We start from the raw sequence: 72,089 nt of genomic DNA on the forward strand, positions 1-72,089 counted from the left end.
TTGTTTTTGTAAGTCGATCCATTGAAAATTTTTCTGTCTCCGTTGAACCTGGTATTTCTGACCATAAACTCGTGTATTTCACATGCTCGTTAACCTCGTTTCAAGTCAATAAAAACAACACAATTACTATTAAAGACTTCTCTCGAGCCAATGATGAAAGCATTCTAGATTACATTGAAATATGCCTCGACAATTTCCGAGGGCATGGTATTACTGTACTTTGGGACAGATTTAAAAAAAATATTGTTAATCACTGCCTCAACAATTTTATTCCGAGCAGAACTAAACGGACATATAACGTTACTCCCTGGATTGCAAGAGAAACCTTACACCTTAAAAGAAAAGCTAAGCGCTTAAGACGGTGATTCGGTTCACGTGGCGCAATCCAAGAAATTCAGAATAAATTAAACCAAAAGTTGGGGCATGCTAAGCGTCGGTGCTTCCAGCATACACTGCCAAATTTTATTCGCTTCGCACCGAACAAAGTTTGGGCCTTTCTAAGAAAAAAGAACGAGGAAATTAGCCATATTGTACGCGAGGGGATTATCTTCAACGAAAATCACAATATTGCGCAATATTTTAATGAATACTTCCACAGTGTCTTTTCTAACTCTGATGCTACTACACTTCATAACTGTACGCCACGCAACTCTGCACCTGATATTGTGTTATTACCAGCTGTTGTTTCAATGCTACTCAACCTTAAAACTAAATCCTCCTCAGGTCCAGATGACATACCCAACGTTTTCTTTTTTTTTTTTTGAGGAGGTATGCCGAAGCATTAGCACCTGTTATAGTTACTATATATCAAGTGTCCTTGTCTTCAGCTACCCTGCCTAGAGATTGGCTATTGGCACGTGTTGTACCTGTACTGAAGAAAGGTGACGCCACACTAGTAACAAGTTATCGTCCTATATCACTAACTTCATCATGTTGCAAACTATTGAACATATCATAGCTAAGGAAATTAATAAGTTTGTAGGGGATAACAACATACTTTCTTCTTGCCAACATGGTTTCCTCAAGGGTTATTTTACTGTACGACACAATTCACAACAGTTATCCACAATTTTGGTAGTGTTCTTGATAGGACCGGTCAAATTGATGTAATATTTTTCGATTTTAGAAAGGCGTTCGACCTCGTATCACATAGCAAGCTTATTAATAAACTAGAATCAATTAACCTTCCAACCTACTTAGTGAATTGGATGGCTGCTTATCTGACTAACCGCATGCAGTTTGTTTCAATTAATGTTCACTCATCGAACGAACTTCCAGTATCATCTGGAGTGCCCCAGGGCACCGTACTGGGCCCTTTACTTTTCTTGATATACATTAATGACATTACAAATGAAATTAAATCGCCGGTTCAGATTAGATTATTTGCGGACGATTGTGTACTGTATAATGAAATTAACTGCCGGGAAGATCAATTAGTACTAAACTCTAATCTCCAAAGCATTCTTTTGTGGTGTCGTCAATGGAGTATGGAATTAAATACATGTAAAACAGTATACATGTATTACATATATTTGAAAAGAAATGAAAAAAAGAAAAAGAAAAGGAAAAAAAAAACTGTCGTTTGTCTACAAACTAGGTTCCGAACTGCTTGCGGAAGTCAGCGAGTACAAATCCTTGGCAATCACAATAGCCAACAACCTCAGCTGGAGTACTCACATCTCTAACATATGTAACTCTTCATTCAGGAAACTTTGCTTTCTCAGACATAAGCCAGAATATGCGCCTCCTAGAACTAGGTTAACGGCTTATACATATCTAATTCGACCTAAACTCGAACGCGCCAGCATTGTCTGGGATCCCTATACAAAAACTAACATCGATGCTCTTGAAATGATGCAGCGTAAAGCGGTCAGGTTCATTTATTCTAAATATCGTACAAGGGACTCTCCCTTTAGTCTAATGACGCAGCATAACATTCAGACTCTACAGTTACGAAGAAAGATACAAAGGCTAAAATTTCTGTTTACGCTCAAGAATAATCTCTTGTATATGTAAACCCAGATCCTTATTTAAAACCACTAACAGCACGTCTAACACGGCATCGTCATGCTGACTCTTTAACACCTTATAACACCCGAACAAACCTTTTCAAATATTCTTTCCTTCCATGCACCATAACAGATTGGAACAACCTACCTTTTTCACAGTTATATAATGCAGATTTTTTAGAACATATAAGTCTTTAACATCACTGGCATTAATGTACTGCGAATTCATACCTACACTTATCTGTTTTGTTGTGTTCGGTTATTCTGTGTCTCGTTGGCTGCAGTGACGGCCTCGTAATTTTTTTTATCTGTGTATCTGCGTGTGTGACAGGTTTTTGACAATTTGCTTGTGTTTCAAGTGCGTGTAAAGCTTTATATTATTGTGTTGCTACGCTTCATTTCCCTGCACTTGATGTGGCTATTTGCTAATATTTGTACGGTTCGTGCCTTGTTATTTCGTTTTTCTGCTTTCACAATTATTACTCCTCTTTGTTGCTAGGTACATGATCGCTTTATATGCTAATACTTGTACGCGTTGCTTGAATATACTTTTATGTATTTTTGCCCCTCCTGCTTGGGCCCTCTTTCGGGCCTGCAGTATCCTGTAAGTAAATGAATAAAATATAACAACTGGATGAACATGCTGACGTCATTCTTGTCATTCAAGTGGTCGCAGCATAATTTTCCACGAGCGGACGTCAACGCTGACCTTTCAGTCGATGTGTCCAGTTCATGAACCCTGCCACGCGCTCAACCCTCATGCTATCTGGAAACGTTTCGCCGACGTGAGGCGTCGCGTAGAGCATACGGAATATATGAGCGGACAAATGAATGAAATAATGAGTGACTGAGTGTGGTAATAAACCTCCTTACGAAACGGGTCAGGTAGCAGAGCCTAACGATCGAGCGGGTAAACACAATAATGGGACTCAGTTTCTGCAGCGCTCGAGGGCCCTGCAAAACATTTGCCAAAAACATGTACTCATATAAAGTTATTGGGTAAGTGCGTCATAGCGTGTACGTACGTATATATATATATATATATATATATATATATATATATATATATATATATATATATATATATATATATATATATATATATATATATATGGGGGGAGAGAGAGAGTAACTGATGCTACGGAACTCCATTTTGTACGTGAGAAAGTTACCGTCGCGGTTGGTTAATGACGCTGATACGCACACCACCGCCATGTATGTCCCTATCGTCTCCTTTGTTATAACCACTTTCCTATTATGTCTACGCATGTCTACCTACTTTACGCAATCTCAAATAAATAATAAATACTGAGGACCGCTTCCGGTTCCTACTCAGCTCTGACAACAATGTCTGAATCCATCCTGCAACAACGCAACATTTTAGACTCATCTGTATCGCATTAAATAACCTAAGGAAAATCGAAGCGCGGTCGCGAACAGTCGGCGAAAGAAACCGCCGTGTTTTCACCGCTGCCTCGGATGTGCCGAAATATAGCACACAATTGGGTTCTCGCGTCCTACTTTGCCGCATGCAGTTGAAGAGCGGAATGTCGCCATAGCGACGGCGATCGACGGTGCGCGACAGGCGGCATGCGAAGGCGTAGCGGCAGCGTTAGAACCGCGAGTAACGCTACGCTAAAATACTCTAACGAGGGCGCTATCACGTGTATACGTTAGGGAGTTCAGATGTCGCGGCGCCGGGTTTCTAATGATAACATTGATATAAGATATACGTCATTCCGGCCGGTAGAGCGAGGGCAGGTAATATCGGTAGTAATTTTCTACTGACCCCCCGCCCCGCCCCTTTTGCTTACTTACTTTTCAATCCACCGCGTAGTATACAAGGCCATACATAGTGTTTACATAGTGCCCTACGTACAAGGCCGTATACATGCCATACACCGGAGTTTCTCATTTTCTGGCTCGTCGCTTCCGCGTGTCCTGCCGATCATAACACGGCGCGCGTGGGCACTTTCGCGGATGGGCATCATCAAATTACGGCCCATCGCTCCCGCAGAAGTGGCGGAAGCGCGAAAGATAATATACTTCCTAAACGGCGCTGCCGTCAACAAATCATAGACAAGCGAGCTGAAAGAAGAGGCGATGGAAGAACAAGGCGCGTGGAGGGGAGGGAAGCGCTGCAGCGACCGCCAACAATCTGTTTCGCTCGCTACAACCGACACTCTGCGATAGAAAAGTGAATGAACGAGAAAGCGTTATTTTTTTTCTTTCTTTCTCTTCTCCTTCGTCTCTTTCGCGCGAAAGGAGGTTTTGCTCGAACATACACCGCAAACCCCGCTCCAAACGACGCCCTCCGCCGCCCACTTACCCTTCACCAAACCCGCGCTTTCTCGCCGGTTCCGTTATCTTGACTGGAATGAGGGCGATAAGCGAGACGGCGCGCAGTTTTTCTGCGGCGCGGAAAAAGACCGGCAGGGAAAATCGACCGACGACCGTGGAAGAAACGCGTGGTCGGCCTGTTTGCGTTTTGTGCATGCCTTAAGTAGACGGACGCTTCTCTCTCTCTCTGGCCTGTCGGTGTATTCTCTGCAGGGGGTTGCCGCGAGTAAAGAGTGGTGACGGATGAAGCGAGCTGAGAGGATGGAGTGCGCCACAAGTATGGCCAGACCAGCGAATGAATCGCGGGAGCGCGGTGTTTGGATCGCACCGCTGGTACGATCTGTTGGGAACTCGGCGCTGACGCCCGTGGTTGTACCTGGGTCGCAAGCCCCAAGGGTAGCGTTGGCCTGGCGGCCTGGGGTACAACTGGAAGCATCCGAAGGTCCCGGCAAAGCATGAGTCGACTGGTAACAACAAAACAACTTGTTTATTTTAACATCGCAAAGAGTTGGCGGTCAGGTTGACCGAAGTAGAGAGACGGGAGAGCACTTTACTCAACAGAAGAAATCGGAGCCCCCCCCTTTGGCGTCCGGGGCAGCTGTTTTTATACTCTCGCAGTTGAGGGCAAGAAGGAACCCCTCAAAAGACGAGCACGTGAATGTACAATGGGCTAATGGTGACGCACACTGTCGTAGCGATGCCGTAGCACCATGTCGAGCACGATCTCGTAGCACCCTGTCGTAGCGCTGCCGTAGCACCATGTCGAGCACGATCTCGTAGCACCCTGTTGTAGCGCTGCCGTAGCACCATGACTGTAATGAGAGGATGATCCCTGCTTTCGCTTCGCCTGGTTCAGGCACAATGACTGGAATGCGAGGGTGATCCTTTGCGGTCGCATCGCCGCAGTCGCGCCTGGAAACACCTGGCGATGAGCGTTGCGGCGACGACGATCGGGCCAAAAATGTCTGCCGCCCCGCCGCAGTCGCGCCGGCAAAACCACGTGTCGCAGGCGAATCGCAACAGACCGCCCCGCCGGGGGAAGGAGATCCCGATGGACAGGGGACTGCATCCGCTGTCCGGAGGGATGTCGCTCGATGATGCACATAACCGAAGTCGGGCGTCCCTCGACGTTTCTTGAGCGCAGCGCACAGAGAAGGCCTCGTTCTCTCGTTCAGGTTCGCACGGGACACTGCAAAGTGACTTCGGGAGAGTTCACATTTTTGTTCTCGTTCCCGGCAAGCGTTAGAACTACGCTGAAACTCAACCGCTCAGTCAGCAAGCACGGCACAACCCTCACTAAGCCCTGCCAGGCTCTTTCCCCTTTTTATACCACTGCCTAGTTCCTTACAGTAGTCTAGCATCACTCAGAACGCGTCCACAAATTGGAAAATTGCACTAGAAAGCATATCATCACTTTGAAACACTAAACAAAAGCAATATGTTAAAAAAAATCCTGCCTCAGGAAGAAAAACATCAGTAACAAACAATTTTGAGGCTGATTCCTACGTTAGGGGCTTCGACTTAAGCCATCGGCGTTACCGTTGAGACTCCCCTTTTTGTAACGCACCTCAAAGGAATATTGTTGTAAAGCGAGGCTCCAGCGCAGGAGGCGGCCATTTTTGGGAGAGATGGTCTGCAGCCATTGGAGAGGGCAGTGATCCGTCTCAATGATAAACCTCGAGCCGGCTAGATAGCATGACAATTTCTGAACGGCCCACACGAGACACGCACACTCTTTCTCGGTGGCGCTATACGCCTGCTCACGACTGGACAGCTTACGACTAGCATACAGGACGGGGTGTTCTACTTCTCCATTTTCCCGTTGGCACAGTACAACGCCCATGCCTCGCTCACTAGCATCGCACTGAACAATGAACCCTTTTGTATAGTCTGGCGATCGTAGCACAGGCTGGCTTGTTAGGGCACTCTTTAGGGCGCTAAAAGCTCTTTCCTTTGTCTCGTCCCAGACGACTGTTTGAGGCTCTGTCTTTCTTAGAGCATCCGTCAGGGGAGCCGCGATATCAGAGTACCTAGGGATGTACCTCTGATAGTAGCCGGCGACACCCAAGAACGACCGAATATCGGTCTTGGTGCGCGGTTGCGGAAAGTCTCGCACAGCGGCCACTTTTATTTCAGAGGGGCGGCGACGACCCTGACCAATCACGTGACCGAGGTAGACAACCTCGGCCTGTGCTAACTGGCACTTAGGAGCCTTGACTGTCAAGCCCGCTTCGCGCAGGCGGGTTAGCACTGCCCGCAAGTGTGCCATATGCTCAGACCAGGATGCGGAGAATATCGCTACGTCGTCTAGATACGGTAAAGCGAATTCTTGCTGTCCCCGCAACACTTTATCCATGAGGCTTGAAAAACAGTATGGCGCGTTCTTCAAACCAAAACTCAACACTTTAGGACGGAATGTTCCCATTGGTGAAATGAACGCCGCATACCTACTAGCCTCTTCTGTAAGTGGAACCTGCCAATAACCCCTGACAAGATCTAGGGTGGAAATAAACTGAGCGCTACTAACTTTCTCAAGGCGCTCCTCGATGTTAGGGATCGGATAAATTTGATCCTTAGTGATGGAATTAAGCCTGCGGTAGTCGACGCAAGGACGAGGTTCCTTGCCCGGTACCTCAACTAAAATCAAAGGGGAGGTATAATCACTCTCACCTGCCTCAATAACACCGAGCTGTAGCATTTTCTTTACCTCAGCCTCCATAATATCGCTCTGGCGGGGTGACATCCGATACGCCTTGGATCGTACTGGCTCTGTGGAGGTAAGTTCTATATCATGAGTAAGTACAGAAGTCCTACCAGGCCTCTCAGAGAACAGACCTTGAAGCTCTTGTAATAGCTGGTGTAGTTCGGTTTTCTGCTCGGGCGACAGCGGTGCTTTACTGATAAGGTCACTAATGACTTGACCGGTGTCTTCCCTGTTCGTCACTGAGCCTAGTCCCGGAAGCTCGACCGGAAGCTCTTCAGGAACGTTTACCATCATGCACACCACTGCTTCCCTTTGTCTATAAGGTTTGAGCAGATTACAGTGGTAAACTTGCTGTGCTTTCCGCTTTCCTGGCAGACTTACCACGTAGTTAACGTCCGACAGTTTCTGAACAATTCGCGCTGGGCCCTCCCACTGCACGTCTAGTTTGTTGTTTAGCGATGTGCGCAATATCATGACCTCATCGCCCACCTCAAAACGACGGGCCCTGGCGGTCCGATCATAATAAACCTTGGCCCTCTGCTGGGCCTTTGCCATTGCTTCACCTGACAACTCCTGTGCCCTTCTTAAGCGTTCGAGGAGCTTAAGTACGTACTCCACCACGACTGGGTCGTCGCCCCTACCTTCCCATGATTCTCGAAGCATGCGAAGCGGAGATCGAAGCGAGCGACCGTACACCAGTTCAGCTGGCGAAAACCCCGTAGCCGCATGCGGCGCGGTCCTTAAAGCAAACATCACCCCAGGCAGACACAGCTCCCAGTCAGTTCGATGTTCAAAACACAACGCTCTCAACACGCGCTTCATGACGGAGTGGAGCTTCTCAACGGAATTCGACTGTGGGTGGTACACTGAGCTGTGTAGCAGCTTTACCCCACACCTTTCGAGAAAAGTTGTCGTCAAAGCGCTAGTAAACACTGTGCCCTGATCTGATTGGATTTCCGCAGGGAAACCAACTCGCGCAAATATGGACAGTAGTGCATTAACTATCTCAACTGAGCTGAGTTCTTTAAGCGGCACTGCTTCAGGGAACTTTGTCGCTGGGCAGATCACAGTCAAAATGTGTCTGTACCCCGTGGCTGTTACCGGCAGAGGTCCCACAGTATCAATAACGAGCCGTCTAAAAGGCTCCGTAATGATAGGTACCAATTTCAACGGCGCCCTCGATTTGTCCCCTGGTTTGCCCACCCGCTGACAAGTGTCACATGTCCTCACGAAATGGTCTGCGTCCCGAAAACACCCTGGCCAATAGTACTCTTGCAAGAGACGGTCCTTAGTTTTCTTAACTCCAAGGTGTCCGGACCACGAACCCCCGTGTGACAAGCGCAACAGATCCTGACGATAGCATTGAGGCACGATCAGCTGATCGAACTCCACTCCTCTGCGGTCTAGATACTTCCGGTACAGGACTCCACCTCTTTCCACAAAACGCGCAGTTTTCCTGGCGATACCTTCTTTGACATTGCAGCGCACGTTTTCCAGGCTGCCATCCTTTTTTTGCTCGGCTATCAAAGCCGTCCGGCTGACTTTTAGCAACCTATCAAGTCCGTCTGACGTAGGCGCGATGAGCAAATCAGTAGATAGCTCTTCTAACTTTCCCGCGTCGGGCGTTTCCTCTCCAGTATCTGGCGCCTTTAACGTTACAGACTCAAGTTTATTCAGTTCGGGCGTGCTCGGAATATCAGCTTGCTGCGCCTCTGACCCTTTTTCGTTGTTTGATAACGTCGGCCCCGCAACTACCGCCTTTGCAGCGAGCTCCCGAACCTTCGATCTGGTTAAGGCCTGAACACTAGCTTCACCAAACAAAAGCCCCTTCTCGCGCAGGAGGTGATCGGACCTGTTTGAAAATAGGTACGGGTACTGGGGTGGCAGCATTGATGACACTGCCGCCTCCGTCTCAAGCGCTCCGAAAGGTCCTTCAATAAGCACTTTTGCTACCGGCAGACACACGCTATGAGCTTCCACGGCTTGCTTGATCCATGCGCACTCGCCCGTGAACATATGGGGTTCTACGTAAGACGGGTGAACTACATCCATCGTAGCTGCGGAATCGCGAAGCACTCGGCACTCTTTCCCGTTCACGAGGAGGTCTCGCATGTAAGGCTCGAGAAGCTTCATGTTCTCGTCAGTGCTGCCTATTGAAAAAAACACAACTTTTGGTGTTGTTTCCGGACACTGCGCCGAAATGTGACCCGGCTTCTGGCACGTATAACAAACGCGCGCTTGCCTCATCTCGAACCGCTTTCTGCGTTCGGCTTCGGCTGCCGCCGTCTCCTTAGGTTCGGTCGCACTGCTTCCACTCGCATCCGCACTACGCGTGTTCTCCTTTGCTCTCATGGGTGTGAACTTCGGCCTCTCAAACTTCGAGCCAAATTCACCCTTTTGACCGTCCTTAGCTCCGCGAGCTCGACGCGTCACAAACTCCTCGGCTAGCTCAGCGGCTTTAGCCACCGTACAAACGTCTGGCCTATCCAAGACCCAGTATCGCACGTTCTCCGGTAACCGACTATAAAACTGTTCTAGCCCGAAGCACTGCAGAACTTTATCGTGGTCACCAAACGCTTTCTCTTCTTTGAGCCACTCCTGCATGTTCGACATAAGCCTATACGCAAACTCTGTATATGACTCACTTCTGCCTTTCTCATTTTCCCGAAACTTCCGACGGAACGCCTCCGCAGACAGCCGGTACTTTTTTAGCAGACTCGATTTTACTTTGTCGAAATCCTCTGCTTCCTCTCTATCCAAGCGAGCGACTACGTCGGCCGCCTCGCCGGGTAACAAAGTGAGCAAGCGCTGTGGCCACGTTTCCCGAGAGAACCCCTGCTTCTCGCACGTTCGCTCAAAGTTAAACAGGAACAAACCAATGTCCTCTCCAAGCTTAAACGGCCGCATCAGGTCAGTCATTTTGAACAATACTCGTTCTCCTGCACCGTGTGCCTGACTTCCATTACGAGCGCGTTCCATCTCTACCTCAAGACGCTTCATTTCCAAAGCGTGTTGACGGTCACGCTCTTCTTTTTCTTTCTGCTCTTTAAGTTCGCGCTCCTGTTTCTCTTTTTGCTCTTTAAGTTCGCGCTCCTGTTTCTCTTTTTGCTCTTTAAGTTCGCGCTCCTGTTTCTCTTTTTGCTCTTTAAGTTCGCGCTCCTGTCTTTTTGACCTCTCCTCAATAGTCTCAAGGCATTCCGACAGCTCGTCATCCTCAGCCTCTAACTCAAGAATAGCCTTTAGCAGTTCTGGTTTTCTGAGTTTGTCCGAGACATCCAGACCCAACTCTCTTGCAAGCTCTAACAATTTCGGTTTGCGCAACGACTTCAAATCCATGGCTGCTCTGAATGCTGCTTTCTCTACTGCTTACTATTGTCTTGCCGCAAACTAACCCGGCAGCAACGACAACCACAATTACCAGCTCTGTTTCTGACACTAACAAAAGCCTGGCAAAGCTCAGAAGAAGAAAGTCCCGCACTCACCAAACCTCGCAGGCAGGAATTCCGCGCAGTCGTTCCGCTGCAGGCAACCAGTCGTCACACAGGGCTCGTTGCACTGCTCCCGGATCGTTGTTGAGCTGCTCAGCATACAGTCAACTGCATCTCTTCGCTGCTGGCCTCCGTTGTCGCGATCTCGCCGCTGGCAGACAGTTGTTTGAAGTCGGAGGCGATCTCACCGCTGCCAACCAGATGTTTGGATCGCACCGCTGGTACGATCTGTTGGGAACTCGGCGCTGACGCCCGTGGTTGTACCTGGGTCGCAAGCCCCAAGGGTAGCGTTGGCCTGGCGGCCTGGGGTACAACTGGAAGCATCCGAAGGTCCCGGCAAAGCATGAGTCGACTGGTAACAACAAAACAACTTGTTTATTTTAACATCGCAAAGAGTTGGCGGTCAGGTTGACCGAAGTAGAGAGACGGGAGAGCACTTTACTCAACAGAAGAAATCGGAGCCTCCCCTTTGGCGTCCGGGGCAGCTGTTTTTATACTCTCGCAGTTGAGGGCAAGAAGGAACCCCTCAAAAGACGAGCACGTGAATGTACAATGGGCTAATGGTGACGCACACTGTCGTAGCGATGCCGTAGCACCATGTCGAGCACGATCTCGTAGCACCCTGTCGTAGCGCTGCCGTAGCACCATGTCGAGCACGATCTCGTAGCACCCTGTTGTAGCGCTGCCGTAGCACCATGACTGTAATGAGAGGATGATCCCTGCTTTCGCTTCGCCTGGTTCAGGCACAATGACTGGAATGCGAGGGTGATCCTTTGCGGTCGCATCGCCGCAGTCGCGCCTGGAAACACCTGGCGATGAGCGTTGCGGCGACGACGATCGGGCCAAAAATGTCTGCCGCCCCGCCGCAGTCGCGCCGGCAAAACCACGTGTCGCAGGCGAATCGCAACAGCGGCCGAGCAAACGTGGAGCAAATAGCCGTGCGCGCTCGTTGGGCTTTCCCGCACAACGAGCGTATACTATCGCGTGAGTGGCGAACGCGCGCGCACCTGGGTGCTTGCAAATAACTCGGCGGGTGGCGTTGGTGCGAGCGCGATCTATGAGTGCGTGAGGAACGAAATCGTTCGGTGAACTGTGAGATAGTATAATGTCCTCACCTTCTGACGAAGTGTGCGTCAAGTGCTGTACAATTGGGGAAAAACCAGACGAGGTGACAGTCATATTGCTGATGGGCTTAACTGTTATTGCAGGGTTTGATGATGGACGCTGTCTCGCATTATATTATTCTCCACCTTATCTAACCCATATCGCGGGTATATGGTTACGAGGATCTGCCAGCGTCGCGGCGAGCCGTCACTCGAGGAACTAATGAAGCAAAAGGAAAAGTTAAACGCAACTGACGTTTTCTCCGGCCGCAACTCGTTCTATGAGCACAGGGGCCAGCTGACCACGAACCGAATCCATTTTCTGGTCAAAGAAGGTTGAATTACCGAAGCAGCAGCAACGCGTGTGACCGTCGAATAGATTCTGACAACTGAACGCATCTCGAGTTAATCGCGCGGGCACCGAATCGATGAGAAAACTGGCCTTCACACTCCAGGAGATGCCGATAACTACCGCCATCCAAAAGGAGCGAAAAAGGCAGCAAATTGTCGACCGCCGAATAGCTGTCAAGTCTCAACATTGATTTGGCGGCGCTTTAGGAGTCTGTGTGGGGAGTGGTGGCGTGGGCGGGGAGGGGGGGGGGGGGGGCGCCCCGCCGCCACTGGGTACGTTCCTGCTATTGACACAGTCGCGAAACTGAATCATGAGCCTGCGCACTATCAACGAATGCCGAACCCGTGCTACGGAACTCCTTTTTATGCGCAAGAAATTCACCGCCGCTGTTTGCTAATGTCACGGATGCGTACAACAGCACCGCCATTTATCTCTCTATCGTCTCCTTTGTTCTCTCCGTTTCCACATGTATACGGATATATATTATACCTGCGTTATGTAATCTCAAGCAAATAATGCAGAGGTCCACTTCTGCTTCCTACTCAGCCCTGATGACCTTGTCTGAATCCCTCCTGCAACAACTCAACATTGAACCGTCATCTTTATCGCATTAAAAACCGAAGGAAAAGCAAAGCGCAGTCTCGAACTGTCGGCGAAAAACTGCCGTGTTTTCACCATTGCACGCAGATTGATTACCATTTGTTGCGACCCGAGATCGGTCTTGTGTTGTCCCCCTTCCGTTCGCTGCCAATCTCGCGATAATCGACTCCCGTCGACGGCCGAATCGGAATGCGGCACGCCAGGCAGTGCGTGCGCGTGCACGCGTGGGCGGCCCCGTAAACACCCAACAGGCAGAAGAAGGAACCGCGCCTCCGAAGCTAGCGGCAAGCGTAAACAAGCGTACCCCGGTTCCCGCGGCGCGATTCAGCTTTCTCCTCCGCTCGAAAAAGAGGGGGGCCCACTCGCCGTCCGCAATGCGTCAAAAAGCATACGGGGCCACACGCTGGCGCTCGAGGTCGCGGCGAAAGGGAGAGCGGAAATGGGAGTAGGGATGGCAACCGCAAAGGGAACGGGACGGGGGCTGTTGTTCCGACGAGAAGAAAGCTTAGCCGCCCCGCTCCCGAGCAACCTCCCCCCCCCCCCCCCAACCGCACCCCTCGCCGTGTCTTCCTGTTTTGGAGGAGAAAGAACGGCACAAGGCCAGAAAGAAATCGGTACACGCGAAAGAACTGCGCCAGTGTCGGTCGTCCCAGGAAAGGAGATTGAAAACCTCGCGACTGGGCCACCACGACGGCGCGCCGTGCGTGACAGCTGGGCGCGGCGGCCACTCGCCCACTCGTTGGACAGCCGCCGTCACCCGAGCGGGCGGGCGTCTTCGGGCGAACTGTCCGGCGAGAAAAAAGGCGGGAACGCGCGTCGCGGAAGACCGGGGCGAGAGAATCCGCGCGCAGGAGAGAAGGGAGACGGTACGTGGAAAGAGGGGGTTGTTTTTCTTCACAGCGGAACAATGTATCGTCGCGCAGGAGCGCCCGCACCTGCCTATTATTGTTTTGTTTGGAAGCCGAGGCGGTTCGCTCTCTGCACTGGGTCGGTCGTGCCACACTACGTGTTGGCGGCTTGCCTGCGTACACCTTTTCTGGCATTGGCAGGTCTTGAGAAAAGACTAAAAAATGCGGCCTCGCTTATGGCATTTGCGTTGCGTGGTTAACATACGTTTCGCGAGAAAGCGAATAGAAGTTTTGTAACGAAAACATAGAAAGCGTAGCGCGCGTTATATGGTTTGTGCTTTTTGAATCCGATGCCTCCAAAATGCGGAGATAATGACCTTTCACGAACACGGCGCTTAAAGAAGCGAGAGAAGTGTGGCACTGCGTAGCACGTTCGCTAGCCTGTCAACAAGCGACCCGGATAGAGTTGTTTTCGTTTTCTCGCTTCCTGAACTCGTAATGATCGCACGCCGCGTTCAAGTGTCCAGTGCGCTGCTGCGGCACTTGCGAGCTCTTGGAGGTGCCACCTTCAACGTTAGGAAGCTCGAGCTTGTCGCAAACACCGAACTATAGTCATTACGTGTTCTATAGTTTTCTTTCCAAAGAGGAATGCGCGCACTCGTTCAAATAATAACCCCGAAGTAGAAAAAGCGCATGATGCAAAGACAAGCAAGATGGCGAAGCGAGGAAGCAAGCGAAGCTGCTGGCAGCGGTAACCTGCGCGCCGCCGGCGAAATGAGGTGCCCTTTCACTCCACCTCGCGCGAAAAAAAAATACAACTAAGCAAATGACACGAAAGGAGCGCCTGAATACGGCCGCCGTTCGCAGAGCAGGACGACGACGGATGGAGCTGCACTCCGCAAGTCGCACACTGCAGGAACAGAAAGAGAACGAAAAATATAAAGTTGGAGGGGGGCAAGGAGAAAGAGAGACGTACGCACGCCGCGTCACGTGCTCTCAGCGCCAAACGTAAACAAGGTCCTCTCTCGTCCCCTTTCCCATCTTTAGGGGTTGTTTTCGTCGGGGCGCCCTCCTTTCCTCCCAAGCTCTCCGGTCGCTTTTTTTTCTCCTCTCTCGTTTTTCCGTCGTCGCGCTTGCAGGCGGCGGCACGCGGGCCGACCGACAGCGCTTTCAGAGGGGGTTGAACCCGGGAGTCACGTGAGCTTCCTAGGGAGCGTGCCAACTGGGGACAACTGCGCCGCAAATCCTCGCGGCGGCTATGCGCTTCAAAGCCTAGGGAATAACGAGGACTGCTAGGCACCTGACGGAAGCAGAAAGCACGCTCGCGCGAAAGCACGGCGGCAAAACAGGGAAAAGGAAAAAATAATAACAGCAAATGAAGAAAGAATGCAGCCGTTGGCGACAGCGAAAAGAAGTCAAGATGGCGGTGGATGGCCTCCCCTCTCTTGTGACTCTCCCCCCTCCGGCTTCCGCCCCAGGAATGAGGTAACCTAGATCGGCGGGTCTGTTTTGATGCGAGCTCGGGGAGCCAGGCGGCCGTGCGCGCTCTACGGCGTGCCGCGTCTGGGAATGGCATTGAGTTTCTCGTCGACTTGTTTTGACGCGTCGGAGCCGCTGCGCTAAATTCGCTCTTCCGCACTGCATGCGACGCGACGTTGCTGCTGGACGCGCGCGCACCGCACGACCTCGTCTGCCCTGCGCGCCAGCGGCGTTGTTCGCCAAGGAGTGCTTTTACACAAGGCCGTGGCTAATTATAGCCTGTTCACGCACTACATCAAGCGTTCACACGGGTTAAACGGCTCTGCTATGATGCAAGAAGTGTATCAAACCTTCTCACTTACACCCTGTGTGAGAGTTCTTGAGACCTGCGCACGCAAGAGGTAGCGATACATGTCTTTCCTGGGAATGTTGTCCCTGAGGCGATTGTGGACCTGAGCATAGTTCACAAAAGTCGGTGTAAGAAGGTTACCGCTTTCAAGAGCTGCATTACCAAAACGAAGGCTTCTCTGCGTCATCCACCCGACATATTACACCGACACCTGCCCGTGGTGCGGCGCGAAACCCACGCTGGCCCACATAACGTGGGAATGTACGGCTCGGCCAAGCAACGTCAATTCACCTTTTCTAAGCGTCACAGACTTCGTACGGCAGTGGGAGGCACTACTCGCACGCGAGGATCAGGGGAGCCAGTTGGCCCTCCTGGACCAAGCTCAGCGAGCCGCAAGAGCCAGTGGAGCCCTGGACTGAGGGCCCCACCCAGACCTGCCATAACTCCGATTAACTGAGCAATAAAGTTTTCTCTCTCTCTCTCTCTCTGCGTCATCCAATATCCTGGTAATGCGCTACTCGCTTTCAACCGTCGGCACTTGAGCTTTTTTTGTATTTGAGAGCGCTATAGTCAGAAACCCTTTTCTTTGCACTATCTGATTGCCCTTTACGGTCACCTTGGATATCGCGATTGACATATCCTTTGCCATCGTACAGTGACAACTTGTTGACTGTCGCGATCAGTCAGTTCCCGTTCCTTCGTACTCTGGTTTCGTACCTCGTTCGCAAACTTTGTATAGTAACATGGCAACGAAAAACTAGCGAATGGGTGTCATTTCCTTCTTCCTTGTTGAAAAACAGGCCTCCGCTGTCTGGGACTCACACCCCTTCTCCAGTTCAATTATAGATAGCCTGCTTTGTGGAACTTGAAAACTTGCGTATAATTCAACCAACGGGTTTCCTTGCACTCAAGCGCCAATATATGGAACCAGTAACAATATAGTAAAGAGCAGGCGCCCTGCGATGCTCTGAAATATATATTTCGATAAAAGGCTGATCACTGGTGGAGAAAATGAATATCACATTTAGCCCTCTTCAATGAGGGACCTGGTAAATACAACGCCAATCTGACATAGCGGATTTTAAGGCACCTTCGTGCGTTTGGGTCGCTTCTGTGCATCCGGGGAGGTTTTTCCGAACTCGTCAAGATGCATCGTTGTTTGCTTTGTGACTCAGTGTAATCCTTGCTTATCGATTAACTTTTCCCTAATTCTGAGCAGACGCTGTGAACGTCCATGATATCACGGAAGGGTACAGTAGCGCGCGCTAACTTAACACTGCGTTGCCACACACCTCTATCAATTTCGCGTCTAATTTAGCTTAAAAGTAGTACTGACGTTGCATTTTCTACTGTGAAAAAACAGACTGATGGCCTATACCTATAGTTGTTATTGCTTTATCTGATGTGCATCGCAACTTGAGCACGCGAGACGACACAATGCTACTAATATATATATATATATATATATATATATATATATATATATATATATATATATATATATATATATATATGAAGATAATGAAAATGTATATGTAAATAATGAAAAGTCTCCGGTGGTTCCAGGCAACTTTAGCGTCATATTTTGCGTTTGGGAAGCGTGCGAGTAGAGACTTCGAAAATATGTGACAACATCGTTCAACATTCTCCTTTAGTGCCCCTTTCAATGGGGCGTGCAAAGTGAAGAGGTGAAACCAGCGTTTGTCCATGACTTCGCCTCTTACACAGAGCCTTGCCGAATAAAGTCCGCACACAGATCCACGTGCTTTTAACGCGATAGCGTTAAGGAGCTCGTGTTGCAGAAAAGCCGGTGTCGTCGGCGTCGGTGTCGGCGTCCGCGGAGCTGGCCGTGCGCGATAAATCACGGCAGGCACTTCATAAATAAAAACCAACTTCCAAGATGGGCTGGGTGGGAATCGAACCAGGGTCTCCGGAGTGTGAGACGGAGACGTTACCACTGAGCCACGAGTTTTTTTTTTTTTTTTCTTTATTGCCTCGCTTTTCACAGAGTTTACGAGATCAGAAGAACAGATTAACAAGATAATAGTACCGAGAACCGTCAGCTGTTTGCTGACTACAAGCCATCAGTATTTCGGCATCTGCAACAACATTTCTAATCTTGGAACCCACTCTGGTACGTACGACTGCACCTTCTGCACTTCGACAAAATAGGACACTGATTCGCAAAAATATTCGCGAACCGGTCTAGCGTCAATATCCGCATTGTGTACAGCAGTCCGAGTTCGCCAGATACTGTGCAGGCCCAGGAGCATAACCAGATCGAAAGGTACACCATCGTCGTTTTCGACCGTGAGATAACGGATTCCGTGCGGATATAATGGCAACTCTTTTTTCAAGGTTCTCTGTAAGATGTCCCAGAAGAACACTCCACCACAGCAATCTAAAAACACATGTTCAATTGTCTCTGGTTTTTTGCATAACAAACAATGGGTACCCCACGGAACAAATAAACCCTTTTCTTCTAACCATGTTTTAACAGGTAAGGTTCCTGTGTGCAGCTTAAAAAAAAAGGTTTTAACCCCTGGCGCAACTAGCATTTTTTTAACGCGTTTCAAAACATCTTTTCCTTTGCCTGCACAGTATAATTCACGGTACAATGGCACAGGAAATAACACATCCACAAGGTCCTTGTACAGTTTTTTGCGTGACACATCTGTCAAATATTGCAAAGAAAAACGCACCGATAAGAAGCGGAAAGATGACACCACTTCTTTTAGATATCCTCGTACTGGTCCTTGCTGACACACCGAAGACACAACAAACTCTGGTAGCACTTTACCCAGCCTCAGTTGAATCATAGTTCTGAGAAAGGTATGATCTACATCCCTGAGAAAAACAAATCGACTGACGAGTTGTCTCACATACAGATGCACTAGACCAAGCCCACCATCACTCCCTCTTTTAAACAGATTTGTTCGGCTCGTTTTTTCCCATAGAGAGCTCCAGATAAAGACCGCGAACACTCTGTGCATTTTTTGTACATTTAACCTGCTACAATGCAAAACTTGCATTACATACCATAGCTTGCTTACAAGAAATAGGTTGCACGTCGTGGCCCGTGCGAAAATCGACTTATCCCATCCTTTCCACTTTTGTGCATTTTCACGTAACACCTCTGTTTGTTTTTTCCAATAAGGCTCATTATCAGAGTAGTACTGTAGGGGTACTCCTAAGTATTTTGTCGGTGTTTCTTGCCATTTAATGTTCAAAAACATCCTTGGTGCGACGTCCCATTCCCCATGCCAGAACCCAACGCACTTGTCCCAGTTTACTGCACTACCACTTGCTTGACAGAAACTTTTAACAGCATTGACGGTATGCATTATACTTTCATGATTAGCACAGAAAACTGCAATGTCATCAGCGTAAGCAAGAAGGCTTACCTCGGCTTGATGTAACTGAAATCGACGTATCGCGTTGTTCCTAATTACGCTTAGACAAAAGGGCTCAATATATATGCAAAACAGAAGCGGTGATAATGGGCACCCTTGTCTGACCGAGCGCTGTACTGGTATGTATTCACCTACTGATTTGTTTATTATCAATCTCGTCGTACATCCGGCGTAAGCCATCCGCACACCCTCGCTGATCACATTGCCTACATTCACATATTCAAGCATACATAGAAGCAGATCGTGCGGCACGCGGTCGAATGCCTTCTCAAGGTCAACCTGCAGCATAGCGACACTTAGTTGCATTGCGTCACAGCATTCAAGGATTGATCGTGCTATGTGTATATTTGTCATAATTGTCCTTCCTTTTATTCCGCACGTTTGATGTGGACCGACTAAATCTTTTATTACGGTCTGCAACCTGTTAGCCAATACTTTCATTAATATTTTATAGTCTATATTTGTCAGGCTAATCGGCCTATACGATGTGACGTTACGTAATTTGATTGGGTCTTCAGTTTTTGGTATTAGGACCGTGTGTGCTGACAAAAAGGACGGCGGTAGATGTTTGTTCGCGTAAGCCTCGTTGTATACTTCAGTCAAAACAGGTGCGATAACACCCTTAAACGCCTTGTACAATGCAGCGCTTAAGCCATCCGGTCCCGGTGATTTGCCATTATTTAAATGGTCAATCGCATTCTTAACTTCCTCTACTGTTATGGGCACTTCTAATACTTCCTTAGTTTCATCATCTAATGTTGGCATCAGTGACATGAAGTCTTTTTTAAATCTATCAGTGTCAATTTGGCTACGAGAAAACAATACTTTGTAATATTCCAAAAAACAACTTGCTATTGTTTCTTTGTTGGTAGACAGTAACCCATTATGTTCTATTTCTGTTATTGCATTTTGGGAAGCATATTTCTTTTCGACTCCCAAGGCACGTTTTGTCGGCATTTCTCCTGTGCTCCATTTTTCAGCTCTGGCTCGAATCAATGCTCCATTGTATCGCTCTTGGTCTATCAGCTCAAGTTTTTGCTTTATGCTTTTTATGTCTTCTAAGAAATAACCGGGTTGTATACTTTCAGCTTCCAATAATTGCTTCAGATTCAATCTAAGACGGGACTCGAGTTCTTTTTTCGCGTGACTTAAGACACTGGCCCTTTCAAGTGCTTTCAATTTAATTGTTTGCTTACAAACTTCCCATTTATGTCCCCAACTATATAAGTTTTGAGTTTTTGTTTTATCTATAGCCTTGAGAAACTGCTCACAAAACTCGTCGTCTTTCAGCAAGTTTGCATTAAATTTCCAAAGATCCCAGGAAATTTCTTTGCCATTTGTTTTTTCCTTTCCAACACGGAAAGAAACCAAACAATGATCACTAAATGCAACAGGTGTGACTCGATAATCTCGACACGACTGAATTAGTTCAGCCGACACGTACACTCTGTCAAGTCTAGCATGGCTCGCACCCTGAAAGTGGGTAAAGGTGACCGCTTTTCCACCGCAAAGACATTCACCTACGTCTTCTAGATTAAATTCTGCAATCAAGTCTTTCAAAACAGCAGTGCTTGCATCATTGTGTTTTCCACTGGTTTTGTCACGTTCCGTACAGACACAATTGAAATCTCCCGCTAGGATTAGTCTACGCTCGCATTTCACGTACGTCTCTATTTCTTCAAAAAAAAGCTTTCGCTCTTGAGCCTGAGTTGGTGCATAAAGACAAATTACTCGCCAATTTTCTGTTGACAGGGAAAAGTCAGATACAATGAAACGGCCTGACTCACAGGTAGTCACCGACTGCACTACAGCACCAAGACTCTGCCGAATTAACAAAATGCACCCCGAAGACCTCCCCACCGCATGGGCAACACACACGTTATAGCGTCTCGTGAAAGGACGCACCATACGCTCTGTCTGATCCTCTCTCTCCACTTTGGTCTCCTGAATGGCTACAATATCAAAATCGTACTCCGTTACGAGGCGGTAAAGTTGGTTTTGCCGCCTGTTGGCACTAAGCCCTCGGACGTTAAGTGTTGCAATATTGATCGACCTCTCTAAGGACTCCATATTGGCGAGTGACACCAGACCGAGCCTACGGCGCTCCCCTCACAGACCTTGCCTTGTAGCAAAGCACAGTCCAGTCGACGCACAGGGCGTCGACTTGCCGCCGCCGCGTGTAAGCGACGCCGACCGCTGATGGCTGGTGGCCACCCGAGGCTTTTTGGTTCCAGGCTCGGTCACACGCCTCTCCGTTGCTCGTAGCCGGGTGTCTTGAGAAGCCGTGCTTGCTTTGCTGAGTCGGCGCTTCGTAGGTGTTGCCTCGGCGTCCATTGCAGCCTCATCCGTCGAATCACTGTCCTCGAGCGTCGCAACGGCCTCGCCTACTGCGGTCTTGAGTTCAGCTGTTTTCTCACCACTCCCGGACGCACTTAGTGGCAGCTGCTTTCCTAAAGAGTGGGTTTCAGAAGGGCGCTCTGCCGAACCTTGTTCGTACTTTCCCGTCGAAGTGTCTTCCAGAGTGGCGTCTGCTGCCCGAGCGTCTGCAGCCTGGTTCTCTTGCGCACTTGCTGAGCTGGTGGACGCCGCCACTGCGGCCGCGTCCCTGATAGACGCCACCATCCCAGCCACGCTCTCCGCTTCTTCTTCGTCCATGAGCATCTCGCTCCGGTCTGCTTCACCGCCTACGCTTGCAACTCTGGCATACGAGCGAGTACAATTAGCCTGCTCGTGCCCGAAAGCTCGGCAAGCAGCACACCTGGGCACTCGGCATTCACGTCGTATGTGTCCAGTGTTGTGACAACGAAGGCATAACGGGGCACGTCCAGGCACAACCACTAGCGCAGTGCCGCTACCAAGACGCATCTGATGTGGGATGTGGTCTGGTGTGACACCATCGCGCAGCAGAAGACGCACTAGACGAGTCGTTGACTCGGCGCCCTCAAAGTCCTCGGCCTTCCACCGATCACTGATGACTTCCTTTATCTCGCCATACTCTCGGAAGGCTCGTCGAATGGTCTCAGAGGTGACGTCGAACGCTACCCAATGTAGCTTAATCCTGAGTTCTTGCCTCGCTGGATCAATGACGAGGCATGTCCGGTTCTTCACCAGTAGTGGTCCGGCGTCTAGCAGCGTCTGCTTTGCCTCATCTGTCTTCATGTTCAGCAGCCACACGTGCGACATTTGGTATGCACCAATTCCGCCTACTTGCTGAATTACTCCAGCATCCTTCAAGGGCTTCCGGAAGTCGTCGATTCTATAAGGCCGTCCAGTGACGTCGCAGTGCAATACAACTGCGCGCCTTTGTCCTTCACCTGTTGGTAACGGCGGCAAGATGACACGGTAATCCTTGGGCAACGCGGAACACGGGGTACCACGGCCAACGTCGGCCGCTTTCGCAGCTCTCGAGGAGCCCTCCATTCTGCGTCCGTACTGCACGGCGTCCAGAAGCAGAATGACTGAGCCACGAGTTCGATGCTTCAAAGCGGTACAAAAGCGCCTCTAGTGAACGCGGTGTTGCCTTAGAAACGAGTTGTTTCTACGGCTCAGGCGTGCGTCGCTTGCTCAGGCGCACATTTCGTTGTCGCGCCGAACGCTGCGTTGCTCGACGCTCACCGCGTCCGATGCGGGGCGCGTAGTCGCTGCGCCGTAGCCCATTGTCTTACACCACTTGGCGGGTCGACGGGAACGCTGTCGCGTTCCACTCTTGAAGGCGAAGCGTAAGCGTCCTCCAATTTTTTGCTTTAGTAATTGAAATGCTCGGCTAACGTCGACCAACGTCTGTACGGCAATAGTTTACATTTTACAATCGTTGGAAGTGTGAGGAAAGCGCTTCTTCTTCAGAATTAATGGCGCCCCCTCCCCTAACATGGCGGCGGTACGGCTTCGTTCTCGGCGAGTTATTTCCACAGCAGGAAACATTTTTTTTTTCTTACACCTCCCTGCGTCTAGCGCACGCTCATCTGAGACGCATAAGTTACAAGGCTACGGGTGAGCGTTCTTTCTTGCCTTTGGCGCTCGCGGCTGGCTATTTGCGTTCGCGCCTCTCACCGAGTCCGCATTTAGCCTTCATCGTGTTGTCCCACCGCTGATGAGTGCCATCTGATTCATTCGCAACGGCGCGGTATTGTGCCTACTTAGAAGCGCCGCTCTGCGTAGCGGGAGGCCGAAAAACAAGGCGTCAGCGCCAGCGGTTGGCTGGAAAGCGGCGCCTTTCCGCGCCGTGCCCTTGGCATCGTAACGCGGTGCGTCAGACCGGAACCCGCGATGGCTTTCGAGACCGCGATAAGCGATGACGCTCGCTCGCCGGTCGACCGAATGCTCGCAATATAAAAGGCAACGTGCCATAGTCTAGTCAGGTGAGATAACAGACACTATTTTTTTGTTGCCAACTGGCGACGAGAAGGGCCACTGCCCTCTGAGGCAACAAGCGTGATAATTGCTCGTTAAACCGCCTCTCTCTGCAGACTATACCGGCAAAACAGGAAGCCGGCACTCTCTCTCTCTCTCTCTCTCTCTCTCTCTCTCTCTCTCTCTCTGATGTGGCAAGTTGAGGGAAACACTGATTGCGGCAGCTCTGATTTCGGTTTCTCGCGAAATATCGTGACGCTGTGTATATAGTTGCTGGACTTCTTCCGAGTGTACTTTGATATAAAACGGTACACCGTTGTCATTTTACAGTGAGGCAGGTAATGGGACTATCGATGGCGGTGGTCCGCTCTAAACGTCGACGAAGATCATTGTCGCCAAGTCGAAGACAATGCGTGGACATGCTAGGTTCGAAATGCGCGGAGTATAATTAGGGGCGTTCTGAAAAATTGTCAATGTTGATTGGACTGCATTTTGGAGCTATGCAGAAATTTCAATAGTGCGTAGTTTCAGAACAACCTGGACATGTGCCGGTACGGAATGTGGTGGCAATACAAAGATTATTATTATTATTATTATTATTATTATTATTATTATTATTAGTAGTAGTAGTAGTAGTAGTAGTAGTAGTAGTAGTAGTAGTAGTAGTAGTAGTAGTAGTTATGGAAACATACAAGCACACAAAGAAAACAGGAAGGGAGCAAGCGGACAACTGCCACCGAGAGGGACACAACCGCCTGCCTACTCTTTAGGGAGGAGGGAATCAAAAGCGGATAAGTGGAGAAGAAGATAGGAAACAAAGAAATGGGAAAGAAAATAGGAAATAAACAAATGACAGAGACACGGACAAAAGAAAGTAGGAACACGGAAAAACATGTCTATAAACGGGAGGCCAAATCAGTCCTCTGCATGAAAGTTAGCAAGGCTGTATGGGCGTAGCCTTGAGCAGCACTCCCTCTCGGAAACAGGCAATCGTGAAGGGTCGTACACTTGAGTCCAATCAGTCCATATTCCTTAATTAACAGCGCACGTTGTGTGACGAATGCGGGACACTGCAACATAAGGTATTCAGGTGTCTCACAGGAGCCACAGGACGTACGCGACGGACTCTCCACGCGTCCTTGACGATACAAGCGTTCGCGCACCAACACAGAGCCAACCCTTAATTTCACTAACAGTGCTCTGGCTCTACGAGGCAAGCCATAAACAGGAACATGAGGAGGGAATGAGCCGTTTGCAACACATTGGTCTGGGTGGCTGCTTTAGGAGGTATCGGCGGATTAACACACGGCCGTTGTCAATCATACAAGAAATTTCTGCGCAGTCACTCCCATTGTGAGCACAAGTTGAAGCGAGGCGATCAGCCTCCTCATTTCCAGCAATACCCACGTGCGAAGGTATCCACTGGGCAATGAGGGACACCCCACGAGAAGTAATTTTGTCGGCGGACTCTATACTGCCTAGAATCGGGCTATTGGCATCCTTTCTCAACGGCCTGCTAAGGGCAGCACGGTATAGTCTGTAAGGATGACGACCTTCGATGTGCTTATTTCTTACTGTACGTACTTCTGAGCAACATAAATCGCTGCCAGCTCCGCAGTTGTTGATGAGGATGGATGAGGTAGTTGAAACACCCTTCTTATGTCTGTCGAAGGGCAGAAGAAAGCTGCTGCAGCGCCTTGAGCGTCGCTGCTTATACTGATGCGTCCGTAAATGCTTTAAGATGGTCTCCATATTTCTCACCTAAGTGCAGTTTGGCCAACTGGAATAGCGCGAAATAGGCTGGACAGACTTTTTGTGTATTTCGGGAATCGAAAGACGAATAGGGAAGGGGCATTTGTTGTTTTCCTTCGGAGTTGGCAGTGAGGTAGTAATCTTCTGAACTACGAACAATGGCAACGAACAATGCCACCATTTTCCCCATGCGGGAGAACGGTCGCTGAATAAGCCGGTTAATAAGTGCTTGTCCATCTGATGCTCGGTGCAGACGCTCTACATGATATAACGCCCTCTGGTCTGCTTGCAGCCGCAGGGGCAGCTGGTGTGCGTCAGTGAGTAATGGAACAGACTGCGCCTCAAGAGGTAAGCCAAGAATGACTCGGAGGGCAACACGTTGGTCCCGTTCCAATTGAGACATCAAACTAGGTGGCACGTCCAACACTGGCAAGGCATACGTCACGCCAGAAAGCACAGATCATTGATATAGCTGTAATGCTGTCATCTGGTCACAGCCGTCGCCCCTAGCAGTCAAGGCGACCGCATGTCTGAGCAGGGACTGCGATTTGCGCCGCACTGAGGTGACGGCAGGGCGCCATGATAGGCGATCATCGATAATATAAAGAGCATGTTGACATGAACACGCAAAAAATGCACTGTCATGTTTGCGTTTGCACGTGTGTGTGTGCGTGCGCCCAATCAAATGAATTTCTCAAGTTCGCGCTGATTGGGGTTATTCTGGACGCTACAGGTGCCATTTGCAAACTACTCGGAGCATCAAGATTGAACTTCGCACAATTGAGGCGTGCGTTGGAGAAATATTCAAAGTAATTTCAAAGCTATGGGCACTTTGGGGCGCCGTATGAAATGTTCAGCATGCCTTCGCAACCTCAGAGCAACTATGCAGTAGTTGCTGTAAGCGAACGTCGCAACAACTTTGCTTGCAACTTTGTATTCACTAATACGGGATACCGTCCTGGTATATTCTCAACCATTGGTGGCATCTTTCTAGCATCACTAGTGTTAATTTGCGAATGACATTTGTGAGCGGATCATAAGTATATCCGCCAGTGCAAGCATGTCCTCGAGTGGCAGGCGGAAAGCAGGGTACACGAGGGCATCGAAAAAAGAAAACGGAACTTTAACTTGAAACTGGGAAACCAGAAGCACCTATAGTTCTCTGTCGAGAAAACATTCCGAGGCTATAACAAGAAGCAGGTCGGATGCCATGGTCTCTGTCTCGGAGCGCTCTGTTTCTCAGGAATTTGGGCTGTGATTCATCAATGTCGCATATGGTTGCCGGGATTTATACGTTCGCAAAGTAAAATAACCTAACAATATAGAATGGCCAAATCGCGGTAGTATAAGGTTATTTATTAAGGTAAACAAAAATAAATATAGAGAAAAGGTAAGGAAATGAAATGGCAGCGAAGCGGACCCACGCGCTGCTTTTTGCTTATGTGTTTGCATCTCTATATTTGTATATGTTTGTACGCGTGTTTGCGTTTGCACGTGCTTCTGTGTGTGTTTCCGTGCTTGCGTTTGCGCGTGTGTGCGTAGTGTCTGTACCTTTCGCGTGCAGGCATGGTTTAATTGCCATAAGACACATTAAACAGAACAAAACTTCACGACGACGTGAGACACAATGACAATTGCCGTGCCTTGTTCTTGCTTATACTTCGACATTATGCTGGCGCATACGAGCCGTGCAGCTCCTTCGCTCGAGACGTCTGAAGCGATTAAAGCGCAGATTTAACGCCGACGTCTAGGCGTGCGTGTTACGTATTTACTTTAATAGCGCTTGCGTCAAAATCACCCTTGCTCGCGAGCTTCCTCCTTCGGCGTACTTCTCCATGATATGCGGTCTGTAGGCGACCACGCGTGCGCTGTAGGTCACGTGCTGGAATTTCAGTTACAGTAATTATGCAATTAAGAAATATTTGGAGATATCATGACGTCTCTGCTTGCCTCCAAGGTCGTGAGAAAACCCTCTCGCGACGTACGTTGCCGTGCAGATAAAGAACCTCCTTCCTCAACACGGAATATGGAAGTTGGTAAAAGGTGTGTTGCAGCTTACTGCGACAGGCGCGTGAATTGATAGAGGGGCTGGAAAAATACATCAGCCAACGTTCGTTTCGCCCGTCTTTGTACACAAGATATGCAATCGTCTCCACTTGTGAAGTAAGGGAGTCAGTTTATTAGGTGCTAAGTGGGCTTTATTTGTTTTGGTGTACGCGGCTTTCTCGTTTGTATGAACGCCGTCGGTGCAAGCATCTCTTGCGATTGCCCTGCAGCCATTGCCGCATTTATGACTGCAAAATTATTAAAGGTTATCTTACATCTCATCTATCGGCGGTATCGCTCATAATGGCGCCGTGGCACTGAAGGTCATATATAAGAGAAGTTGTGGGAGCAAATCGGCGCTATATCGCAGCTTATGCTGTGGAACCAGGTAACATCGTCCTCCTAAATTTATAGTAACGCTATGGTCGTGACATGTTGGCCACACTCGACACGTGCCCGCGGTATGCCCATAAATCGAGGAGATTATTTGCATCTAGTCGTAAACGGGCCTTCAAATGATTACTACACGTGTGCTATATTTAGTGCGAAACCTTAGCATCAGTACATATTAAAGTATCGAAAGAACCGCGACAAGAATACCGACCGAATATTTTCCCCTCACATTGGTGCATCTGCTAGCTTGCTATTTGCAGCATACAGCTGCATCACCTTTCACAGCAGTGACAGCAAGGTAGTAGGCCAATATGTAGAATGTGGGCCAGTGCGACGTTAACTTGCTCAGAGCGAAGCTTTGATCTTTGCATCCCTTTGAGACGCGTGCGAAGCTGTGTGGACATAATATACTATGGTCTATAAGCGGTTCTATATAGCAATGAGGCGTCTGACTGTATTGAGTGAGCTAGCTGGACGGCCCTGTTGGTACATGCCAAATGAAAGCACAATCCGGCGAAGAAACACACACTCAAAGCAGATACGATACTGTGCCTGTGCAGAACCCACTTGAGACATCCGCTGCAGGTGCAGGCTGTTCGTTGAGCGGCGCCCTTTAAAAAAGGAAAAAGAAATTTCAGCTTTGTTCGAGCGTCTGCCTAGTCGCTCTATGATGGCCGTGTTACTTTTGATTTTTTTCTGAATTATGCTGCTCTCAAATTACTCTCAGTTGTTAATATGACTACGCGACATCCTCTCTCTCCTCATGTACTTGTGCTCCTGCAGGGCAGACGGACACAACAGAGTCGCTCCGAGAAGCATGTGTCACGTTCATTGCTTACTGCTCCGCAGTTTAACTGGAATGGACTGTCAGCCGAGTCCGTGTTTACCCAATGCCTCTCTACGCCCGTTCAGACTCTTTTTTCTTTTCAAGGTTAAAAACAAAAATGCAGCGACCGGCCCAGAATTCAGGGAGACTACGGGCAACGAAACGGAAACGCGAGCCGTTCCTCCGCGGTCGCTGCACCCGTGCCGTCGTCGCTCGAAGGTGCCTCACCGCAGAACTCTCTTTCCTCGGCCTGTCTTGCGAGGCACCGAGCAAGACAACGGTGTCGCGCTGAAGCCTCGGTGCATGGCGGCGGCGGCGGCGGACCGGGTTGTTTATTCTCTTGGGGGCCGAGGTAACAGCCGCCGCCGCCGTCTAATTTAGTAGCTTGGCTGTTCTTGGCGGCGTGCGATGCCTCATGTGCGTGCGTGCGCGTGTGTGTGAGTGCGAGCCTTCCCGCTTCACGTTGTTTCTCTCTCTCCACGGCCGCCGCTCGCTCCTGGTGCGAAGCAAAGGGTTGCCGGGAAGGGCTGCAGTCGTGGAATCAGATATGCGAGCGGCTCGCCACTCTCTTGCATTCTTCTTTGGCCAAGCCACTCGGCGCTCCCTCCCGCCCTCTCTCCGTCTCGTCTGCCCCCTTTCTTCTCCCGCCGCCGCGGACCGCGAAAGAAGCACCGCAAACTCGTGCGGCTCGCGCAGCTCTGCTACACATTCCCTTTATACCCACTGCACCTCTCCCTAATTCTGTGCAGTGCCGAAAGACGTGGACACGTGTGGATCTACTTGCTTCGCTCTGCGTCTTCTGCTCGCGCGCGTGTTGTTTTGTTTCGAAAGGCGAAGACTTCCCGCGCACCTGTCGCTAGGTTTTGTTACTCCATGACTCTGAGCCGTGCCACTAAATTTAAGGGCAACACCGTCATAACGTAAACTTTGTGTCGGCCTAGGGCATTCACCAAAATACCTTCCAAAACGCTTTTGTCCGCATTTCGGCACTCCAGACGCACACACGGTGCTTACGCGACGGAAAGCACCGACCCTCTCCCAGCCGTTCGGACAGACGACAGCATCAATTACAGTCACTTCGTGGCCTCGCCATAAGTCACACACGTGTCGTCCTTTTGAAGGCTACCGCTGCGCGGCCTCTTTTGCTCGAAATAGATGGCGGAGACGACTCGAAGCGCCGTCGTGTGCAAAGTCTGGGAGCGCGCTCTCACCCCCGCACCACTCCGCGCCTTCATTTCTCGATTGGACCCCTTGATGAGGGCATCTACTGCACGAAACTATCGAGGCGCATAGCAGAGACGACGGCGTGTGGCTGTTTACTTTGGCTGCGATCGCGATGTGGCCGTCGCCGCCACCAGTTGGCCCGGTTTTCCTTTTGATGTTGTGCCCCCCACCCAACACACCTTCCCCCGCTGCCAGAACGGCTCGTCTACTGCGGGTGTGTGGAGGCAGGTGCCCGGTCGCCACCGGCCTGTCTTGACGTGCCCGTGTGCCGACGTGTCGCGTGGAGTCGTTAGATGAAGCGTCGGCAAAGCACGGCAATGCTTTTCGCTCGGAGCGGCGGCCTCAGTACTCATTGCGTGCGTGTCGTTGAATCGGCGCCAGTCGTACTCTCTGGAGACACAGAATTCCCAGGAACCTGAGGCTGTACATAGATAACTGCGCAGGAACACTAACCAAAACTGCAAACTTGGCTTGTATTGGCTGGGAACAAACATTGCGAAAGAGAAAGCGACAAGAAGATGCTTTGTTCTCGTTGCCACGAGTAGTATATGAGGTCATTGTGGTAACTGTTACTGGAATTTTATCACGGGAGACTTTAATGCTCATCACTGGGCTTGGGGAAGCTCCAGAATAGATTCCAGGGGCCGGAAACTTGTGGAATTTGCTTCCGACCATGAACTCAGCATTATGAACGATGGCAGTCCGACGTACTTGCGTGGTTCGAACTATAGCAGTTGCTTAGATTTAACTTTGGTGTCACGGCAACTTGGTCAAAATGTTCGATTGTTCTCTGACATCGAGACTCATGGCAGTGACCATATTCCCACCTACTTAAGTATCACTGGATTTGGAAGCTTCTCCTTTTCTACTTCCTGACAAGTATATATAAAGTGGTCAACATATAAGACAAAGGTGGAAGAGGCATGCAAAGAAGGATTTACCGGCACCATTGAGAACTTTATTACAAGTGTACTGGAATCGTCTAAGTACACATTTACATCCGCTAAAAAACATACGGATTTCGACATGGAACTTCAGCGACTTCGAACGATTCGCAAGAAGGGCCGAGATGCGATACAGGCGCACGAAGTCAGTTCATGACCTTAGAGTCGCTCGACGTATACAGAGCATGTGTTGGTGGGCTAGTTGGTTAAGCATGATTACAAAGACGGCGCCGAATAAAACAACACACGAAGAAGGGTGACACGAGACAGCACGTAGGCGCACTAGCGCCTATACGTGCTGTCTCGTGTCACCCTTCTTCGTGTGTTGTTTTATTCGGCGCCGTCTTTGTAATCGACGTATACAGAAAAAAATCCAACGTCGTATGGACAGGCTGGAGGAACAACGGTGGAAGACGTTCTGCGTATCACTTGACCCCCGCAAGCCACTGTCTATCATATGGAAGACGGTGCGCGGCCTTGGCTCGTCTCCACAGCAACGACACCCGTTTTCAGCCCTAGCCCTCCATCAAGGCCGCTCATAGGTCGATATAGCCGAAGATTTCTGTGTGAAGATTGCGGGCAGTGTGGTCACCATCAATAGCGAAATTCTGGGTGAGATTCCTGCGACACGCTTCCCAGAATTGAATGTGTCCTTCTTACTTGAGGAATTGGACGCTGCTCTGGCCACATGCAGGCGCTCATCGTCGCCAGGACCAGACGGCATCACCTACGCTGCTTTATGCCACCTAGGTGAAGATGGCCGAGGTAGACTTCTGGAATGTTACAACCAGTCATGGAATGATGGCGTCGTTCCTGAGCGGTGGAAGTCCGGCCGCTTGATACCACTCCTAAAGCCGGGAAAGTCGCCACTTCACCTAGCGTCCTACTGACCCATTGCGCTGTCCAGCTGTGTTGGGAAGGTCATGGAAAGAATGATTCTTACCCGTCTAGAGTGGTATCTTGAGCGCCACAACGTATACCCCGAGGCCATGGCTGGTTTTAGAAGAGGCCGTTCCTCTATTGACAACGTCATCGACCTCGTCACGTTTGTACAACAAGAAATACACCACAAGCGTATGTCGGTTGCACTATTCCTCGACGTGAAAAGCGCCTATGATAATGTAACGCATGAAGCCATCATAGATGCCCTGGAAAATAATGGAATTGGTGGACGCATGTTTCGGTGGATTCGGAGCTATCTATTCCAAAGATCCGTCTTTGTGCACAGTGCAGATGGCCGAACCGCTGATCATTACACTTGCCGTGGCGTCCCTCAGGGTGGGGTTCTTAGCCCCACTTTGTTCAACCTTGCAATCCTTGGACTTGCCGACGTTCTACCACATACAGTAAACTGTTCCATATATGCTGACGACATATGCATATGGGCCTCGGCAGTTACGCGTCTCCAGGTGCGTGCACGGCTCCAAAAAGCAGTGACCCTAATATCATCGTACCTGCGTGCTCAAGGCCTCAGCATTTCGACCGAGAAGTGCGCCTTAGTCGCTTTTATCCACAAGCCCATGACCTGGTACCCCATTTCTATTGACCACCAACCAATTTCCTACGCAAAAACTCACCGATTCCTAGGCGTTATTATAGACAGATACCTTTCATGGGAGCCCCCACATCTCATACTTGAAGAAGAGGCTTATTTCTATCTCCCATATACTAAGGTTTCTTGCCGGTAAAACGTGGGGCACATCCGTGGCACCTATGCTTCAACTATACAGGACGCTCTTTCTAGGATACTTGCGATGCAGCACACCAGTGCTGTCCAATGCTAACAAAACTAACATCCATGTCCTACAGATCATTCAAGGCCAAGCCCTTCGAACATGTCTTGGGCTACCTCGAAATGCTTCAACTGTGGCTACAATTGCCACCGCGGGAGACCACCCAATATTGACCTCTATAGCTATCGACGCACTCCGGGCGCATGTTCGCATATATCCAGAGTGCTTTACCACCATCTCGCTCGCTTGCCTGAGAAAAGACCCAAGGCAGCGTTCTCCAGATCAATTGCCGCTAACCGGCACTCTTTGTCTTTGAGGCACTCAACCGCAACAAGAACGCCATCCCCTATGTGGTGCTTGAAAAAGCCTCCTGTGTACCTTGCTGTTCCAGGAATAGTGAAGAAAGCTAGCCTGACCACCGCGGCTCTCAAGCAGATCACATTGGAACTTTTGCATCGTTCATACGCTAACCGAATCCATGTTTGCACGGATGGTTCCGCCTCGGAAAATTCTACGGGTGCCGTTGTCCTATCATATCAATCGGTCGTCATCAAGTTTAAGACTTCACACGTAACGACATCTACAGGTTCCGAACTGGCCGCTCTTCGCGCTGCTGTCGAATATATTGAAAAAGAACCACCCAACAAATGGGCAATATTGTGTGACTCGAAAGCAGCCCTCCAGAGCTTGCGAAGTTTACGACGTGGCAATTATGAACAGCTGGTGTCACAAATCAACGAAACCTGCCATTGTGCTTCTGAACGAGGACATGATATCATATTTCAGTGGCTGCCGGGACATTGTGGCATCGTTGGTAATCACCTCGCCGATGACGCTGCCCGACGTGCCCAGGCTGGCTCATCGACACTCCTTATACCTTTATCGAGAGTCGACGCTGCAAGAGAGCTTCGTAGTCTCGCTCGTACCATCACGTTAAGTTACTGGCATACACCACAGAACTCTAAGTGTCGTTTATACGGCCTCGACCCATCACTGAAACTTAAATTACCAGCGAATCTTCCACGACGTGACGCAACACTGCTGTGTCGGCTGTGGGTAGGAGCAGCATTCACCAACTCCTAGAGCTTTCGTATTGGAATGGCGGATTCACCAATGTGCGCTAAGTGCAAGTGTGAAGAGACCATCAGTCACCTTCTGTGCCACTGTTCTCGCTTCGATAATCAACGTGAGACTCTCCAGTGTGCCTTGAATAGACTGGATGACAGGCCGTTTACGGAAGCGAAGATCTTGGGAGCCTGGCCCCACAGTTCATTAGCGCAGAAAGCAGTTCCAGCGCTTTTTCACTACCTGAAGGCAACAGACTTGAGTGCCCGACTACAGACATCCTACACCTAAGCTCTCTCTCTCTCTCTCTCTCTCTCTCTCTCTCTCTCTCTCTCTCTCTCTCTCTCTCTCTCTCTCTCTCTCTCTCTCTCTCTCTCTCTCTCTCTCTCTCTCTCTCTCTCTCTCTCTCTCTCTCTCTCTCTCTCTCCATTCCCCTCCCCACGTGTAGGGTAGCAAACTGGACTCAGTCTGGTTAACCTCCCTGCCTTTCCTTCTTCCCTTCTCTCTCTCTGTCTCTGTTACTGGAATTATATGTCACCGAGCGTCTTCGTTTCCATGAAAGGACCTTGGGGGAAGCAAACGCATCTCCTACGCACCCCCTCCCCCCTCCCCTACTAAAGAAAAATGCTTTTGAGAGGCTAGAAACACCCACATATAAACTACAGCAGTAGCACGTATGTATTAAATATACAAGCCCTGTAATGATTAATGCCGGTCCTGTCTCCAGTACTGCATATACAGGGTGTCCCACGTAACTTTAGCCAAACTTTAGATATACGCAAATGTCACGCAGCTGTACTGAACCAAGGTAATGTTGCGTGCCGCCTCTTGGACGGTACTCAGACGATTTTTTTTTTCATTTCGCCATGAATTGATCAACTTCTGAAATATTATAATCAGATGAAAAGCGTCAGTGAAGAAGTTGTAGAGCAACTTGAAAAACTCCCGATATAACTTTCTGTTGCTCAATAGGCGCTACATAAAGGTGTTTTTATGCAGGCACGGTGCTTTCGCGGCGGCTAAGAGCAAGAACTCGCTCCCATTTCCGTGCGGCGCTGAACAACTTCCGATGTTTAGGATTGGAATGGTCTAAACGGAGTCGCTGCGACCCGTCATGGGCTTTTTCGGATGTCACCTGCAGCCTTAGTGTACCCCACCTGCCGGCGAAACGCACCATTTCAGCTGCCGAAGCAACGTTTCTCGTGCTGGACCACTTGAGCACAGCGTTTAAAAGCCAGCTACGAGTATACACAAACGGGTCGGTGTGTGCACAAACAGATAGCTGCGCAGCTGCATTCCCCGTCTCCTCCCTTGATGTGTCATGGTCTGGCCGCCTGAATCGCGTAGTTTCGTCTTCCACAGCACAAAGCACCGCAATTGCTTCGGCTTCGCGAAAACTACGCACCTATTCTGCACGAGACGTTGTGGTGCTGACGGTCTCAAAGCCAGCGTTACAACGATTATGGCCTACCTCGAGAGAAGTTTACAAGGCAATCTCTGGCACTGATTGAATATCTAATGAGCAAAAGACTTAAGGTCAAATTTTAGTTGATCCCACCCCACGTACGTACACGCCTAGCGATGACATGCTTCCCAAAAGTGAGAGCGCCCAAAGCTTCATAACTCTAAGGACGCAATCCGCATTCACTTTAGGGCGATCTACACACCTATAGCCTGTGTGACCCGTGGACTTACTCGCGAAGAAGCAACGCTGTTGTACCGCATGAGAAGGCACTCGGCGTACACCCCTGCTTGGTCATGCAAGACTGGACGATGCGCTTCCCCGCTTTGTGCCTTCTGTGGTGATGTCGGTGACGTCGAACATTTCATTTGGCTATGCCCGCAGTTCGACGCACAAAGAAAAGCGAGCAAAGATGGTCTTTCGCACAGGACCCTTGAAGACGTCGTTTTCCGCGGAGGGCCTGCGGCAATCAGGAAGAGAGTGTAACGACTGCTGATTGCCTTCATGCGAGACACGGGGCTCTTCGACAACTGGTGACACACCCCATCTCAACTCACAGGAGGCTCAGGCGGAACAATTGCCGGCTACGTATGCCAGACTAATCCCGCCTGCTGCAAAACCACCACCACCAGTCGCCCGGCCAGATGTAGCATACTCATGTATCTTCTTTGCGTCGTTCTCCGGATTTAATATCGGCGTAGTTGGGGTGGGGGGAAGGTTCTTCTACACAGTTCTGGCGTGGTGAGGGGAAAGCACGAACATCAGCTAGCTGTGACGTAGAAGTTTAGAGAGGAAGCACTATAGCACTTTATTCGTACAAACCGTCTTATACCTCTCAAGTGGCGTTAGTATATGATTCGTGGCCACCCCGAAGGACATTTACCAAAGTCTCGATTGTAAGGTGCAATTGATCATACCCTTGTGAGGGATGTAGATGCACTAAACATCGAGCGTTACATTTCGCATTTACGGAGTAGGGACTACTCCGCAATTCTATATTCATGCAACGTGAGGCCAATAACAGCATCTCGGTATTGAGAGTGTGATGGAAGCGGGTATGTATATATTCGAATTTGAAGCAGTTACGATCAAGTACTTCGTTCAAGGAATAAAGCCGGCAACTTACTGTCATTCATTACCGTGTATTGCTTCGATACACGGACTGCCATCACATAACGTCAACACATTTAGCATTACCACAAATGTCTACACCAAAAAAGCTTGGCGTCCAGCGGTTCACACAGTGCGTAGGATCCGTATTTTCCTTTCTCATTATCTTGTGTTTGTTGCTCCAGATATGAAGCAATATCAACCAGCACGCAAAACTTTCGATTCTTCCGAAGCCTGCAATATGGAACAAGCGATGCTGAACCAACATTTATGATAATAACAGAGCTGTTACCCATAAATGTGAAAATTTGCCTGTTCGTAAATATTACCGTGATATTTCTCGACGTGCTATATTTGACTCGAATCGCAGCCTCCTCTTGATGTCAATAAATTTACTGTCCAGCTACAAGTTAGATTCTCCGTGGAGGACTTGCACCTGCACATTCGTCATCGACAAGTTCAACGACTATGTACCGTTCAATAAGCACCGCGACTACACTGCTAAATATTACTTGTGAAAAAAAAAAGAAAGGAAAATAAACAGGTAAAGTATGGCAATTTTTGTAACATATAATTTTCTGTTTCTGTCTGTTATCTATTAGCTTGTTTTACTGTGATTCGTCAAGGTAAGCAGTTTGTCTTTCCGTGATCTTACAGATAAAAAAAATGCTTATTATAATTTTTGCTCTCCTCAGGACTGCAGCTTTCGTGCTGTACGGAATAGTGAAATGCTAAAATAAGGTGGTAACAGATCATTACATGTGCAGATAAGCACGATGCATAGAACAGATGGAATGTCATGAACACGTATGAGATCAGTGACGGATGGTCTCTTCACAGTTTCAGTGGCCGTACATGCATGGGGGAGTCGGTCAGTACTTCCAGTGGGGAAGGAACACGAAATTGTGAAGGCTAGCCCCAGTCGCACAGGCAGCGAAGCAGTGTAGTGTCGCACCGGAAGAGGGCAGATGGTAATCGAAACTGTAAACACTGACCAAGCATGAGCTAAAGATGTGCTATAGATTATCTGCGCCCCGCATCCACCTGGGGCCGCTTATATAGATAGCACGCGCAAGGCCAACATATGACCGAGGCAGTGAGTATTAATTCGTCGAAGCTAAAGCTTTTTTTTTTCTTTTTTGGTCTTAAGCAACAGTAGCTATACAACAAAATTCACGCTGACCCGGCGAAAAAAGCAAGAGCGTGAGAGGCGGGAAGGAACGAGTGACGCTGGCACAGCGCCCGCTTCTAACCGATATGCTGTATAGTGAGTAAACAATTTTATCGGACTCATTATCTCCGACACCCACTGTATACTACGACGCGTCGCGCTGTAAGCCGCGTTGGCGCGTCCATGACTCGATAAAACCGTAATTATCTGTACTGCCCGCGCGAGTTCTTTTGCGGAGAGTGGCAAATAACTTGGCTACTCGAAGAAAGAAAGAAAAAATAGATTCAGCTGCTGTAGGAGCGGGAAGGTCAAGATTGTTGAAGGCCGACTATTTTTGCAAGACGTTCGGAAGAAAAACAGAAGGGATACAGGGAGTCGGGGGCGATGAGTGATATCAAAAGGCTACGCCGAGCCTTTGGTGATAATGGAGCGATGTTGCAAACTAGACCCGGGCTATACGGAAAGTGAGCTATATAGACGCAAAAAGGAAAAAGAAAAGAAAGAGAGACGAGGTCGTTCGCCCGTTCTATTTACGATGCGCGCTATATATACGGCCTTACGGCGAAAGCAACGAGTCGGAAGGGCGTTCGCGCAAAAGCCACCCACGCATGCATCGCGAGCGTAAAGAGGGGTGTGACGACCAATAAACAAAGCGCTCGAGTGCGTGCGTGAGTGCGATACGCGCACGTATACACAGCCTGACAATATGAGTGTACGCGAAAGCGTTCGCTTCGGGAAACTTGAAAACAACTGTCACAAAGGGTTATAAATAAAATAAAGGAAATAAGCAAGTGTGATTCGAGCCGTGGGAGAGGTCAGAGGGCTTCGACGATCAGTCGAATGATTTTGTCTAAATCCGTGCTATATGCGTCGTCCGAGAGCTACGTATGCACGTGATTTAATAGGGTCCCTCACCAGGCCCCGCATAGCAAATTTCGGTTATACGCTGGAAGTTGTTACGTGTTCTCTATGGAGCGTTCCGACGCATTTTTTTTTTTTTTCAAGTCAGCTCTTTAATAGCCGAGATAGAAATATTTCAGTGCCGCGAACCCATACACGAGTTTTCTAGCCGGATGCGTCTACTGCACTTCTTTAAGATTGCATTTAAATAATGCTAATAACTGTAAGACTTTTTTACTTCTTTTCTTTGAGTGCTTAATGAGCGCCGTATCGACTGTTTGCTGCATGCACGGTGGCTGGGTGGCTGTATTTCTGATGCTGAGCACGAGGTGAGAGGTCCGATTCTCGGCTGCCGATCGAAGCCGCATTCCGATCAGGCAGCAAATTGCGCGGTATAAGAGCGTCCGCGTGCTTACACTGAGGCAGACGTTATAGTCTATGGCTGTATACTACACTATACTGCGCCACGGCGGTACTCACTGCCCTTCTGTGCAGCGCGGGGCAAAAAAAAAAAAACAATCACCGCTTAATACGCAATTGCCGTGCATATATGTCCAGAAAACATTCGCCTTTTTTGCAGAAATTTGATTTTCCGCAAACGGGGGGGGGGGGGGGGGGGGCAAGTAAGCTGGACCATAGCGTGCGAGCGTTATATTGAGTTTCGCTTAATTTTTTTTTTCCTTCTGGTCGTTTAACTTTCGCAGCAAGGAACGCATATCTTGTACAAATACAAGAAACCCAATAACCACTTTCGAACCGATCAGACGTGCCTGAAATAGCAGGTTTCGTCCCATGATTTTGGCTACAAGACTTATACGGTGTGTTCCACGTAACTTTATATAGCCCAACTTTTAAAATGTGGTAAGGCCACGTAGCTGAACAGAACCAAGGTAACGTTGTTTGCCGTCGCACGGAGATGCTCAGATTATTCTTTTTTTTAATTCCGCCTAATTACACGTAATGAACTAATCAACTTCTCTAATATTATAATTACAGTAAAAATGTCGGTGAGAAACTTTTATAGCAACACGAAAAACTTCCGATAGAGCAATTTCTATTGCTCAATACGTGCTACATAAAAGCGTTCTTCCGAGCGTGACAGAAGGCCGAGAATACATGCAAAGTGCCTCGAGTGGCCAGTCGCGCGGCAATTTTGTGTGTATTCGCGGCCTTCTGGATTGGGTGTAACGTCACTTCGCGAATGCCAGTAACGCAGTCAGGCGGCGTAGCTCGATATACAAAGCTCTTACCCCTACTTTCCCGTCAACGCTTGTTCTCCCGTGACATCGAAGGCAACTTACGGACAACAAGCCGTTGGAACCGGGCCTTTCTCCATCGCCCGATCTCTCGCCGATCAACGCCACTGGTGGCTCGTCTCAGTCACACCGTTGACGCAAAAGACATTGTTGTAGGATGTGTCGATGCGAGCATTAATACCGGCGTGGCGCACACCTCAGAGGTGTGTCCAGAACTACCAGGGGAAGGACAGCTAGACATGCACGCATGTAGCCGACCCGGAACCACCAGCGTATACCTCGCTAAAATCGCCGCCATACGAGGTGGGTTGCAACTCATAGGCGCGTTTCTTTGAAGGTGCGCAGTATTCGAAGCTTATCGTCCGCATAGAATCCACGCAGGCTATTCACCACATCCCTCGCGTAGCCCGATCCACGTCGCTGTCAGATGCCATCCACCAGTTGGCAAGAAAATGACCCCATTTCGATCCGTCTCCAGTGGGTCCCACGTGCTGCCCTGTAGCCTGGCCAGTTAGACGAAGATGCTGCCACACGCCCAACCGCCGGATCTCACCCAGTGTCGTGATTTCCCGAAGATGCCTGCGGACAACTTCTACGCCAGATGTAAAGTCAGCAATACACCACGCCATACCTCCGTGTGGCCTCCCTGCTGAACTCACTCGCCGAGAGGAGGTGACACTTACACCTTGCTTCGCAGGCTTCCGCGCTCACACCGGCAGTGGCGGCCCACTGGCCACAGCAGCACCGCACTGCACATGGATCCTCATGCCCGTTTTGTGCCATCTGTAATATTGCAGTGAACGAGACACGCTTGCTGTGGTCGCGCTCAGGGCTACAGGACATGGCACCTCAGAGCAACCGGCCCTCCTGACTTGCGACGTTGGATACTCGGGTCCTTATGCCGGTCCTCGCTTGTCCTTATGCACGAAACAAAATAAATCTTGTTCGTATACGTGTGACGTCATTTTGTTTTTTTTTCTCTATCAATTGTGTTATGCCTGAGGGTAACCTTCCGAATAAAAGAGGAAAAAAGCGCATTGCTTTAATATGCCAAAGTGATAATCGCAAACTCCCGAACCGAGTGACTCACAGCACAATCTGCTACTTCTTGTTCGAGGAATCAAGAACTTTGCGAATTTTGTTAGTTAGTCATTAGTTCCTAGTGGCAGCAATACATAGTTGGCTATACCCGAAAAGAGCCCTCCCTTATTATTATTGTTCTCTCTCTTTTTTCACAGCGGGCACACAATTCGGTGCAACTTGCAAAGGCCACGTCAGAGTTTCGTGTCATCGTGCGATGCTATAGTCTCGCACAACGTTCTGCACTCGCACCATATCTATAGGCCAGAAATCGACGCCAGGTGAAACGAACTGCTGTGAGAAGCCGCTGACCAGACGCGAGTGCTATACTCGGCCAACACTGTCAGTGACGCCTCAACCTTGTTCTTTCTGTTTTCCGCAGGTGGTCCGAGTTCGGCTCGTGGCGAAGTTTCGCCCTGTTTTTCTCGGTTCTGCGCGCGCGGACAACAAGACGTCAGCGCTTGACGTCACTAGAATCTCCTGACGTGAGCAGCAGCAACTGTGTAGCAAGCACAGCCGCAGCTGCTTGGCTTGCCACACTCCTCTTTTTCCCCTTGCTTCGGTTGCTGTGGGGGGTCTGTCCACCGCGCCTGCTGACCGCTGCTCTCTCCTTTTCGAGTGCGCTCCTCCTCCTCCTCTTCCCTCTCGCTCTCTTCCTCCCAGCTGTTTGCGCGCCCGCTGCTCCAGCGGCGCAAACAAGAGCGCTCGCTCGACGCTGCGAAAACAAAACGACAAAAATCGGTGTCGCAAATGAATGGAGCTTGCGCTTACCGAAGCGCGGTTCGTCGCCGGACGCGGAGAGAGAGTCGCCGGTGCGTCTCCTGCTGATCGAATGCCGCCCCTTTTGCAGTGCGTGTCTCCACGTCTGCATATTGACACGGCGCGCTCAAGCTACCCGTAGTGACAGCAGTGCCGGGACACACAGCCTATAGCGAGCGGCCGGAAACATATCTCGTAGGAAACAGTTATGCGTTCGTGGTGCCATTCGTTTATCGCGAGGTGCATGAATATAGGGCACGGTAGCGAAGGCTCATAAAATGTGCTTTCTAGCACTGCCGCATGTCGTGCGAGGCTTTGCTTATCAAGTTCAATCATGCAGGAAGAAACAGTGCGAGGGAGCGTCCGCGACAATCTTGAAGCCTAGTCGTAAAGCCTAGGCATAAGAAACTTGAAGGAAAAACTCATAGAAAATAGTTCGCCATGTGATACGCAAGCGGTAATAAAAATTCTAGCCGCCGAGCGCGCGAGGAGTGCGGGAGAAAGTACAGCGGAAAGGGCGGGTGGCGAGTGCCGGTCAGTATAAAGCTTATCCTTGAACCAGAATATTTCTTTCTGGCGTCATGCTCTGCCCTAATTTTTTCTTCCTTCCTCCGTGTGTTCACGTGATGGAACGTGCGCGCGTCCGCTGCTGTTCAGATTATTGGCTAAGTTCCGTCGCAGTCCACGCGGCTGGCTTCGGCTGCACTTGTAGTAAGCTGAAACATCCGTAACGGGGGGGGGGGGGGGGGGGGCATGTGGCCAGTGCGTGGCCCTACAGAGAAAAAACCATAAGTCCCATATCCAACTACCTCATATAAAAGTATGGGGAGCCCATATAAAGATCCGTATGTTCCCGCGTATGTTCCCGTATGTCACACGGGACAAGTCCCATAGGATTAGGTGACCGTATGGTTACCGGAATTTAAATAAAGCTCCTTATTTTCCCATATATCATATGGGGCATCCCTCGATCGTATAATATATGGGAACATACGGGCTTTTATATGGGATCCCTATATATTATGGTGGATGCCCCTACATGATATAAGGGAGCGAGAGAGAGGGAGAAAGACGTTTATTAATTGAAAAAAAAGTACGTATATTAAAAGGCAACTCCAGTAGATTTTTCGGCGAGGTACTTACATAAGGTGAATTGTTTCGCTCCTTAAATAGATACGGCAGCAGGCTGTCGATATCACTTTGCGGTGTTCAGGTGACCACGTGATATAAGGGAACGTATGAGTTTTATATGGTATTCTCAAACGATCATGTAACCATGTGATACTTGCTCTACGGGATATATCGGAATACACTGGTATTTATGTGGTACCCTCATATGGTTCATGTGGGAATTATTGGACGTGTGGCTTATCCATTTTTTTTCCATAGGGGGTGCCCTATATATCGAATTGAATTATGGGGTTTTACGTGCCAAAACCACTTTCTGATTATGAGGCACGCCGTAGTGGAGGACTCCGGAAATTTCGACCACCTGGGGTTCTTTAACGTGCGCCTAAATCTAAGCACACGGGTGTTTTCGCATTTCGCCCCCATCGAAATGCGGCCGCCGTGGCCGGGATTCGATCCCGCGACCTCGTGCTCAGCAGCGCAACACCATAGCCACTGAGCAACCACGGCGGGTCCCTATATATCGGATACGTGACTCCCCGTAGAGTCACAGGCCATGTGGCTCGAAAACTGCGCAGTGAGTTACGAAGTACGCCGTAGAGCAGGGCCCCGGAATAAGTTTGACCACATGGTGTTCGACCACACATTCACCTAAATCTAAGTAGACGAACATTTTTACATTCCGCCCCCATCGGAATGCGATCGCCGCGGTCGGTTATCGAACCAGTGACCTTGTGCTCAGCAACACAACGTCACGGTCACTGTGGCAGCGCCGCAGGTCCCACCCCTTCCCTTATTTCAAGTAACTTAGACGGCCCATAACAATAGACAGTCTTTAGTGACTTCAAGGCAGCCAGTGCTTCAGTGCATACAAAACCCAATGCGCCACGGACCCAATGAACAACTAGCCTCAGAAATTCGACGCATATATCATCACAGCCACGACAAGGAACACAACATAATCTTTCATTGGCTTCCAAGATATTGTAACATCGGCGGGAATGACCACGCCGACGAAGCCGCCCGATCGGCACATGAAAGTGGTCAACGTGTCTTGGTTCCGCTTTCGCGAAGAGACGCTGCGGCTGGGCTGCGATTGATGTCCCGTGAATGTACTTTTCCCCTGTGTCGCTTGCGTTCGTCGTCTCTGGACACACGAATGCACCTACCGCCTGGGTTACCACGACGTGAAGAGGCCATGCTGTAAACCGCCTGTGGCTAGGCGTTGCGTTTACGAACTCATGTGCCTTCTTTATTGGAATGGCCGTCAGCCCCACGTGCGACACATGCAGCAGTGATGAGGCGCTCGCACACATAATCTGTGTCTGCTCGCCATATAGTGCCCACAGGGAAGTGATGTGCAGAGTGCTGGACCAGTTGGACAGTCGTCCACTATCAGAACTAAAACCTTTAGGTCAGTGCTTCCAAAGAATAACATCCGTGCTGATGAAGGCTTTACTCGCGTTACTAAGGTCCCTGCGGTCCTCGGGCCTTCACGATAGACTTTAAGAACGCCGCCGCTACCGCTCTACCCCTACCGGTTTGTTTGTGCTCCATCTCTCTTCCTCGCAAACTCCCGAACCACGTGACTCACAACACAATCTGCTACTTTTTATTCGAGGAATCAAGAACTTTGCGAACTCTGTTAATTAGTCATTAATTCCTAGTGGCAGCAATACATAGTTGGCTTACCCGGGGTTATATATATATATATATATATATATATATATATATATATATATATATATATATATATATATATATATATATATATATATATATATGTATGTATGTATCCGCAAAGCGAATACATTTTCGAGACAAATTTAAAGCCGCTAGTTACAGCAGTAAGAAAACATGGTCGTTAATTAACAGCTTTAGAGGCACTAATACGCGAGCTGATATAATGAATTACTTTCCTTCCAATTTATCCAGCGGCAGACAGAATATTTCTGATGAGTTTAATAATCACTTCTCTCGTGTAATGAGAAACGCAAACCTGCAGGTAGATTCTTGTACTTTGCGTCACAGCATTAGTGAATCTGCATATCTGCCTTCAATTTCTCAGGAAGAGCTGAGGTCGATTATATTCAATTTAAAATGTAATAAATCTCCTGGAATTGACGGCATTTCCATTAATGAGTTGCGCAGAACATATGAATACATCCAAGAAGTTTTGCTAACACTACTTAATCGCATAATTTCAAGTGGTGAAATTCCTGTAAAACTGAAAACAGCGAAGGTTATACCTCTTTATAAAAGCGGTGCACGTAATAAAATTGAAAACTATCGCCCCATTTCAATTCTGCCTTCTATCGCTCAAATACTTGAAAAACACTTATTGTTAACAATGACAAGCTTTCTGGACGCCCACAGCATTTTGTCGCCTAGTCAGTATGGTTTCCGACCCGGCAAAAGCACTCAAACCCTTCTGGAAGATTTATCCGATCAGTTGAATATAGCTTTCGATAATAACAAAGTTGCTTGTGCGCTCCTTCTTGATTGTAGCAAGGCTTTTGACAGTGTTCATCATGGTCTGCTGTTAAATAAGCTTTTCTTGTTAGGATTTCGGGGTGCTTTCTGGTCGTTGTTAGCAAATTTCCTTCGGGGTAGGCGTCAGGTCGTCTCAGTTGGGGAAGTTCATAGTGCATTCTCTATTATTAATGCTGGAGTTCCGCAGGGATCTATACTCAGCCCATTATTATTTAATATTTTTGTAAATGACCTCTCTAGCGTGATACCCGTTTCTCTTTATCAATACGCCGATGATACGATGATCGTAACTACCGCCCACAGCTACTATGATGCGATTGCTTCTTTACAGTCTGCTGCCACAAAAGCTATGGATTGGTTTCAAAACAACCTAATTACTATAAATGTATCTAAGACGCAATTAATCTGCTTCCATAATCCTTTAAGGAGGGTAGCCCTTGACTATCCTCTTGTTTTGCATTCTTCAGATTGTTCAGCTTGTTCTTGTAGACCTTTAAAGTACTCACCTGTTGTAAAATATCTTGGTTTATATCTTGATAGCGACCTTTCTTGGAACAGTCACCTTGCTTACGTTTGTAAAAAGCTTCGCGCCGTATCCTGTTTACTGTACAATATAAGATACTACATGCCCTTATCAGTAAGGAAAACTATAACACATGCTTTAGGCTACAGTCTACTCCGGTATGGAATAACAATTTACGGGCACTGTGCTGTCCGCTGGCACAACAGAATAAATGCGATACTGCACTCCCTCTTAAAAAACATATCTTATGATCTGAACCTGAATGCTGACACAGACCGTTTCAAAGTACTTTCGATGCCGAATTTCAATGACCTTTTAATGCAAACGGTTGTTTTGAAACACTTTTGGTGCAGTCAATTCCTAGTTCCATACACAGCTTCCCGATGCTTAAGGCCCAGGGACCCCTTTTGGAGGCCACGTTGTTCCACAAGGTACGGCACTAGAGCTCGGGCCCATTATGTGCCCACCTACTTCAATAAATTACCGCACAGCACATTTTGTGCAAAAACAAAATATAAGTTAAAGAGACTACTAAGGAGTGTCTGTTCGTAAAGACGTACTTGTTCCATTTATTTACCGTTACTGCTTGTGTTTTATGCATGTGGTTGTGCCTTTCCTTTGCACCATGACGGTCAGTCTGGTATATGGTTATACATCATCTCACGGTAATTTTTGTTCACACGCATTGCTGTACTTCTGTGTTTCATTATGCTCAATGAAATTTCTGTTCATAGACACTAAAAATTCTAATTACCTTTTTTGGTGTTCTATACTTAAGTTCGCTGCTTATAACTGGCATATCAATGTACCGTGTATGGTTTTGCTGCCTGCCAGGCACTGCCGCTCAAGCCTTCAAAGGCTTTGGCAGGCCTGTATGAATGTACTGATTTGATTATTGGCAATAAAAGTATTATTATTATTATTATTATATATATATATATATAATCCCCCTACTCCTTCCCCCCGTACAGGATATCCAACCGGAACTACCTCTGGTTAATCTCCTTGCCTTTCTATGCACCATTTTTTTATCTCTCTCCTAGAACGCCTATAAAGTGTCATGTATAGGGACGTGAATTTGGGCTCATCGGTCGCCCTTGTGAACGAAGGGCATGATGAGCGAAGGTTAGGGCGAACACATGTGGGAGACACTGCAGATGAGTTGCCATGTGTGTCAGTCAATACTTATTCTTGAGATATAAACCAGTCAAAAGACGAAGAACAGAGGAGGGACGTGGCACACACAACGACTCCTAAGGGTTAAGTCTTAAGTGTTACTCTGGCTATGTTCGTCGAAACTTGCGCTGAACATGCCCCTCTTTAAGCAAAAAATATATGTCAATAGAATTCTTTCAAATCGCTTGCAGTGCTCGTCACTCTGTGCGTGATGCGATGTGTAGTGGTGTGCCTTCCTCTTGTCTTCCCCCTCCATTTTTCTCCCTCCACTCTTTCACCTGCCGCGGTGGCTTATAGTGGCCGTGGCGTTGCGCTCCTAAGCTCGGAATTTATTACTAAATCCGCAGCAGCTATTTGTTTTCCTCTGCTCGCTGCTTTATCGGGTGAGCGTACATGGCGCCTATATCGGGAGACAATGACTAGGCCGCTCTTATCTTTCTCTTCGTTTAGAGTTCATATATGTTTAAATAATTATAGTAATGATAATAATGATAATTATTATTTTTAGAACACTTATAAAATTATAATAATTATAATAATAATCTTATATCGATGTTCGAGCCTTCATGGGACGGCTTGCACGGGTCTCGCGACCAAGGGGCATGCGGCGGACCAAGGACTGCTGCGTCGCGACGTAAACCCGTCCTCTGGAACGCGCGGCTCCTCCGTCTTCTTCGACGCTGGCGCGATCCCCTTCGCGAGAGCGCAGCGCACGCTTCATTTGCATGCGACAGCACGACACGCCGCGGTCTGCCCTTCGCGCTGCCTCGTATCTCGCTTCGCTATCGGTCCCGATGTCAGCCGCCCTTCGGCAAGGGCCACGGGCGCCGGTTGTCAGCGCTCGTCGTGCAATGACGGGCCGCCGGAAAGTTCTCTCTCCTCGCGACGAGCCGAGGCAACTTTCGGGGGCCCGTTGCGCACGACGAGCGCCGAGAACCAGCGCCCGTGGCACATGCGGAAGGGCGGTTGACAAAGTTTGCCGCGTCTTCGCGCCGGATCCCTGCTTTTGTCTTCTCCGGAGAGACAAGCGCGACGGGTGCAAGGGAGGGTGTGGGCATGCGGACGAAGTCAAGGCTGGTTGTCACCGACGCGAGCGACACTGTAACAGGGTGTTCCAAACCAATCGTACACCGAGAAAAATGTAAAATAAATGATATAAAGAAGGACGAAAAAACAAACAAACATACAACTCTCTCTCCTTTCTTTTCGGAATCAGTCGTATATGTGCGTTGTTATCAGCCATCTGAGAAAGCGCACAGTATTTCTCGTATTCAATTTCTTCTAATTGTTATTTTGTCATGATTAATTAACTAACTTCTTTTATTATGTGCTGCTCTCAAACACGCGGCGAACTGGTCGCGCATCTCAAGCGCGTCTCGCCGTTAGCTTGAATTTCGCGGCTTTACCAAAACACACGCCCTCTCAAAACGGTGCGACCACCGGGTCGGTCCTGGAGCGCGTTTAGTCCCTTTGTATCGCGTTTGAGAGCAGCACTACTGCGGCGTGAGCGAGGTGCCGGTTAATTCTTTCTTTTTTTTTATGCGATTAGCAATATTCTTTGTATATTTCAGGCGTTTTGCATTGAACGTAGCCAAGTTGCTGCGTATACCCGGAAGAAGCTCACGTATGTTCAGCAATTAAGGCAGCCGTGCACGACGACAATCAATACGTGCGTCTCCGTGTTAAAAAGGTTTCATTCACACGTACGGATGGGCGCCTACATATATCCACATCACGTCGACTTGATCGACAGAGACTAAACGACATATTCACAGAAGCTCCACGTCCTTGGATAATCATGGGTGGCTTTAATGCCTATCATCCACTCTAGGGAAGCTTCAGGACAAACCAACGAGGCGCGAGTCTCGTTGATCTCGCTGCCTGTCATGGACTGAGAGTTTTTTGAACGATGGCAGCCCTACTTACCTCCGAGGAGTGACTCACAGCATGTAGCTGTTTGGACTTGACATTAGTGTCCTATAGTTTAAGTTCCAAGGTTCAGTGGTTCACAGACGACGAAACTCACGAAAGCGGCCATATATATTCCTAGGTACACGACCATCAGAGGCCTTGAGAGTTGTCTCTCCGCCGTGCTCTAAGACAGACAGACTGGCAAGCGTACAGAATTTCGATCGAAGACAAGTGCAGACGGGAACATCCCGAGCCCCTTGAAGACATGATCACGCAGGCTATGTAGGCTTTTGCGCGGACGTGTGCAACATCTACGAGGCGCACAGATTTCGACCAAGAATTGGAGAGGCTTCGGGCGACCCGCCGGCGGGCCGAGAGACGACATATGCGTACTAAGTCCATTTGTGACCTGAGGGAAGCCCGACACATTCAGACTAAAGTTCAGCGTCAGATGAACGAACTTCAGGACCAACGATAGAAGAGCTTCTGCATGCGAATCGCTGGACCCTCGCCAGCTGTTATCCGCCGTGCGGAGGAGGATCTTCACTCACTTCCACAAGAACGTCCTCGCTTCGCAGCGCTGACTCTACATTAAAGTCATCCAGAGCTGGAGGTCGCGGGAGAATTTTGTGCGAAAGGTACTGGGCGATTTCTTTCTGCTGGCTCAGTTCTCGCTACATGACGTTCCCGTCGCGAGAGATCAAGGCAAGGGACTGTGGCTTTCTCTATAAGAACTGCAAGCAGGCTTGGCTGCGTGCAGGCGGTCGTCGTCGCCCGGTAGCCAATGGGGTGACCTACCCTGCCTTAAGGCACCTAGGTTCAACAGCGCAATGCTGTCTTCTGGATATCTTCAATAAATCTTGACATGACGGCATAGACCCCGACGATTGGAAGTGTAGCCGACTGATGCCTCTACTGAAGCCTGGGGAAATCGCCGTTGGAGCTTACATCGTACCGGCTGATTGCACTTGCGAGTTGCATCGGTAAGGCCAAGGAGAGGATGTTGCTGACGCGTATAGAATGGTACCTCGAATACTATAACATTTACCCGGATGCTATGGCTGGTTTTCCGCATGGACGGTCTTCAATTTACAGCATCGTTGATCTTGTGAGCTCCGTGCAGCAACAAAAAGCTTTACGTCTACGACAACGTAAGCCACGAAGCCATTCTCCAAGCTCTTGAGGCTATAGAACTCGGAGGCCACGTCTTTAAGTGGATTAGGAGCTATCTCTCACGGAGGCATGTGCTTGTCTTTGTAGAAGATGGCCCGAAAAATAGATATATCTTTATAATCGTGGTGTCCCACGGGGAAAAGTACTCAGCCCGACTCCCTTCAATCTCGATCTTGTGGGGCTCACCGAAACGCTACCACTGACGGCTAATGTCCCTCTCTACGCTGACGATATTTGCATCTGGGCGTCTGGCGGGACAAGGCCACAAAAAGTGCGCGTCAGAATACAGAAAGCTGCAACCCTGACAGCGCGGGATATCTTCGCCGGCAAGGTTTGATGATATCCACAGAAAAATGTGCACTAGTGACATTTACACGAAAACCGATGTCTTTCTACCGGGTGTGTATCGAGGGACAGTCAATTGCGTACAAGAAAACTCACAGATTCTTAGGCATTATTGGGGATGGTGACCTCACCTGGAGTCCCCATGTCTACTACATGAAAAAAAAAACCTCACTTGTATTGAGAATATGCTTAAATTCGTAGCTGGAAAATCGTGGGGACCATCCGTGCGCTCCATGTTACAGCTATATACGGCACTTTGTCTCGGATTTTCGCGATACAGTCTTCCTGTCTTGTCCAACACATGCAAGACTCTTTGCACCACAGATCGTACAAGCACAAGCGCACTTCGGACATGTCTTGGCCTCCCGAGATGTTCTTCGATAGCTGCAACGATTGCCATTGCGCAGGAGCATCCGATCACAACTCATATAGTCGTTACTCTAACAGCGCACATTCGGCACCTTTCACGGCTACCATCCCACCATTTAACCGGTTTGTCAGCGTGAACACCACAGGTTACATTATCTGGTATTGTGACGAGACACCATACCTCGATACCATCTGGCTTCAGTAAGCCTGCGAAACGGCCAACATCCGTATTGTGGTGTCTCCGGCAAAATTACGTGTGCCTCTCAGTCCCTGGGATTCCCACCGCTATAGCCCTGAAGCAGCTGTCTCTGCTTCTCAACGTGTCTTGACAGCATATACAGATTTACATGGACGCTTCCACAATTTCCAACAGCTCTACCGCAGCAGTATAGTTATTCCATCGCATGGCGTCTCTTTGCAATTTAAATTTTCGCGCAATACCATGTCTACAGCAGCAGAACTTGTTGCACTCCAGTGGCAGGGTAGCAAACCGCAAACTCGCCTCTGGTGAACCTCCCTGCCTTTAATCTCTCTCTCTCTCTCTCGGTTCTTCAACGTGCACTAAATTACCTGCCCAGCCACCAAATCGTTGGACCATATTTTGCGATTCCAAAGCAGCCATGCAAACCCTGCAGTTTGCCCTACGTCATGAGTTATGCAAGCACTTAGTGTACGAAATAAGGCACGTTCATCATCATCGCGCCTGCGAAAGGACACGACATTGGACTTCAATGGTCGCCGAGTCATTGCGGAAGTGTCGGCAACGACAGCGCAGATACGCGTGTGCGTTCGGCTAATCAGAAACATAGGCGGGTTCATATACATCAATCTGAAGAAGGGATTCTGCACGGCAACTTCCAATCACTTGTTCGCCACATCACACATCTACGATAGAATTCACCGGGTTTCACCCACTCAGGCTTCCACTCTCTCGACCCTAACTTGCGACTTTGCCTGCCACCTGGACTCTCTCGTCGCGAAACAACTTTATTGTGTCGCATGTGGTTGGGCGTCGTATTTACCAATGCCTATTCGTTCCTAACAAGGATAGCCACGAGTGTGGCGCGCAATTTGTGCGGGTGTGATGAGATTCTAGAGCACATTCTGCGTCACTGCCTATCCTTTGACACTCAACGACGTACTCTACAAGCTAAACTCAACCTGTTAGATAATAGATCCCTCTCGGAAGAAAAGATCCTTGGACCATGGCTATGCATTCTTGCATGAAAAAGGCCACAAAAGCCCTTTTGTAATCCGTGAAAGACACTGGATTGCACGAACGCTTGTGACAGCGGAGATTCTTCTGCGACTGAATCTGTGAATGACTGACTATATTGTTTTTCTTTTCTGTCCTTATCTATACTTCCGCTTTCCTCGTCCCCATGTGTAGGGTAGCCAATTGGGCACGGCCTTGGTTAACCTCTCTGCTTTTCTTTCTTCGTTTAATTTTATCTATCCGTCCGTCCGTCCGTCCGTCCGTCCGTCCGTCCGTCCGTCCGTCCGTCCGTCCGTCCGTCCGTCCGTCCGTCCGTCCGTCTGTCTGTCTGTCTGTCTGTCTGTCTGTCTGTCTGTCTGTCTGTCTGTCTGTCTGTCTGTCTGTCTGTCTTACGCCGCCCCCCATTGCCGTCAAGTTGTCTAACAGCTTGGGTCACTACGTTCGTGCTCGTGGGTGTGATGCCGTCGTGGTCGTTGCATCGTCGTCATTCCAGCTTTGCCATGCGACTTTCGTCATGCCGCCGTCGTCACACGGTCGTCGCCCTAGAGTCGTCACGCACTCGTTGCCATACTGTCATCGTAATGCCATCGTGGTCGTTTCATTGTCGTCATTGCATCTTCGTCATCGACTCTCGTTTTGCCGTCGTCGTCACAGCTCTTACGCCAACCCTGTGACCAAAGGTGCCTGTTAACTTGGGCCACTAAGTTTACGCGATCGGGGTCGTGATGCCGTCGCGGTCGCTGCGTCGCCATCGTTCCAGTTTTGTCATCCCACTATCACCATGCCGCCGTCGTCACACCATCGTCATCATCACGCAGTTGTGCATTCGTTGCCATACCGTCGTCGTGGTGCCGTCGAAGTCGTTCCATCGTGGTCACTCCAGCATCGTCGCCCGACTCTGTTCGTGCCATCGTTGCCACGCCATCGTCTTCACGCAGTCTTTGTGATACAGTCGTGGACATGCCACCGTCTTCGTGCAGTCGTCGGGGTGCTCTTGTGATCCTTCCATTGTGTTCATCCTAACTTCGTCATCCCACTCTTGTCGTGCTGCAGTCGTCACGCCATCGTCGTCAAACAGTCGTCATTGTGCCATTGTCGTCGTGCCGTCGCCGTAATGCTGTCGTTTTACCATCGTCATCTATTTAGAAAGCTCACCGCACGGTCGTCATATGGACTTTCTCAGGTGGCTGCTATTGACGTACAGTTAGCTCCATCTGCATGGGCGGCTTCGCTTATTCTTTAATTTGATGCGTGATAGCTGGGAGACCCTGTAGGTCCTAACAAAGCCCAACGTGTCATTTTTGCCTAATCTTTGGCGTACCTCAAGATTATTATTTAAGTGCGTGGAACTGCGTAGTACGCTGCAGCTGCAGCGGGTTTCCAGTTGTGGATAGTCTAACAATCCAATTATTAAATAAGTGATTATATATATATAGGAAACATATATGATGGTTCCTTACCAAGAAATTCTGACGCTATTGGTAGTTTTTGAGCACTGCAAGACTGGAAATTTATTGCGCGATTCGCGAACCACTCTCCAAGTTGTGCCCTCAAAAGTCCATTCCACAAATAACGTACAGGGCCACCGAACACTCAGAAACACGAGGCAATAACCGCGTCAGCAGCAATGATTACACATCGTCTCGGTGTTTGAGGCGGCGAACGTCTGCGTTGAGTTTCACCCTGTGCGCACGAAAATGTACGCGCTCAAAAACAAGCAAACGAGGCAGGGGATGGGGAGGGTACGTAGTCAGCTGCAGACGCATTATAGCGGGTACTAGGTACGCATCTTATACGCCAAGTATCGCGTACAACAAAAAAAAAAAAAAAAAAAGAAAGAAGAAAATAAACAGACGAAATCCGCGCGTCAGCTGATATGCGTGCGAAAGAACTTCCGCATTGGATCGCCTGCGCGAGTTTTGATACCTTCCCTGATCTCTTCTCGGTAAGGAAGGAAGGAAACTACGGAAAAAGAAAGAAACTGAATGAAGAAAAAAGAAAAAAAAAAGGAGTCGGCGCGAAAGAGTCTCCCATCAATCAGGTTCACACACAAAGCCGCATAGTGAGGGAGGAGACGTGTACACAGTCGGAGGGAGAAGAAAAAAAAAAGAACAGAGAACAAACGCGCACAAGAACAAGAAGGAGGAAATCGTTCCCTGTTTGTCGTTGGTGCGGACGCGGAGCGTGCAGCGTTTTTAGGAAGGAAAAGATGCAGTTCGTCCAGAATGAGTCAAGATAATCTCCCGCAGGTTGCTTCTATTTAAGAACGCGATTTTTTTCTCATTTTTTTCTTTTCTTTTTTCTCGATTGCACCGTGGGGGCCTGGGCACATGCGTGGACGCCACACGCAAGGACAAACGAACGAACGAACGAGAGAGAGAGAGAGAGAGAGAGAGAGAGAGAGAGAGAGAGAGAGAGGGTCAGACCAGAAAGCGCCCAGTATTCATGACGGACTCTATAGCAGTGAGAAAAATAGAACAGTGTGTTTTTTTTATACTATTTCGGAATAAAAATAGGCAAATGTGGAACATGTAGTCGCCTGATTAGGATTAGTAATCTCCTGTACTATTCAGTACACACAACATATGGCTGTTCGGTTCTCTTCTGTTCTTAATCCGAGCACACCAAGGATGGGCGAGCTAACGGCCGTGGCGGCCGCGTATCGATAGGAGGCGAAATGCAAAGCCGCCCGTGCATTGGGGGCACGTTAAAATGATCCCCTGGTGGTCTGCGCTTCTGCGCTCGCCGTGGCTTCAGAACGAACCTAACCTGGCGAGAAGTGACCTGGTGAGCTTCGGCGTATCTCGCGAGAGTTGCAGGCGGCATGCAACGAGCGTTTCGTCGCCGACTATCGCGCGGCTCCTCGCGCGATAGGAAATTTCTCGGCGGGAACTCGCCATTACGGAGGCGTAAACGAACATTAAAAGACACAGACACACGGGCGCTGAGGAGAAAGAGGAGAAATGAAAAGAATAAAGTTGGGGCGTTCAAAGAGAGAGAGAGAGAGCGAAGAGAGAGAGAGAGAGAGAGCTCTATTGAAAGCTGAGAATTCTGCCGGCGTGTCTAAACGTGCTACTCTGTATGGGAGAACGGATGATGAATTTATAGGCCTAAGAGATAGAAGGCGGAATAATAATGATAAAGAAAGGCAAGATGTGAAAAATATGGACTGGGTATTTGCATGTGTTGTCTGTGTTGCATTCAAAACGAAGTCTATGCGAAAAGGAAACTTGGACAGTCTGATGTGTATATACAATATTTTCTAAAGATTGCCACGATAATAATAATATCATGAAGATGAGCAAACAACAAGCTTAAAGCCCGCAGCTGTGTCAAGGGATTGCAGATAAAGAAAAAACAACCTTAGAATATCGAATCCTGATTTTTTTTTTTTTTTGCATTTCCGGACGAAGTGAAATATAAGCTTTCGCGCGCAGTCTGTGAGGTAAGAAAACGGCGCACTTACATTGTTTGATACATGCAACGTCACTCACAACTGAACGGCAGGTCAGTTTATGAGCTCGCAAAGGAGAAACAATTTTTTTTTTCTTTTGATCAACTGCACCATGACAACCACAGTGATGAAACAAGAGAACAGCACTACCCCACGTGCGTTAGACTGCTATGTTTGTCAAAGGAGCCAAGTAAAAATACTGCAGCGCTGTGTATCGGTTTAAAGAGGTGCAACAAGGTTGAGACTGTTCCCCCCCCCCCAAAAAAAAAAAAACATAAAGGAGGATGGATTGTCTAACTCGGCACAAGTTAACTGGCTCTCCGGCAGGAGAACCGTTCGAAGTAGCCTCCGCTTGCGTTGGTCTTGATCCTCCGCGTGAAACTCCAATCAGCATTGTTATTCCTATGCGTATCCCAGCAGAAACAAATATTCGGTAACTTCTAATGGTGAATTCTGAAATCGAATACGAATCGAAAATTTGGAGGGCGCTTAAGCTTCGCGTCTAAGAGTGCAGCGTGATAACATTAAAAGATCGCTCACTGCTTCTCAGGCTTCCCGGCAGCTGCAGCTTGTGTAACCATAATGTTTACCGGGAAACGCTGGCGGCGAACGCTATATGCACGAATGCGAGCTGTCTGCTAGAAGCGCGGCTAGGCCACCCTAACGCGGCGCGGCCTCTTGAGCGGGCTGCACTGGCTGCAATATATAGCCAGGGCCACATGCCCAATGGCACTGGCTATGTGCGTCTCTCTTGAAATGCACCATCCTATATGACCCCCTGTAACTGACGCTGCGATGAACACTTAATTGCGTGTGCAACAGTGCAAACTGTGAACGTCTTTCTTCCTTCTCCCCTTTCAATCCCCTGTCCCCCTTCCACAGTGCAGGATAGCCTAACATGGCTCAGCCTGGTTAACCCCGCATGTCTTTCCCTTATGTCTTTCCCTTATGACCTCTCTCTCTCTCTCTCTCTCTCTCTCTCTCTCTCTCTCTCTCTCTCTCTCTCTCTCTCTCTCTCTCTCTCTCTCTCTCTCTCTCTCTCTCTCTCAATTCGCAGAGTGCATCTCTAGAGCGTTGTGGGAGCAACCCGAGCAGAGCGGGATGGCACTCGAGCGGACCCTTGCACTATTATAAGGTTAGCTTTTCTTTTTTCTTTTTTTGCCATAAATCAATCATATTACGTATGCTGAAATTAATACTGCTACTTCAGCCGACTGACAGAAGCGGTTCGTGTTTATTCGAAAGCAAGATGCCAGCGCGTAGATATATTGGCATGGAGGAAGACAAACAAAACGTTAGGAAGGAAGGAGCATCGCGCAGCGCGGCTGAAGCCAAGCGTGTCGGCCCAACACGTGGGCGTCGCAAATGGTCGAGGCCCCTATTCCAGGGCCCCGCCGGCCCTTGCCATCTTCTCTGGCCTTTGGACCAGCCTAAGCTAGTCTTCGAGAGCCAGGCTGGACAGCACTGCCTCCCATTTGTTCGTTTGTATTGTTCATGTTGCGGTGCTCTTCATTGTGTAATGCACTGTAGTACACTACCACGTGATGTGGAACAGAGTCGGTGTGGCGCCACGCAACGGGCATATGTCACTGTATGCTGTGGGGTAGAATACATGCAGCCTGTGTAAGTTTGTGTGTGTATTTGTCTGGAGTCTTCGTAGCACTACAGACTCAATAGTTGTAAGATTCTCATGTGGTGGTGTATACCTTCTTCTATTCTCCCTGTAGTATGTCAGAATTGTTGTGTAATTGGGGTCTGTGGCTGTTGAGTCCTCCACTGCAGCGTCCGTGGCGGCTCGGTGATCTGCGAAACCTTGAGCTGCCTCGTCCGCAAATAGGTACCCATGCCCTTGGGCCCCGATTATAGTTTGGGTGTACCCAATTGGGGTCTTTATTAGCTTTGGTCAGAATTCGGTATGCCTTCACACCTGTTCTACCCCTTTGGTAATTTCTACATGCCGTCTGTGAGTCCGTAATTATTGGATTCATGTTCTTCGGTATAGCGGGAATACTGTGTACCACTCTCTGATTAGCCAAGAGAGTGCCTTGATTCTTTTATGTGCCTGCACTTACTTGTTCGCCGAGGCCGATTCTGCGGAGAACTTCTCTGCCTGTTGGTGTTTGTAGCAGGCGAAGGTTCCTTTGTGTAGTCAGTTGTTCTTCAGCCAACTCTTCAAACGTGTTGTGAAGGCCAAGCGTTACTACCTTCTCATTTGAAGCGCTTCGTGGTAGTCGTAGAGCTTCCTTACACGTCATCCTGATCATTTCGTGCGCTTTTTGTTCTCCCCCCTATTCATGTTGTAGTTGGGTAGGGAGTATGTTATTCTGCTGATGATCAAGCTCTTTACCGAACGGAGCTCTTTCATTCCTCTGCGATTGTTCGTTACTCGGACTATCACGCCAACAATTAGCTGAGCTGTTCTTTTAATCATGCTTAGTGTGTAGAGGCATCGTTGATGGGATTATGGCCACATTCCCAAGACTAGAATGGTGGATTTCTCTGGAATGATATTTCCGTCTGTATTGACTTCAAGTCGAAGGCTCGGGTTCGTCCTTTGCCTTTTCACTCGTGTGGAGCGTTTTTGTGTTTACCGAAAGAGGCCAGATACCAGATACATGTTACATAAAACTTGGTTGAACTCGGCAAGAGTGCTTCGCATTAAAGTTACCAGCAAGGCACGTATAACGATGTTGTTCAATATGAGCGGAGCCAAAACGGCGAGCGAAAACATTGTGAAACCGCATACATGCGCTTTGCCACAAGTTACAAAGCTCACAGTCGGCCTTGTTTGCTGCACCAAAAGGGTATATACATGTACACAAGGCAGGTGTTCTTGCATAAGCGATAGAAGTAATACAAAGATGACAAGACATGTCCCTACATCGATATCATATATATTGCAGGTAATTCTTCGTATTCGTAAACAAGATTGGTACGTCTTGTATAAGCAACGAGGAGCTTATTATATATGTCGGTATAGCGTCAATGTATTGCGACATCGTTACGTGCGACAATGCGCTGCAGTATGTATTACAACGAAGCTGTATACCCCTACCGTCCAAGGAAATTTTCGTGTCGTTAGCGTGGTAAGCGAAAAACTCCCCATACGTGGGCCGATCCCGAAGATAGTGCAATGCCGCGCCGACCCGCGGCGGAGGTGCAGTTCGCCATTAAGGGGCCCACATACACAGCTTCGCTGGTCATCCTTCTTCACAGAGTGGAAGGGCACTGAGTTTTTTTTTTTTTTTCAGTGCCGACCGCCTCCGTTTCATTTCTTTCCTTTAACTTGTACGTGCATTGCTCGCTGGAGCCGTTTCCTTATCGTGACAGCACTTTTAATGACGCCCGCCGATTCTTGTCGGTATTTAGGCGGCAAGTAGCTTACTCAACGATAAGTGCGTGTGCGCGCACGCACGTTTTTGAACCGTCTACAACAGGCCCAGGCAACAGCCTAAAATAGCCCTTCTGCTGCTGTAAATAAAGGGACTGTACGTAGGGACGTTCATGCATAGTCATTCGGCTGACTAAACTGTTACTGGTCTAATTTAGGTCTAAGGCGTAGCCGTAAAGACTGCCTGTGAGGGAAGCGTGTTTCTTTCTTTCTTTCTTTCTTTCTTTCTTTCTTTCTTTCTTTCTTTCTTTCTTTCTTTTCTTTACTTCTTTCTTTTCACGGAAAGCTGTTTTTGGCAAGGGATACGTGTTTCCTTCTCAGAGACGTAAACGCACCTGCATGTGACCTATAGTCACGTAGCACTGCATGGGAATGAAGAAGATATAAACAGCTGGCGTGTAAGTAGGCAGCAGACAGGCTCCCGAAAGAAGAAGAAGAAGAAAAATTGGAGGACGCTTAAGCTTCGCCTTCAAGAGTGGAACGCGACAGCGTTCCCGTCTAACCGCCAAGGGGTGTAAGACAATGGGCTACGGCGCAGCGACTACGCGCCCCGCATCGGACGCGGTGAGCGTCGAGCAACGCAGCGTTCGGCGCGACAACGAAATGTGCGCCTGAGCAAGCGACGCACGCCTGAGCCTTAGAAACAGCTCGTTTCTAAGGCAACACCGCGTTCACTAGAGGCGCTTTTGTACCGCTTTGAAGCATCGAACTCGTGGCTCAGTGGTAATGTCTCCGTCTCACACTCCGGAGACCCTGGTTCGATTCCCACTCAGCCCATCTTGGAAGTAGCTTTTTATTTATGAAGTGCCTGCCGTGATTTATCGCTCACGGTCAACGCCGCGGACGCCGACACCGACACCGACGCCGACGACACCGGCTTTTCTGCGACACGAGCTCCTTAACGCTATCGCGTTAAAAAGAAACTGTCGACGTTTGCATGCAAAGCGCATAAGCGTGCGCTCACGAACGCACACGGACTTAACTGGTGGGAAAGAAGCGTTCTGAGTATGCGGCGGGACAGTTTGCATGCAATATCTGTTTGCGCACCGCATGAAGCCTCGCTCCACTCTTCGGGGACAAAATTAGCCCTCTCGTGCGCTATAGTCCCTCAAGCACGCGCTTCCAGATGGTGACTGCATGGGGTCTTATATGCTTTTCCATCACGTGAGCCGATTTCTATAGCAGCCCGTGTCTATATATATAAAACTGGTGTTGACGCGCAAGTGAAAATAATTATCTTCAATAAACTGACGTTTCAGCCGTGGGTCCGGCCTCAGTGGTATGCAGTTGCAGAGTTCTGGCGCGCACACCACAGAAAACGGAAAAAACTATGTGCAACGTTTGTGAGTATATGATTTTGACACACCTGCTGTCTCAACCGCCTTGGAACGAGGGTGGAAAAAAACAGGCGTTCGTTCTTTCTTTCCTTCTTTCCAAAAGAATCCACTGAAGGCTCTTCCGTGCTCATTGCGCACCTGCTGCAACGCTGGGGCTGGTTATTTCCCGAAACACCATTCCCCGTGTCGAGACATTGCAGCAATAGTAGCGTGCACCACATCTCGCTCGGAAACGTATACACTGGGGAAGCAGAATTGCTTGCTCGTGAAAAAATGGTTGAGCCTCGTCGGTGCGAGGGTGAAAATGGTTTCCTCAACGAGTGATCGTCGCGTGCACGCTGCAAGCTTGCCACGCCGGACGCGCATATTTTTATAACATGTCCTTTCGGCTCGGCGTTGGGACGTCTAAACATAAGGCTGCAAGCACCACCGAAAGCGGGTGCTATCTCTTCGCCGCCCAAGAGAGCTAGAGGAGTGTTAAGGGAAAGGTACGGAGTCTAGCCAGGCTGAGCTGGGTTGACTGCCCAGAACTCGGCAAAGGGGAAAATGGGGAAAGAAAAAAAAATTCGGCAAGCATGCGCGCACCAGTCAGTTACAAGTGGTCACATATAGGCTGGTATATATCTCAAGAATCGCAGCAACACTTTCGTTGCTTTGTACATCACAGACGCGTGGAACCACAGTCCCGTGATCTTCTCGTATGTAAAATGTCTGATTGATTGATTGATTGATTGATTTTAAAGTCCGAAAGCAACTCTGGGACTGTGAGAGACGCCATCGTACGTGGAGGACTTCGGATTATTTTTACCGCCTATTGGATCCCTTTAATGTGCACCTACATCTGAGTAACTGAGCGTGTTTGCATTTCGCCTTCTCGTTTCTTATCGTCGTTACTTCCTCCGACATTTCTCTCGATTTCTTTCTCTTGGGGGGCTATTCTTGCCCCATAGATGGAGAAGATGGACAAGACTTTGGCGTGGGGTGTAGTAATAGTAGTAAACATAATGTTGTCCGAGATGGGGTTCAGGGAGGAGGGGAGTGGGAGGGCCCGTCCTTTTCTTCCTCAGACGGTGGCCAGGCCTGGCGCTATCGCGGCGTCTTCGGTCATATGCACGACCCAGAGTTGGAGATCCGGGTCTGAGCTGAGAAGCGCAATTTCCCACTGCTCTAGGGTGGTGATGGGGGGTAATGAGCTGGTGCATTTTTTGGTCCTTATCAAGGGCCACATACGCCCACATTATATGGTAAAGATCGGCTTTACCTGCGCGTAATTTACAGTCTGCCTTATATAGCCCGGGATAGAGGTGACTGCACATCACTGGGTTTGGGAAAGTGCGTCTGTAAGAGGCACCAGGTTACCGATTGCTCTTTGGCTAAGTTTTTGCGAGTGGCGGGGTAATGTCTCCTGCCCTGGCAGTAGAATTGCAGAATTTCCTTGTAGGATGCCAACCGATCACTGCCTGAATGGCGGAAGTATTCGAACTGCTCATCGCAGAATGTTGTCGTCCGGCCGCGGATGGCCAGTTCTCGGAGAGCAGCTTCGTTTCCCGAAGGACCGGAGGGTGGCGGTGCCCAAAAGAATGGCGTCGTTCTGCGCCGGGTTTCGGGTACCCTGGCCAGAATTTTGAGGGTTTCGGATGAAACGCGCCCTTTCGCGAAATTTCGTATGGCTGTCTTTGAGTCGCTAACTATGAATTTGGCTGCGGAGGAAGCGCACGTACGCCAAGGCGATTGCGACCTCTTCCCTCACCTCCAGCCAGGTTGTAATCAAGTAGCTTGATGCGACGGTTTGTTGATCTAGTACGGCCGCTGTCATGGCGTCTCGATCACGATACTCGGCCGCATCTACATAAGCCACGTCCTTATAGCTTGCAAGGCGTTTCTGTAAGGACTTGGCTCTTTCCTGCCTGCACTCTCTTGGTTGTGCAAAGGGTGGGTGTTCTTAGGTGATGGTGACATTTGTATGTGTTTTCTGAACTCTGTGGGAATGTCCCACTTTGGTCCTAACTGGTTATTATATGTAATCCCGAGTGATTGGAGAATATGTTGCCTCGTCTGGCATTCCGAGAGTTTCCCCAGCGGGCAATTCTTCGTGCTTCTATGAGCTCGTCAAGAGATACTGCGCACTCCTATGGCCTCAAACTTCTCGTTTGTGGTCGTAATTGGGAGGTGTAGAGCCTGCTTGTAGGCTCTCTTGATCATTAAGTTAATTTTGGTGCGTTTATCACTCTTTAGTTGCAAGAATAGGGTAGCGTAGACTATTCTGCTTTGCCAAAAGCCTGTACCAACCTGAGTATAGTAGTTTGTTTCATGCTGTGGCGTCTGTTGGTGATGTGCAAAATGAGTCCTGTCGTTTGATGCACGCGCGAGTCTAGTGCCTTTATAACTTCGTTGTTGTGTCCCTCGATCTGTATTCTAAGTCCAAGCATCCTGATGCTCGGTACCATCGGGATGTCCTGGCCGTTAGCTCGGTGCTTGATTTGAGGTGTTGTGGTGGCAGTCTTCCTGCCTCTGCGCGTGGGTCTATACAGTAGTAACTGTTACTTTTGCGAGGATCAGGAAAGTCCTTTAGGTGTTACGTATTGCGTGACTACTTCGATCGCGGTTTGGAAAGTTTCTTGGATTTCTCCGTCATTCCATCCGGTTACCCAGAGTGTTACGTCGTCTGCATATAAGCTATGCTGTAGTTTAGGGATTCTGGCTACATTAGTGTAGCTATAGCAATTCTATCTATAGCTTTCCAAGAAAACTTATTTTGCTTAATTTCGAGTAAACCTTAATCTTAATGTTGATCTTATTTGCTTAATCTTGGCCCGAAAAGGACGAGGCTGGTCGGCCTGGGCCACAGTTTCTTTTTCGTCCGACTGCAGTAAGTGCACGCGAGTGGAGCCGCGCTGACAGGAGGGAACGGACGGCGTCGCAAGCGAAGAGGGCTGCGGGAGCGGTGCCGTTTTTCGAGCTACAGCAGTAGCGGGCGGCGGCGGTTAACGGGACGACGGAGAGAGAGGGAGAGAACAGCGACGACGGATGCGCCGTCGACAGGCATGTTTCCCTGCGTTGTTCTGCTGGCGCCCTGCAGGGTCGCGCCCGGCTAATTACCGCCACGGCACGCCGCCTTTGATGATGCTGCAGTCGCTGCTATTGCCCCAATAACACGCGCCGACGGCGCCGAAAACAAAGCACCGGGCGCCCCCTGCCCCCTCCCCCTTTGGACCAACCCCCTCGCGGCCGCACATTTTCTCTCAGTGCGCTTCCTTTCCTGGGCGCTCCGTACCGTCTGCGATGGCAACGACGACGAGCCAACAAAACAACGACGTCGATAACCTCGTTTCGACCTCCTTTCCCCGAATACTTCTTTCCACCTTCGGCAGGGACGAACGGTTCGGGAGAGAGGTAGTTGTTTTGCACAGCTCTCCGCTTCACACGGAAGCGGCGAAAGAGACGGCTGAGCGAGTGAGAGGAGGGACATGTGAGAGAGGGAGTGGGTACGATGGATCAGGGGCTAGTTGCAGTTTGAGAGCACGGCCGAAGCGAGACTCGAGAGAGAGAGAGAGAGAGAGAGAGAATAGGAGGAGGAAACGTTGTTTACAACCGCTCTGTGCGCGCACACACACTCCTGCTGTCACCTTGCTGTACGCTGTCGCCAGTGCGCGCAGAAACCTTTTTTATTTTCTCTCGGTGCCTTTGTTCTCCCTTTTGTTCGCCGCCGTCGTGCGAAACAATGGACTTGGCCTTTTACGTCGAGTTACAGTACTTGTCTCCTCGCTGTACTACTTCCGTCGTGGCAGCTCGGCTCGCTCGTGGTGCGCAAGGGCGGCAGCGGTCTGCCGCGATGCGTTGTCTCGACGACGAGTGAAGGTGTCGCCGCCGTGCGGGCCAAAAGAAAGGACAGCGGCTAAGGCGAGGCGACAGGTGTGAATAGAAAGAGGCGAGAAAACGACATGAACGGCGGTCCTTACTTCGCCTCGACGTTGTCGACTGGGAGTCGCTGAACTTTGGCTAACCCTTGGAAGTATCACTTTCTTCTTAAAACGCTTCCTTTCGAGTCGCGCTGAAGCACTGCGGTGATGCTCGAGATGTAGCCGAAGGGGCAATGTCCAGGATTCCTGGACACGTGCGCAAATTCGACGACGCCTGACTACTTTCGCCGCCACCATCAACACTCGTACCCGGATGAACGTGTCGCCAAGGGATCGCAGCCAGTAACAAACACCAGCGGTGCTTTCACCTACCGCGCAAGGTTCCTATTGCTCAAGTTGCGCATCGGGCATGCATTGATGTAGCACATCGCCTTCACCGGCGAGGACGTGCGCCGAGCTCACTCAAGAAAAAAAGAAAGGAAGAAGAAAAAAAAGAGAAAATGCAGTTTTACGGGCCAAGAACATGATTTGAATAGGAGGCACGCCGCAGCGGGGCTGTCCGTCTGAATTTTGAACACCTGGGGTTCCTAAGCGCGCACCCAATGTACGATACACGAGCGTTCTTGCGTTTTGCGCCGGTCGGCATGCGGCCACCGCGTCCGGATTCGAACCCGGGTCCTCGATCTCGGCCGCGCCACGCCAAACGGCATGGCCACTGAGCTACGGCGGAGAGAGCGCCGGGTTTTTCGTTCCTGGCTTATGGACACTGCAGCGAAACGCTTGGGCACTTGCTGTTATAGAATGCCCAACTTTCCACAATTTGTCGCTATAGGCGCCCTCCGGAGTTTACCGGGGGGGGGGGGGGGTAGGCTGAGCCGCGCCCGGGAGATGCCGAAGACTCTCCCCCCCCCCCCCCCCCCCCCCCGTCGATACACACACCTAAAGTGCCAGTACCAGAGATTTGTCAGCCACATCATCTGAGGTTGCTTTTGACTTTCCTCGACCTTTTCACTTGCAATTTTACTGAGGCTTTAAAGAAAATTAAATTATGGTGTTTAACGTGCCAAAACCACTTTCTGATTATGAGGCACGCCGTAGTGGAGGACTCCGGAAATTTAGACCACCTGGGGTTCTTTAGCGTGCACCTAAATCTAAGTACACGGGTGTTTTCGCCCCCATCGAAATGCGGCCGCCGTGTCCGGGATTCGATCCCGCGACCTTGTGCTCACCAGCCTAACATCATAGCCACTGAGCAACCACGGCGGGTTTTACTGAGGCTTTCTGCATCATTGTCGGCGCGGACGTGCACGGGTTTTAAGTCATACTTTCGCTTTATTTCTGGAAATCCGGGCAATAGGAGGACATGCGCATTAGAAGCACTAGCGGCGGCTGCCTCATCCGTATTTTCTCACTTCGACACAGTTTTAAATTTCCACTGTGTACACCACGCACATGCACAATATATATAAATATGCAGACAGGACAAATCTTATTATATTTTGCAAGAGATGGAGGTATCCAATTAAAAATTATTTCTGGAGGTATGGACAACGTATGCCTAGAGAATTAATGTGTTGCTTTATGTTCACCAGCTTTCCGTGCTTTTCTGACCATGAAAAAAAAAAAAAAACCTATAGACTTCAGCGACCCCTTCGGCAGAGTTTTTTTTTATGAATGGCGCGTGAAATGCACGTGAAGGTTGTGTGTTTCAGTATTGCTTTTCTTTCCAGTAAGCAATGCTAGCCACTCATGAAAAAAAAAGATTATAATAATGTACGAGATTTATTAGGGATGGAAACATCGTCACTTGCGGGCTATAAATATGTGCAGGATGCCCCAATTAACTATCATGCACCAAGATTTAAAAGAAGAGCAATGCGTTACCCTTAAACCTAGTGCATGTTGTTTACAGTACAGTGGAGTAACTGCCAGTAATTTTTCGTTACTGAGATTTAATTGGGTGATTGTAATTAATTAACTAACTCGAGACGTACTAACCTAATTATCAAAGTGGCAATGAGGCATTTCAAGGCACAGCCAAGGGACATCTTACTGCAGTATATTCAGCGACGTACTAATTGCGTACTAATTTTTTTCCGACTGATAAGTAAACCACGCGAAATATGGAGAATACCACGTGACCGCGCTCCCACCCGCATCATAAAAGAGCGCCCTCGAACAGGATTCCTCCGAGTTATCCAGAACGAAATAAACAAAAACAACATGATCGAGCTGCCTTCCGCGGCGCAGCGGAAGTAACACGTCGTGTTTGGTGTTAGCTGGAAACAAGCTGTGATAGCTGTGAAAGAAAAGCCAGAGCGCCACAAAACATGTTCTGCATGACTGGCTCATTTGTGCTACTTTTTATTATGCTCATGCGCATGTTTTGTATTCGGTGGATGAGTGCGTGACAGTTCGGCATGCTGAGCATAATTATGGTCGTGAGCGCTAATAACTAGTGGTGGCATGTGTAACCCCCATTAGAGATGAGAAAATACGCTCGCAATCAATCCTTCCGCGACTGCGGGAAGCGCACCAGCATCGGGCGCAGGTGCTTCGCGATGAGCAGAGTCATCTTTCCAACTGCGCGGCACAAGGTTGACTGAGGAATGCGGACCAGACTCACGGTGACTGTTTGAAACGTGCCAGCGCCGTAAAACATCAGAGCCATCAGCAACTGCAGCATGAGAGGCACACATGCTGTCCTCTGTTCTCCCCTCTTTCACAGATAGGCAACATAGCGAGAAGCTGTCGCACGGCGTTCTTCGTGAATCTGCAGCGACCGAGGAATTGTTCGTCGTCGTACAGCTCCATTGGATTCCCTCGGTCACATAGGGCGGATCGCGGAATTTTCAGCAAGGGCTGCGCCTCTGAAAATGCTGTATCCGTGGCGTGGCAGGCAAACTCGAAAGCAGCTAACCTCCGCGCGACGTCCGTTCGGGAGGCTGCCATGTTGGAGTAACGCACGAAGTCTGTTTCAAGCTTGCCCGACAGCAGACTTGAAACTTGGGCGGACTTCGACCTGCAGCCAAGTCGTTTGCAAGTCGTCCGCAAGCTCGAGAACGATTTAATACGCGCGGCGAAGCTGTCTTGAGACTGCCAGGAGTCAAGTTCGCGCCAAGTGAGATCTCCGCATTCGGGGTAGAATAATAAGTGTGGCGTAGAAATGAGAGGAAGGAGCAGCTGCGAAGCCGCGAAACCTGCTGTTGGTGCTTCTTCCGTACCATTATCAAGGTGATGCGCTGTCCCTTCGGGTTTGCCACAGGCCATGCAGTTGCATTCAATCAGCTTATTTGATGAGAACCGGCGTATTCAGCATGGTATGGCCGATGTCAATCAGCTTATTTGAGAGCGCTGTATTATAACGCGCGTGCGAGCGCACTCACGTGGTATTTTTCATACTTCTTGAGGTTTCTTTGCCAGTCTGAAAAAATTGTACGCAACTAATATAGTACGTCGCTGAAAACACGAAACACGTCGCTGAAACAGTTGTCATTTCGGGGTGGCTACAAGTGCCTCATTGACAATTTGAACATTAGGACAGTACTTCTCGAGTTAGATAATTAATTGCAATTACCGAATCAAATCTCAGTAACGAAAGAATTACTGGCGGCTACTCCACTGTACTGGAAGCAATATGCACTATGTTTTCTTCGAACAAGGCAACTGCTCTTTATTTAACTCTTGGTGGATGATAATTGGGGAACACTGTATAATTCACTCAATAACGGAAATGAGGCCAAGCTGGATTCACTCGAAATCAGAATAAACCGCAGTCATGCGCAGTGGCGCTTGTACTCGGACTCAGAAGAGAGAGAGAGAGAGGCTGTAGTTTCGCAGGCGAAGCAGTATTAGTGACAGCCGAGTATGCGATAATTACGCGACGGAAGATTACACCACCTAGAGGACTCGGGCTGTGAAATTGAACTTTCTCCCACTATGAGGTCTTGTATATACTCAATAACGCCGTCACTTCAGCGCTCAATTCTTCGAGAGGTCACACGAAGTTTCTCAAACTGCAATATATATATATATATATATATATATATATATATATATATATATATATATATATATATATATATATATATATATATATATATATATATATAGCCGCCACGGTGCCAGTCGTAATAGGGACACCTCACGGCTACACGCGGTTATCGCCGGCGGCGCGCCATTATTTCGCCACGCGCTAGCGTGCCCCGCAGTATTTTGTGGTTAAGTGTACAACAGCGTCTGTATGTAATGCTCGTTCACTGCGTGCCACGTGGTGTGTTGCGGTGCGCCCACCTCTTTCCGTTTCTTGTTCTCTCTGTGTCAAGGGGGTGGGCTTATAGTGTTCCTTTCAGGAGACAATTGCTAGCGTATGATCGTCAAATACCAGCGTGTAAAAAAAAAAAAACAGAAACAAAAAAGAAAACAAGAGATGAACGTAGAGAGACGTAAACGGCGCTGTGTGTTTACGTTCGTCGCTTGTTTTTTACGCCTTGGTATTTGACGATCATGAATAATTGACCAGCCGGAATTTCAGCTCTAGTGCTATATATATGTATCCTATACGTTATTGTTTGTGCATATGGAGGTTTTCATGCTTTCATCGGTGCTCAGTGTCGTCGAAGTGGCCAAGTAGAATTCTTTTTTTTATCTCCCTTCTTCAAGTCGACTTTCAAATGTCGTGTAATATCGTGGATGTTCGTCAGCCCCCGCGTCAGCCACTGCCTCTCCGATACCACATCGAAGGCGCGTGCGCGCCATTCCGCAGTGGCGGACTGCGCGGATAATAGACGAGTGGCGCAAGGAGAAACCGCCAACGCGAGTTCAATTTTCCGTAAGACGACGGCGCTGTTAATCTGCGGGCCAGTTTGCAGCCCTCGAGTTCAATACCGGTGAATTCCGAAGAGTCAAAAACAACGTGTTGACGTCTGAAAAGCGCGCAAGTACGAGAAGTGCATTTGACATCGGTGGTGCAGTCTTTCATCAAATTCGATACCAGACCGATCGAATTCTGTGGTATACGTATGCCGCGTAATTACCTCACAAGTCGCGTATTCGCCGGGCCGAGTATGACGCCAGTCTCATACTTTCACAATTTCACTCAGGTCGGTTGTGCGCTCATCTGCAATGCAGATCTGTCTGTCCTCGCAAGCTCGATGTGCGTTGTATCGATGCGGGCGAATTCCAAATGGCTCGTCGCACAGTTTAACTGGCAATATTCGCAGTCCTTAATGTAGCAATTAATTGCCGCCTGACATGAGCCGAATTTCGTATGCTCTGGTGGTGGTATCTGTATATATACATATTGTCACGTGGTGGTGACGTTAAGAACACAGTAGCAATACTGTGAAAGACAAAACTAACTTTTATTGCGCGAACTTGTGCCCACAAAAACCAGGCTACACTTATAGCACAACGATAGCGGCGAACACGGTCGGCGATCGTCAAAAATCTGATCAGCGGGTCAAGCGCGTCGGCTTTTATAGGTCAGTCGTCGAATGTTCCAGATTAACCGCTCGGACCCGCGTGTCTTCCACAAAGTTCTACACTATTCGCGTCGCGCATACATGCAATCAGATTACACAAGTTGCGGTGAAAGACAGAGGACGGAACCATCGATAACATTCCAGAAACTTCTTTTACATGCAGGCGCGTCCTGCGCTGTGCGATAACATTTGTTAGGCGGCGAAACATGGTAGCCCGATAAAGATAAGTACACGCGTCAATATATACCTTCGACGCGCCAGTCCTTGCGCAAGTTACTTGTTTACGCATCTAGAATTCATTGCAGAAGTTTGCCCATGTGACGGGGCGCTCTTACAAATGGCGATATTTTAATTATGGAAACACATACCGTATACAGCCGTGTGTTATAGTGGCGGGCGATCTTGCCGCGCGACTAGATCGCTCGAGGCAGTTTGAGTGCATTCGCGGGCTTCTTTCACGCTCGGAAGAACACTTTTATGTAGCACGTATTGAGCAACAAAAAGCTGTATCGGGAGTCTTTCATGTTGCTCTACAATTTTCTCAATAACGCTTTTCATCCAATTATAATATTTTAGAAGTTGATTGATTAATTAAGAGGAAGCTTTAGTTCGAGTGCTCCTATCTAAATACATGTAAAAGGAGAATTCTTTTTCTCGGCAACCACTGCACCAAATTTGACGAGGTTTGTTGTACTTAAAAGAAAAAACTTAAAATCTAGTGACTGTTGGTTTCGAAATTTTGAGTTAGGTTGCCAATTTTTTATTAAAAATTGGCAAAAATCCAAAATTTTCAAAACACGAAACTATCAAGTTTACAACTCTGCAACTCAACGGCTAAAAAATGATAATATATTTCTGTGAATTGCATCTAATAGTACATCAAAAGCGGACAAAATTGGTATGTTACACATGAATATAACAAAATTTAATAATAGGGAAATATAACTTTTGCAAAGCCCTTGTAACCAACGTAACAAATTCACGTAAGATGTAAAATGACATATTGAATTTGTCCGCTTTGAATGGTCTAATGAATGCCGTTTACAGAACCGCGATATCGGTTCTTGGTGCAGAGCTATGAATTTGTAAACTTCATGCTTCTATCTTTTTCAAACGGTCAAATATTTGAAAATCGTTTTAAGCAAATTCAGGCCCTAAATCGAAATTCCGCTTCCATTAACAGTCACTAGAATTTAGCTTTCTCTCTCAAATGCAGTAAATTTCGTTAAAATTGGCCCAGGGGTTATCTCAGAAGAATGTTTTAGCGTTTTACATGTATTTGAATAGGCCGCGTCGGAGTTGGGCCCGAGCTAAAGCTTCCTCTTAAGACTAATTATGGAGTTAGGCGTGTTTGGATCGCACCGCTGGTACGATCTGTTGGGAACTCGGCGCTGACGCCCGTGGTAGTACCTGGGTCGCAAGCCCCAAGGGTAGCGTTGGCCTGGCGGCCTGGGGTACAACTGGAAGCATCCGAAGGTCCCGGCAAAGCATGAGTCGACTGGTAACAACGAAACAACTTGTTTATTTTAACATCGCAAAGAGTTGGTGGTCAGGTTTGACCGAAGTAGAGAGACGGGAGAGCACTTCACTCAACAGAAGAAATCGGAGCCCTCCTTTTGGCGTCCGGGGGCAGCTGTTTTTATACTCTCGCAGTTGAGGGCAAGAAGGAACCCCTCAAAAGACGAGCACGTGAATGTACAATGGGCTAATGGTGACGCACACTGTCGTAGCGATGCCGTAGCACCATGACGAGCACGATCTCGTAGCACCCTGTCGAGCACGATCTCGTAGCACCCTGTTGTAGCGCTGCCGGTCGGGCACAATGACTGTAATGAGAGGATGGTCCCTGCTTTGGCATCGCCTGTTTCGGGCACAATGACTGGAATGAGAGGATGGTCCCTGCTTTGGCATCGCCTGTTTCGGGCACAATGACTGGAATGAGAGGATGGTCCCTGCTTTGGCATCGCCTGTTTCGGGCACAATGACTGGAATGAGAGGATGGTCCCTGCTTTGGCATCGCCTGTTTCGGGCACAATGGCTGTAATGAGGGGACGATCCCTGCTTTGGCATCGCCTGTTTCGGGCACAATGACTGGAATGCGAGGGTGATCCTTTGCGGTCGCATCGCCGCAGTCGCGCCTGGAAACACCTGGCGATGAGTGTTGCGGCGACGACGATCGGGCCAAAATGTCTGCCGCCCCGCCGCAGTCGCGCCGGCAAAACCACGTGTCGCAGGCGAAACGCAACAGACCGCCCCGCCGGGGGAAGGAGATCCCGATGGACAGGGGACTGCATCCGCTGTCCGGAGGGATGTCGCTCGATGATGCTTATAACCGAAGTCGGGCGTCCCTCGACGTTTCTTGAGCGCAGCGCACAGAGAAGGCCTCGTTCTCTAGTTCAGGTTCGCACGGGACACTGCAAAGTGACTTCGGGAGAGTTCACATTTTTGTTCCCGTTCCCGGCAAGCGTTAGAACTACGCTGAAACTCAACCGCTCAGTCAGCAAGCACGGCACAACCCTCACTAAGCCCTGCCAGGCTCTTTCCCCTTTTTATACCACTGCCTAGTTCCTTACAGTAGTCTAGCATCACTCAGAACGCGTCCACAAATTGAAAAATTGCACTAGAAAGCATATCATCACTTTGAAACACTAAACAAAAGCAATATGTTAAAAAAAAATCCTGCCTCAGGAAGAAAAACATCAGTAACCAACAATTTTGAGGCTGATTCCTACGTTAGGGGCTTCGACTTAAGCCATCGGCGTTACCGTTGAGACTCCCCTTTTTGTAACGCACCTCAAAGGAATATTGTTGTAAAGCGAGGCTCCAGCGCAGGAGGCGGCCATTTTTGGGAGAGATGGTCTGCAGCCATTGGAGAGGGCAGTGATCCGTCTCAATGATAAACCTCGAGCCGGCTAGATAGCATGACAATTTCTGAACGGCCCACACGAGACACGCACACTCTTTCTCGGTGGCGCTATACGCCTGCTCACGACTGGACAGCTTACGACTAGCATACAGGACGGGGTGTTCTACTTCTCCATTTTCCCGTTGGCACAGTACAACGCCCATGCCTCGCTCACTAGCATCGCACTGAACAATGAACCCTTTTGTATAGTCTGGCGATCGTAGCACAGGCTGGCTTGTTAGGGCACTCTTTAGGGCGCTAAAAGCTCTTTCCTTTGTCTCGTCCCAGACGACTGTTTGAGGCTCTGTCTTTCTTAGAGCATCCGTCAGGGGAGCCGCGATATCAGAGTACCTAGGGATGTACCTCTGATAGTAGCCGGCGACACCCAAGAACGACCGAATATCGGTCTTTGTGCGCGGTTGCGGAAAGTCTCGCACAGCGGCCACTTTTATTTCAGAGGGGCGGCGACGACCCTGACCAATCACGTGACCGAGGTAGACAACCTCGGCCTGTGCTAACTGGCACTTAGGAGCCTTGACTGTCAAGCCCGCTTCGCGCAGGCGGGTTAG

General features: G+C 49.0%; 1 protein-coding gene and 1 long non-coding RNA gene across 2 annotated transcripts; one reads left to right on the plus strand and one right to left on the minus strand.

The window, feature by feature from the left end:
- The first annotated feature begins 14,710 nt into the window (after positions 1-14,710).
- LOC142570900 (uncharacterized) lies at positions 14,711-55,670 on the plus strand. The gene is made up of 3 exons (XR_012825711.1): positions 14,711-14,929; positions 25,080-25,135; positions 55,602-55,670. It is a non-coding gene; the product is annotated as an uncharacterized LOC142570900 (long non-coding RNA).
- On the minus strand, positions 17,918-22,349 carry LOC142572293 (uncharacterized). Its single transcript, XM_075681284.1, has one exon. The coding sequence runs from the start codon at positions 22,103-22,105 to the stop codon at positions 20,795-20,797; it is 1,311 nt and encodes a 436-aa protein (XP_075537399.1). The 5' UTR covers positions 22,106-22,349; the 3' UTR covers positions 17,918-20,794.
- Positions 55,671-72,089: the final 16,419 nt, after the last annotated feature.

This window comes from Dermacentor variabilis, chromosome 2, assembly GCF_050947875.1.
Source record: "Dermacentor variabilis isolate Ectoservices chromosome 2, ASM5094787v1, whole genome shotgun sequence".
Classification (NCBI taxonomy): Eukaryota; Metazoa; Arthropoda; class Arachnida; order Ixodida; family Ixodidae; genus Dermacentor; species Dermacentor variabilis.

Bases quoted from the DNA above. Each gene is read 5' to 3' on its own strand.
- LOC142572293 (XM_075681284.1), bottom strand. From the start codon at position 22,105: ATGGAGGGCTCCTCGAGAGCTGCGAAAGCGGCCGACGTTGGCCGTGGT.